Here is a 72,089-nt window from a genome sequence, read left to right on the forward strand (position 1 = left end):
GTTAACCCTATAATAAGCAAGGAAGACTTACAATTCAATCAACTAAGGACGAATAGGTGAGATTAACATCAACCAACTAGGATAAATCAAACCTACGGCTAATGTATGAAAACTTAACAAGAATGGACAAAGCCACGAAACAATTGAATGGGTGAAGTTAATTGATTATGAGTATTTACAAAAGGAGGGTCAAAGTATGATTAAGATTAATTCAAAGAAGTATTATGAAATGGAGTTTGAAAAGTCAAGGACTTGGGGTCCAGGTTTCTAATTTGAAAGCATGAAGATGTTTGCACAATATTTATCTCAAGTTTTGAAAGCAATGTGTGAAAAGGTTTAGGACATAATGGATGAATGGATGAAGATGGAGTGTAAAACTTCCTAGAAGGTTCACCTCTTGAAATCATATAGAAGATGACTCAAGTGTGTCCTTTGGAATAGACAATGAGCAACAACAAACAAGCAAAGCAAAAGAGGAAAGTCAACAAAAGCGGATACCGGATGCCAATCACTGGACTTATACCAATCTCCTAAAACAAAACTGGATATCAGAGGCCACTCTATGGACTTATACCAATCTCCTCAACAAAGAAATAAAAAGTGGATACCGGATGCCAATCTATCTGGACTTATACCAATCTCCAACAATAACACAGCAAACACTTGGATGACAGATGCCAATCTATCTGGGCTTACTCTAACCTCCAACATATGATCATGGGAAAACAAGTGCCAAATTACATGGACTTACAATTGCATCCTCACATACAACACACAAATGCATCAAGCAGAGAGAAGATGAGTGGCCAATGAAATGGTCTTATACTCACTTCCATATCATAGGAACAATGGCCAATGAGTGGTCTTACAATTGTCCTCAATGGGCAATCAACAAGGATATGTCACAAAGACGAATGAAATGATCATGCACTAATGAGCAATTAATGATGATAAATGCACAAAGCATGCAAGCAGACATGTATAAATGAACTAAGTAATCAATCAACCAAAGTCATTCAGCACACTCTATAACCAAACAATTAGGCTCATACAAAGGGTAGGCACTGAAGCCAACTGGAATAGGGTTAATTGTGCTCTTAACCTTGACATTGAGAGCCAAGGTGAAGCAGATGAAAGGATATGAGGGGTGTGCCTCATGCTCTTATCCCTGGTCAGGGAGAGCTTTGAATATCAGAAGGTGTGGGAGTTCAGAAAGATGGAACTCTCTCCACAAGTTAGACTCGATAGATCTTGGGTTTTTACTCACTATGCATCAACACATGTGGTGTGAGCAAGGTGAGTGACACACAGAATAGTAGGAGATAGGTTACATATCTCTTGGATTCTACCAATTGCCTTATTTAAAGGACTTTTCCTGCTTGGGACAAAAGTAAACAAGCACAAACATCGCCTCTTAAGGAGGACTTCAGACAGTTGCCTGGCCAAGTAACAGGCCAGGTCTTCCAGACTACATGAGGACAAGAGATTCTACCTCAATGCAAATGCTATCAAGTAAAGCAATGCAAGTTCTCAAAGAACTATTAGCAACTAATGGTACCTGAAATCAATCAAATAAAATCAGTATACAACTCAAATTCAAAACCAATATAAGATAAGGATCAACAGTCAACATAAGTAATCCCATGTGCAAAGCACAAAGCTCAAAGCATATGAGCTAAACATCCTACAAAACAAACAAGTTAGTTCATGATAATCAATCAAACTCAATTAACTTGCATTAATTTCCTTAAAGCATTTGCTTCTTAACCTGAAAAGCAAACTCAAACATGAGAAACAAGACCACTAGGACAAGCCTAGGGTCAAAAGGAGATAAAAAATCCAAAACAGCAAGTGAAAGATATCCAAAATCAAGTTCAAACAATTAAGGAACAAACCCAAGTGGTTTCATATTCATATCATTCATCATTATCATTTCACAAACAAATTAGGTCAAAGCATGTCATATAGAACCTTAAAGAAGTCAACAGAAAGACTCCACTCAAATCCAGTCACAAACATTTCAATAAATCCTCAAATAATTCATGATCAAACATCATCCACAACATGATAAGCATACCAAATTTCAGCTCATTTGGATCAAGGGAAGTAGGTCAATGAAAATCAGAAAGTCAAAGCAAGTTCAAGCAAACTCATACAAAGCATCAAAACATGCACCAACTTCAATTAATCATAAAACAGAAACAAAACATGATAAATGAATGGGACTGAAGCCATGATAAACTTCAAGATGTCTACATTACTCATGCCAAATTTTAGATCCATCCAATAATGCATGAGGATTTCACAAATCAAATAAAATCATGTATCACAAAATATCAACAAATGACCAAACAGGGGAGAAAATTCCAATCAAATAGTAAATGCTATCAATAATTCCAGCAAACTTCACATGTATTCTCAACATCCATAAGTATATTCATGCAAAAATCCAGACCATTTTGAGTTCAATAAGCATGGTAATTAAAATCATGAAGTTGGACATGAATGGTGTGACACAAATTGTCACACCTCTATTCAAAAAATCATATCTCATCAACCAGCAATGATAAAATCACAAACTCTACACCAAAATCACCATGAACATGTCTAGTTTAAGCACAAAAAATTTGAGAGGCATTGGATTAAGTATCATTATTTCACAAGCAAAATGGCATGGCATACACAAAATGGACACACATGAACAAACCGTAGCACATTTAAAAATCCACACGTGCAAAAAATCTGGAAAAATCACCATAATAAACTAGAGATCATGAGGAGCATTTCACAAAAAATCCCATCAAATTTGGATAAGTATTGGCAGAGTTATGAATTTTTGAAGATTGAAGATCAAAATGAAATTAAAATTGAAAAAAGAAAATGATTTAAATGAATTAAATATCTGCAGTGGCAAACTTGTAATTACGAAGCCACTTAAGTGAAACGCCGCGTTTCACTTAAGGGCGTGGCAGCCAGCGATTGGCTTCATGGCCAAAAACACGGGAAACGCATGCAGAGCAAGGTTCAGAGGATCAAACGCGGGTCTGGCATGAAAAAATTAGGGTTTCGAGCTTGTTCATCATCATCTTTCCAGATTTTCCAGCAAGAACAATTTATAACCAAAATCAACAAACAATATACCATTGTGTTCATCTCCTAATGCTCATCAATAATCCAACATTCATTAACCCTAATTCGAGCTAACATGGAAGAAATAAGCAACATAACATTCACATATGAAACTTCATGACAACATAACTCTCAAAATACTTGATGAAATTTCACGATTTAAAGTTCAGTATAACCAGCAAGGCAAGATCTATCCAAAGCATGTCAACATTTCAAGAATAGCAAGGTTCGAAAGTTCACCTGATTTGAAGAACAGTGTGGATTTCGTGGTTGTTTGGCTGTGATGAGTTGAAACAGAAGCTCCTTCAAGTTCCAGATGATGAATAGAGGGAGAATCGTGGCTCAAACTTGCTTGGTGATGTCCAAATCAAAAGCTGCCATGTGAGAGGTCCAATGGAACAGTAGCGGTTTCTTGCTTTACAGTGATGAAATGATGCTTGCGAAAGCTCCAAAAATGTTGGTAGATGATGGCACAATGAACCAAGGCACGAATTCTTTGACAATTTTCCAGAAAAATTCCAAGTGAAGAATGAGAGTTTTTTTGAGAGAAAAAAAGAAAGTTCAGATCTGATTTGTAAAATGTGGCTAGGGTTTACAGTCTGAAATGTGAAATATATACTTCTGATTAACAATGCCTAAGCTTGGTTAATGAAGTGGTAAATGAGATTAGCTTAAATGGAGGTGTTTTGGTCAATTGGTAAAAACACTTAAGTTGCATGTGCATGGCATGCTACAGTGCGAAAATGGGCCTAAACACATCCCAAATTTGGTTTTTGAACATTTGTAATTGGTAGAATGTGTAGGCAATGATTAATTTGAAAATCAATTTTTTACCCCTCTCTTTTTAATTCAATGCACTTGAAAAAGGCCATTTTGATTGGATGATTTTTGGTGAAATGTGATGAAGAATTTGGATAGAGCATATCAAATGTGACTTGTAGCAAAAAACCTCACTCAATTTGGCCAAATGGTTTGGAAGTTATCTCACTTTGAAGTTCAAACATTCTTGAGAATGATTTGATCATAACTTGCCAACCACACATGAGAAATGAGTGTTCTTGGACTTTTTGGAAATGGGAGAACAAGATCTTCAACTTTCATGTTGGACAAAAATTCATTTGAAGCTTGTATGATGATGTAATTTTGAGGAGAAGAACTTTCCATTTTTGGCAAATTCCAATTACAGGTCAACTTACTATTTTTGGAAATTTTTCACCTGACCTCAAATTCTTCAATGATGATGTTTGACATGTTATATGAGGCTTATATGGACATGAATGAGACCTCTCAAACCAATTCCCACCATCAAATCACTGATTAAATGCACAGTTGACCACAGTTGACTTTGCTAGGGTTTTGGTTGACTAAACCATGTTCTGATGAATTCCAAGCCCCTGCCACTTGAGATCTTGATTCAAAATGATGTCACAACTCATATGAACTCTTGATGAATGATCATGGTGCCCAAATTCTTCAAGAATGGCCACCATCTATTGCTCAATGACTGTTTTGACTGATTTGACCTAGCTGGCTTCATCTGCAAGTAGCATGGTTAGATGACAATATTTTTGTACTTTTGGTTAATAGACAGATGAAAAGAAATGATATACAAATGCAATACATGCTTGGTGATCAAGAACCACACTCACAGGATAACCCACCCACTAGGAGGGAAGCAAAGGTGCACAAAGATCCTTGAGGCAATGATATGGTATGATATGATGCCATGAGGGATCTTAGGGACAAAATTGGGGTCTTACACCGAGTACGAAGCTTGCATATTAGGGTTGGAAGAAGCTATTGAGTTGAAGATCAAGGTGCTAGAAGTATTCGGGGACTCCGCGCTAGTCATACATCATATTATAGGCGATTGGGAAATAAGACATGCTAACCTAATTCCATACCGGGATTACGTGCTGAAGCTACTCCCAAAATTCGACGAAATCACTTTCTCTTATATTCCTCGAGAAGAGAATCAGATGGAAGATGCCTTAGCAACTTCGGCTTCCATGTACAAATTAATATGGCCCAACCATCAGCCTCACATTGAAATTAGGCGTTTTGACGAACCTACTCATTTCCTGACGACAGCAGAAGAGCCAGATGGTAAACCCTGGTTCTTTGATATCAAACGGTATCTGGAGAAGCGAGAATACCCGGCAGAGGCTTCCAGCCTTGACAAAAGGACCCTCCGGAGGTTGGCATCAAAATTCCTCTTGAATGGAGAGGTATTGTACAAGCAAAACTATGACATGGTTTTGTTGAGGTGTGTGGACAAACACGAAGCTAATCAGCTTATGACGGACATACACGAAGGGTCTTTCGGTACGCACACCAATGGGCATGCCATGGAAAAGAAAATCCTAAGGGCAAGTTATTACTGGACGATGGAAGCCGGTTGTTACCATTACACCAGAGCATGCTACAAATGCCAAATCTATGCTGATAAAATACATGCACCACCTACCCCGCTGAATGTCATAGCATCACCTTGGCCTTTCTCTATGTGGGGCATCGACATGATTGGAATGATAGAACCCAAAGCATCTAATGGACACAAATTTATATTGGTGGCAATAGATTACTTTACCAAATGGGTGGAAGCCGCATCTTATGTGAATGTCACAAAGCACGTAGTCACCCGTTTCTTAAAAAACAACATCATATGTCGATATGGGATTCCCAACAAAATCATCACCGATAATGGGTCCAATCTCAACAACAAGACCATGGAGGAGTTATGCACAACATTCAAGATCGAGCATCACAACTCATCACCCTACCGACCTAAAATGAATGGGGTTGTTGAAGTCGCGAATAAGAATATCAAGAAAATCATCCAAAAGATGGTTGTCACGTACAAGGATTGGCATGAGATGTTACCTTTTGCGTTACATGGCTATCGCACGTCGGTACGAACTTCAACAGGGGCAACCCCTTATTCCTTGGTATACGGTATGGAAGCAGTTCTCCCTATAGAAGTGGAAATCCCCTCGATGAGAGTCTTGATGGAGGCTAAGCTAGACGAGGCAGAATGGGTTCAATCAAGGTATGACAAGCTCAACCTTATTGAGGAGAAACGCTTGAAAGCGTTAGGTCACGGTCAACTCTATCAGAGGCGTCTCAAGAAGGCATTCGATAAGAAAGTTCGTCCCAGGGTGTTTCAAGAAGGAGATTTGGTGCTAAAGAAAATCTTGCCCATACATAAGGACTCCAAAGGGAAATGGACACCAAATTATGAAGGCCCATTTGTCGTGGTTAGAGCCTTTTCCGGAGGTGCTCTGATCCTAGCAACTATGGACGGTGATGAGTTACCGTTTCCCACCAATACTGATGCTGTTAAAAAGTACTTCGCCTAAAAAAGTGGAATAATAAAAGCCGCTAAATCAAAAACATGAAAGGGCGAGTTAAGCAAAAAATGGCTATTCCGGTGGATTGAAAACCCGAAAGGGAGATCTAGGCAAAAATTAGGGATAAAAATAAAAGAATTGACCCGCTGAATTGAAAACCCGAAAGGGCGGTCCAGGAAAAAGTTAGGGATTAATTCCAAGGCAAAAAGTTGTACTTACAGTCATCTGACATACCCTCGAAGACAAAGAATCAATCTACCCCACTTTCAGAAAGCAAAGTGCTCGGACTATCAAAGACATAAAGATCATAGCAGTGTGGAAACTCAATAAGAACTCAATTTTCATTGTCATTTCGTTTCTATGCACATCAATTACCTCATTAAGAAATTGCATCTTTATGTACAATCACCCATTTAAGGATCAAATTAATAAAAGAGAAATTTTGTCAACAAAAGTGTGCCCAAATCATATTTTGTATTTTATCTGTTTGTTTGCAAAACACCTTTTATTTTTGATAAACATCACGAATATTTGAGATACTGCTTCATTTATCTGAAGAATCTCATTTATCTGTTTGAGATACTGCTTCATTTATCTGAAGAATCTCATTTATCTGTTTGAGATACTGCTTCATTTATCTGAAGAATCTCATTTCTCTGTTAGAGATACTGCTCTAAAATCCTCGGAGAGTCTTAGATTCAATTAAGGTATTTTTCCCTTGCTGGAATATTTTAATTCTATCATATAAGATGCTATTTCGACTCGATACAGAGAATCTCACTTTTATTGTTTGAGATGTTGCTTCATCAATATGAAGAGTCTCATTTCAGATTTTTTTTAGAGATACTGCTTTAATATCCTCGAGAGTCTTATATTCAATTAAGGTATTTTTCCCTTGCTGGAATATCTTAATTCTATCATATAAGATGCTGTTTCGACCCGATACAGAGAGTCTCATTTCATTTTTTTAGAGATACTGCTCTAATATCCTCGGAGACTCTTAGATTCAATTAAGGTATTTTTCCCTTGTTGGAATATCTTAATTCTATCATATAAGATGTTGTTTCGACCCGATACAGAGAGTCCCATTTCATTTTTTTAGAGATACTGCTCTAATATCCTCGGAGAGTCTTAGATTCAATTAAGGTATTTTTCCCTTGCTGGAATATCTTAATTCTATCATATAAGATGTTGTTTCGACCCGATACAGAGAATCTCATTTTTACTGTTTGGGATGCTGCTTCATCAATATGAAGAGTCTCATTTCATTTTTTTAGAGATACTGCTCTAATATCCTCGGAAAGTCTTAGATTCAATTAAGGTATTTTTCCCTCGCTGGAATATCTTAATTCTATCAGATAAGATGTTGTTTCGACTCGATACAGAGAATCTCATTTTTACTGTTTGGGATGCTGCTTCATCAATATGGAGAGTCTCATTTCATTTTTTTTAGAGATACTTCTCTAATATCCTCGGAGAGAGTCTTAGATTCGATTAAGGTATTTTTGCCTTGCTGGAATATCTTAATTCTATCAGATAAGATGTTGTTTCGACTCGATACAGAGAATCTCACTTTTACTGTTTGAGATGTTGCTTCATCAAAATGAAGAGTCTCATGCCATATTTTCTTTATACTATGCTAGCATCCTGGAAAAATCTTGAGATCTAGCTAGGGATGTCATTCCATTACTAACATATCTCGACTATGACGTCCAAGATACTGTTCTGACGACTCCCAGAAAGTCTTGGTTGTTTCACTTTACCCTTTAGGATAATTTCTCTTACTATTTCTCATTGCATTTTCTTCCTGTATTTTCTTCTTTGCGTTACCAAGGACAAAATTTGGGTCTTTTTGTATTTAATTATCTCCCACCGTGAATGCATGAAGACTAATGTCATTCTTACTTTCCGGTTTGAGGTAATTAAATAGGGGCAGCTGTCATACCCCAATTTTGTCCGGGTAAGGAAAAATATTTCACCATCATTCACTACCAGATGTTATAAGGCATGAATTTTATCTTAAGACATAAGCTCTATCTTAGGGTTTCTCAGCCTTTGGTGACATCAAATCTTCAGTGACATTTTCATCTGTTGAGATCCTTAAGAAGACATTTGTTGCATTTGTCTCTTATTTCCATTATTGAAGCATGGGATAGTATGTGCATTTTGGTTAACAAGGCCCATTTTGGCTTATCCATGAGATCTCTTGGTTTTAAAAAGGGCTCATTCACATAAACATGTCCATAATTGATATTGCAAAGTGTGGTTCAAATCTTTTTACATCACAGATCCAAAGTCCATTTGATTATCAGTAAGTATTAAGAGCCATGGTTATTTTCTATGATCACTTGTCATTAAGCTCATTTCCACATCCCAAATGTTTATGCCAAAGTCTCAATCCCTCATAAATATCTAAATTCAAGTTGCATTTTTAAACATATATTTGTTTTAAGCTAAGGTGGATTGTTGGAAAAGACTATGGTGATGGAGAATGTTTTAAAGCTCATTTTGGAATTTTTTGTTATTGCTTATGGTGCATATTTCACGTTGCTCATTTAAGCTAATAATAAACATAATTAGAGGTGACCAAGTTGAAAGTCCAATTTAATTATATTATGGCCCAATCCATTTTCAAATTGAGATAAAGTTTAAATATATTAATTGATTAACACAAATAAAATATTGAGATAATGTTTTAAAAAAAAGATTAATTTCATAATTGAATTTTTAATCCCAAAGTGTTACAAATAATCCCAAGGTTCACATAATAATCCAAAAGTTCATATATTAATTCCTAAATTTACATGATCAATCTAAAAGCCAATACATAATCCATTTATACATTATCCAAAAAATTCTAAGTACACCAGAATGAATTTGAAAAAATGGAAATAAGTTGCAAATCCAATACAGCAGTCTGAAGCAGCGAACTTTTCAAAGACATTTCCAAAACCAACAGTGTGAAGATGCATCGCCCCAAGTCCATTTTCCAAAACAAGCGCAGACCTCCTTTCAATCAACATCACTTCACTTTTGTAAAACCTGCAAAATCAACTTAGAGGTTAAAAGGACTTATTAAATAAGCGCTTAAAGAAAACTGGAAAATAATTGATAAAATGAACGGATTAATATTTTGCACAGTGAACCAAAGTGAACACCCAAGAATGTGTTCCATTATCTAATCCAAACAACTCTAAATCCACAGAATAATCATCCCATAAAATCTGGAAAAAAGATAACCTAACAAGTTATCTTAAGACAAAAATTCAGCATATATATCAACAACAAATTAACAGTAACACACGTTTTTTGAATCCAAGAAGCAATAATCAAAAAATAATTTGTTAAATACCAAAACCCTAACATTCGAACAAAGCAACAACAGCGTTCAAAACCAAAAAATAGGGAAAGACAAAGAGCATAAAAAGGAAGAAGGGAGGACTCATCTCAAACAGAGCAAGAAAGCGTCGCCGACGATTAACCTTGACCAAGTAAAATCTTCATTCCTGTTTAAGCTTTTTGTACCATCATCTTCGCCTCTCCATACTGATTGAAACCCCTTTTATAATTTCTTCAAATTGTGACTTTAGAGGGACGAATTTCAAAACCTAGGGTTAGGTTTTCTTTCACATGTTTGCTTATGGCTGCGGTTAGGATGAGTTAGGGTTTTCGTTGATGGCGTGATATTTGATTTGAGTTAGGGTTTAGGTTTGTGTTTTATTTTGGGAGTACCGATCCGGTCGATTGAAGCGGATTTTGGAAAAACAAAGCCGGATTTGGATTCAGGAGCAAAAAGTAGGTGGGGTTAGCTTTGGATTTTTTTTGGTTTGAGAGGTGGAGTCGTCGGAGAAGAGGGCGGCGCCGCCGCGGTTGGCCGGCCACCACCGTCTTCTCCGGCAGGTTTGACCGGGGATGATGACGGAGTTTAGAGCTCAGTTGTAGAGCGTTCTTGAGTTTTTAGAATTGAAGAGAGAGAAGGATGGTGAGCAAATGACACACTCTCTCTCTCAATGTTTGGTTTTTATTTGTTGATGGAGGCTACTGCATGGGCGCCAAGTGGCCTCTCCAGGAGGCGCCACGCAGGGTTGACCACTGAGTCAACCAGGGGATCCTGTGTGGATCCCCCCATCGTATGGTGGTGCGCCCTCACAGCCCATCCGTTTGTTTTATTAACTGGGTCAAAGTCCCCTGATCCAGTGGTCAAGAGCCTCCATAGAGGTCAACAGTTGACCAGGCCTTACTGATTTCCTTTTGGGCCTAAAGACCATTTTTGGCTCTTCACACCCCCTCTGTTTCAGGCAAAACGCCCAGATTTGGACTCCCACCACCATTAGCCCATTTTCTTTTATTTTTTAATTTGTTCACTCTTCTTTTTTTATTTTATTTTATATATAGACATATAAAATATATACATTAGAATATTATGGTTATAAAAAAAACAATGTTTTTATTTTCTTTCAAAATTATATAATTATACATTGTTATTATTATTATTAATACTTGATGGTAAATATTCAATTGTTTGGTTATATCATTACTTTTTTAATTACTTATTATTTAATCAAATAATCTATTAATTATTTAATTAATTAATTATATTATTATTACTATCACTTATAATTTAGGTAATTACTTATTTTTGTGGAGTGTATGTGCATGATTATTTTGTATTTATTTATTTATACCAAGTCTTGAATGCATATGTGTGGTGTGTTACAATTGTGACATGATTATGCCGTTTTCACCGATTTAAAATCATTCAAACCAATTTCAAAAGAAAATCACATACTTCTCGATTCAAAGTCAAGCCCATTTTCAAAACACCTTTGTAAGTCGACCGCTTGTAAAAGCATCGCCATCTACCTCACATGGCTTACTCTTTGGCTTTCTTACAATGAGACCTATTCGATTTTAATCGATTAGTTGAACTATTCACTAAATAAATTCAATTCATTCACAAAATACAAATTTAAAACCTCGATCCAACATCGAGTATTCTTTATTAAGAATTAAAATACCCGGTCACAGTTAAACGTTATTTCACTTAGGAATAAAAGAGAAAATGGTTTTGAGTTTCAACTCCTCTCCTCGATTATTTAAACACGAACTCTTTTACTCGATTAATCGAATAATCATCATTTCTAATCCTTAAGAACCAATAAATCGAATTCTTTTAAGAAACGAAAAAGGAGATGACTTTGAGTCCTCAATGTTTCTCCTCGATTATTTGAATACAAGTTCTCTTACTTGGTTAGTCAAATGTCGTTCCTCTACAAGTTTCCAAACCCCGATTAAATCAAAACACTTTCATAATAAGCTAAATGAAAAAGGAGTTGACTTTGAGTTTTCAACTTCACTCCCCAATTGGTCGAATACGAGTTCTCTTACTCGGTCAGTCGAACAATTGTCATTTTTCCGCAAACATACAACTTAATCAAATCATTTTCTTAACAAACTATATGAAAAGAAGATGGTTTTGAGCCTTCAACTCCTCTTCTCAAATGCTTGGATACGAGTTGTTTTACTTAGTAGTTCAAGTACTTGTCGTTTATTATAAAATACGTCAACTATATACAACCTCATCTTCACAAATATTCAGATGAAACAAAAAGCGGTCTAGAGTCTTCTATTCCCTTTCTCGATTATTAGGATACGAGTTGTCTTACTCGATTATTCGAGTATTCGTCATCCTTTCAAAACACCTTAATTACTATCAAATCCTTTTTATAGTTAAGGATGAAAAAGAAAGTGGACTAGAGTCTTCTGTTTCCTTTCCCGACTATTTAGATACGAGTTGTCTTACTCGACTATCCGAGTAACTGTCATCCGACCAAAAAACGTCTCAACCAATCAAAACATCCAACATATTAACCCAACTTGTCACCTCCGTGTGACCAAAACTCTTTTCAAAAAGAACACCATTTAACCCTTTCTAATGCGCATAACAAACCAACGCTTAAGCCTCCGCCAAGAGTAGACAAGCCAACGTTTAGCCTTTAGGGTATGATCTAAACAGTTGTTCATTAAAAAAGACACCAACCCACCGTAGTTTCCCAAACTACGAATGCTCTGACTTCCTTATTACACCATAAGGATACGTAGGCGGGAGATTGTTGTATCTTCGCGAGCACACTAATAAAAAAAACCTCCCCTTTCCCTTTCTAAGGTTATCATCCATTTCTATTTTCGATATTTTATAACCCAAAGATAACAAACAAACATAAATTAACACTCAAATCGCAAAATTGAACTAAAAGGTTCCCGTTGAGTACAACGGACGTGAGGGGTGCTAATACCTTCCTCTTGCGTAATCCACTCCCAAACTCGAATGTGGTTGCGACGACCATTATTCCATTTCCTAAAGGTTTTATCGATATTTTCCTATCCTTTCATTGGGATAAATAAAGTTCGGCGGAGACTCTGTTCGAACATTAATTTTTTCCACGACCATCGCGAGGAATCGTATTTTTCGAGATGCGACAAACTAGAATACATGACTCAGAGGGGAATAAAGAACTAGGTTCAGCGATGATTCCTAGCAACAGTTGGAATACCTGACTTAGCTGGAGATAAACAAAGTACGGTGATAAGTCTTAGAGATGACTAGAATACCCGACTTTATGGGGATATAAGTCGTTCAGTGATGATTCCTAGTCACGACTTGAATACCTGACTTGACTGGGGGATAAACTTTCTTAAAAAAATGTACAATAATGATTCTTAGCGATGGCTAGAATACCCGACTCTGATGAGGAAAGTACAGAAACTCAGTGATGATTCCTAGCAACGACTGGAATACCTGACATCTGTTGGGGAGAAGGAGCATGTCAGTGACGATTCCTTATGAAGATCGGAATACCTGACTCATGCTAGGGAAGGAATTTCAAAAGTGATTTCTAGCCACGCTATAAATAATTGACTCGAATTGGGGAATGAGCCCAAAATACCTCGTATTTATTAAAAAAGGGAGAGTTCAATGGCGAATCCTAACAACGATTAAGAAAATATGATTCTGAGGAGATGATAATGTTGTGACGACTCTCTGGGAATAGAAGGAGTATAATGACGATTCTTTAGCAACGGTTATAATACCTGACTCTTCTGGGAAACCAACTGAGAGATAAAATGACAGTTCAGTAACGATTCCTAGCAACAGCGAGAAATACCTGACTCTGCTTGGGTAGACATTGGAAATTGACTATATTGGGGAAAATTCCTAACAACGGTTGGGAAATTCCGAATTTCGATGAATCAATTGAGTATAAATTTTTCGAAGATACTTATGATACAATGTTATGTATGCAAAATGTTAATACATGTTTGAATTGTTGTAGGAGAATTAGCTAGATGCTAGGTTTGTAAGTTATACCAAGTATGATTGGACTTTGCGGGGGCATATATTTGAGGGGTACCAATGGTGATTGGGCTAAAAATGGTGATTGGGGAAAGTGTATTAACTTTCCAGTACTTGGGAAATTGGAACTTGATGTCCAAGCAAGCATTGAGTGTAATGGTTGGGGATTTCAGTTGGAGAAGAAATGATTGGCCAAGTCCACGGGACTGCATGGCGCTTTTAGGTTGGGGATACCAAGTGTGTTTTCGGTTACCTTTAGTAATTTTTTTGAAAAAAATGTAATTCAATGTTGTTTCCTTTAAGGTTTTTATTTGAAAAAGGGTGTTTTCAACAAGTAACTTCCATTGCACTATCATTTAGAAAAAGTCATATTTCACAGACAAAGCAGGAAAAGTAAAAATATTGAGCACGTATGAGGCAACTGATTTTATTGATAAATGGTCATAAAATGGGTGATTTTGTTCAAGGAAGCAATTCCTAAAAGAGGTGATTGCGAAAAGAAATTGAAAAATGTAATGGCAATGAAACATCTCGGGTTTCCACCAAATTCCAACTCTGCTATAGTCTTTATGTCTTTGGTCGTCCTTTGATCTCGCTTTTAGAAGGAGAGAGACTAGATTGACTTGCTGGGGAAGCCACTAGATTGACTTGATGGGGAGTGAAAAAAGATTCTTTGTGGGATGCAGCCTCTCGCTTTTATTAAATCCCTAATTTTTTTCCTAGATCGCCCTTTTGAGTTTTCAGTCTACCGGGATACCCATTTTTGCATAAGTCTCCCTTTCGGGTTTTCAACTTATCGGGCTTTTTCCATTTTTTTCCAAGGGTAGTATTTTTTGATTGCATCCGCATTCATAGGGGATGAAAGATCTTCACCATCCATAGTTGCAAGGATTAAGGCTCCTCCAGAGAAGACCTTTCTCATAACATATGACCCTTTGTAGTTCGACGTCCACTTGCCCCTCAGATCGGTGTGTGCGGGCATAATCTTCTTTAATACAAGGTCTCTAATTTCGAGGTTGCGGGGAAGACCTTCTTGTCGTGTGACTTCTTAATGCACTTTTGATAAAGCTGGCTGTGGCAGATGGTCGCCAAATATTTCCCATCAATGAGGTCCAGCTGGTCAAATCGGGCTTGGACCCATTCGACTTCATCAAGCTTGACATCAGTCAAAATCCTTAAGGAAGGAATCTCTACTTCAACAGGCAAGACTGCATCCATGCCATACACGAGAGAGAAGGGAGTTGCCACCAATGGAAGTACATATTGAGGTACGATAGACATGTAATGCGAACGGGAGCATTTCATGCCAATCTTTGTAGGTTTCCACCATCTTTTGCACGATCTTCTTAATATTTTTGTTAGCTTCCTCAACAACGCCATTCATCTTGGGCCTATAAGGCGATGAGTTATGGTGGTCGACTTTGAAGCTTCGACATAGCTCTTTCATCATCTTGTTATTGATGTTAGATCCATTGTCGGTAATGATCTTATTAGGGACCCTATAACAGTAAATGATTTCTTTTCTTATGAACCGAACCACCACTTGTTTGGTAACGTTACCGTACGAGACTGTTTCTACCCATTTTGTGAAATAGTCAATGGCAACGAGGATGAAACGGTGTCCGTTCGAGGTAGTTGGCTCTATGCGTCTGATTATATCAATGCCTCACATGGCAAAAGGCCAAGGTGATGTCAAGACATTGAGAGGCATTGGCGACACATGGATCTTGTTAGCATATATCTGGCACTTGTGGCATGTTTGGACGTGGAAGTGACAATCAACCTTCATAGTCATCCAATTATAGTCGACCCTCAAGATTTTCTTCACCATAGTGTGTCTGTTGGCATGCGTCCCGAAGGAGTCTTCATGGATTTCCATTATGATTTGGTTTTCTTCTTGATTCTACACACATCTTAGCAAAACCTAATCATAATTTCTCTTGTATAGTACCCATCCACTTAAGAAGGACTTGAAGGATAGTTCCCGAATGTACTTCTTGTCGGTAATGGATGCGTCCTTTGGATATTTTTGGCACTCTAGGAATCTCATGATATCATAGAACCAAGGATAACCGTCAGCTTCGTCTTCGGCCGCCAAACAATAAGCAGGTTCGTCCAAGTAGTTTAGATGAAAGTATGGTGCTTCATTCTTTCACTTGACCTTAAACATGGACATTGAAGTTGCCAATACGTCAGCTGGCTGATTCTCCTCTCGAGGGATGTGATGGAATGTGATCTCATCAAAGTAGGGGACTAGTTTTAAGATATGCTCCTTGTAAGGGGTGATCTTATGATCTATAGAATCCCAATATCCCTTGACTTGGCTGATTACCAAGGCTAAATCTCCGTAGACTTCAAGGATTTTGATCCTGAGATCAATAGAAGCTTCGATACTGAAGATACAAGCCTCGTACTCCGCCATATTGTTTGTACATTTAAAACACAACCTTATGGTGAAGCGGAGGTGGAAATTAGTTGGGGAGGTGATAACTGCCCCAATACCATTGTCGTGAGCGTTAGAAGCTCCATCAAAAACCAAGGTCCATTGGGACCCAAGCTCATATCCTTCTTCAGGGTCGGGGATGTTGCAATCCCTAATCAATATGATATCTTCATCGGGAAATTTAAAACGTATAGACTAGTAGCCTTCCAATGGTTGATGTGCGAGATAGTCGGATAGTACACTCCCTTTGATGGCCTTTTGAGTGACATGTTGGATGTCGTACTCGATTAACGCCATTTGCCATCAGGCTACTCTACCGGTTAGAGCAGGCTTCTCAAAGATGTATTTGACAGGGTCCATCTTAGAGATCAACAGTGTTGTATAAGTGAGCATCTACTTCCTTAAGCGTTTGGCAGCCCAAGCTAGTGCACAACAAGTCTTTTCAAGCATTAAATACCTACTTTCGTAATCGGTGAACTTCTTGCTTAAGTAGTATATAACATGCTCTTTTCTACCAGTTTCGTCATGTTGGCCAAGGACGCATCTCATGGATCCTTCTAGGACAATTATGTACATGATCAATGGCTTGTCAGGTACATGAGGCATTAAAACAGGAGGTTCTTACAAGTACTCCTTTATCTTCTCAAAAGCTCTTTGGAAATCGTTATTCCAAATGACGGCTTGATCCTTTCTGAGAAGTTTGAAGATCGGCTCACAAGTAGTCGTAACGTGAGATATGAACCTTGAAATATAGTTCAATCTACCTAGGAATCCTCAGACTTTCTTTTCAATTTTGGGTGGAGGCATATCTTGTATGGCCTTCACTTTTTTGGGATCTACCTCAATGCCACATTGGCCGACGACAAAACCTAGTAATTTACCGGATCTTACCCCAAATGTGCATTTGTTGGGATTAAGCCTCAATTTGAACTTCCTTAGCCTCTTAAACAGCTTTTCTAGATTGATAAGATGTTCCTCCTCAGTTTGAGATTTGGCTATCATATCGTCAACGTAGACCTCGATCTATCTATGGATCATGTCGTGAAAGAGAGTGACCATGGCTCGTTGGTATGTAGCACCAGCGTTCTTTAATCCAAAAGGCATGACCTTATAGTAAAAAATGCTCGATGGGGTTATGAAAGTGGTTTTCTCCATGTCTTCTTGAGCCATTTAGATCTGGCTGTAACCGGATAAACCATCTATAAAGGAGAAGATAGAGAACTGAACAATGTTGTCCACTAACACCTCAATGTGAGGTAGTGGAAAGTCATCTTTGGGACTCGCTCTATTCAGATCTCTATAATCTATGCACATTCTTACTTTGTTGTCCTTCTTAGGCACGAGCACAATGTTGGCGATCCATTGGGGATAATTGGAGACCACTAAGAAACCGGTGTTGAGCTGCTTTTGTACCTCCTCCTTGATTTTCATAGCCATATCAGGACGGGTACTTCGTGGCTTTTGCTTTACAAGAGTGCATTCTTCTTTAAGAGGCAGATGGTGGACCACAATGTCAGTATTGAGGTCGGGCATGTCTTGGTATGACCATGCAAATACATCCATGTACTCTCTCAAGACCTTGATCAATTGTGTCTTCACCTCGTCTTGCAGAGATGATTCGACTCAGACTTCTTTTGCTTCCTCGTTTGTTCCAAGGTTAACCATTTCCACTAATTCTTCATGCGGCTGGATGACATTTTCCTCTTGCTTGAGCAATCTTGCCAGTTCTTCGGGAAGCTCGACATCTTACTCACAATCTTCATTGGCTTGATTAATCGGGTTATTAAAGTCATACGAGATTGTAGCAGAATTGTCATTGGTGTTTGTCGAGGGTGATATGCACGATTCAGGGTTTATGCTTTTATTGATATGAAAGAAAAAAATGATTTGAAAAGAATTTTTAAAACAAAAAGAAATTTGCCATTTTGAAAAGGTGAAATAATAAATGAAAGACAAGGATCACAAAATTGACTGCAAAACATGGATCTTTTTCATTAATGATTTAACAAGGAAATTCAACGAGACCCTACAAATGGTCCCCCCATGCCTTGGGCTTGGCATAGGTTTTTTTTGGTAAAAATAGGAAAACAAACATGGGAAATTACATTTTAATCAGGGTTACTTCTGGTATCTCAATCTCGGTCCACTTGGTGGCACCCCTTCCATTAGTCTTTGTGAAGATCAGTCCTGCATCTTCAACATCTTCGTCCACGGTATAGACATGGTCGTCATCAAGGTAGTCAGCACTTGAGAAATATTCAGATAGCGGGAGCACTGATCCTTTTGTAGCTATCGGCGCAGGCTTCTTAAAATTCTGGGAGTTGTATCCCAAAATGGTATGGTCCTTGTTGGTAGGAAGCTTAAGCACTCTTACCCATCCTATGGGTGTCCATCCTTTATGATTGTCACGGCGTCTTTGAGAGAGGCCATCGGAAATTCGGCATTCTTGGGTTCATCCCTAATTGGGCAAACCATTTCAACGTTGACTACCTCGAACGACTGAAATGGGATTTCCTTTATCTCTCCCTCTCCTTCAATATAGAGGAACGACTCCAAATGACTTACCAGAAAATCTTATTCACCTTCTACAACTACCAGTTTGTCATTAATCAAGAATTTTAACCTTTGGTGGAGTGTTGAAGTAACAACACCGACTGAATGAATCAACGGCCTCCCAAGTAGACAATTGTAGGCTGGAAGAATATCCATGAAAAAAAAGGTGATGAAGAAAATGTGGGGACCAATCTTCATAGGCAAGTCCACTTTGCTAATTACGGTCCTCCTTGACCCATCAAATTCTCTCACCACAAGCTCACTTGGTTTCATGACAAGTCCTTCGATAGTCAGTCTAGCCAGGGAGCCTTTGGGCATCACATCAAGGGAGAAACCGATTTCCACGAAACCTCTGGATAGAACTGTGTCCATACATTCAATGGAGATGTGGAGAGCCTTTTTGTGATTTCTTCCCTCAGCGGGGAGTTTCATGTCATTAAATCCCGAACTCAAGCTAGTGGCTATATTGTTGACTATGCCTTCAAACCGGCAGACCGAGATTTCTTGGGGCACATGGGCAACCTTTAGAAACTTTACCAAAGCATCTCTATATGCTTCTGAGCACATTAGTAGAGACAACATTGAAATTTTTGAGGGTGTCTGGTTGAGTTGCTCAACCACTCAGTAGTCACTCCTTTTGATGATACGCTAAAACTCATCTACTTCACTGGTCATCAAAGGGTCTTGCCTTGTCGGGGTATTATCAACTTGCCTACCCCTATCATGGGCTGATGGGCCCCCATTCTCGATCGAAGGTGGTGCTGGTGGAAAGATCCTTCGCTTCTAGTTATGCTTCAATTCTGGCGATGCTTATTAACGGGTCATCGATCTTGATTGGTTCTGCTTGTAATCTTTGGCTGTGGATGTAGACTGGTGTGTCATACATCCAGGGGACTACTATGGTGTCATTGTATAGGAATGGTGTTGGAACTGTTATGATCATTGGAGTGACAGGGTTCGCTGAAAGAGTTAATTAAGAAAGATTATATGGAATTTGCAGAGGAGGTACTTCGTCGTATGAAATTTTGAGGGTTGAGATATCTTTGATAGTGGAGGGTCGATCAATTATTAATATTCCTTGGTCCATTAGAGTTTGAATAAAAGCCTTCAAAACTTCACATTGTTGTGGGACCTTTGAATACTATTCACAAGTATGAGCACAAACGAAAAACGTCCCACTTCTCAATAGAGCATTCTTGATTTCTACAAGTGGGTTCTTCAAATCATTGATAAATGTTATCACCTTCCCTCCACTGTCCAATACCACCATGTTTACATTTGTCTTGTCATGGGGAGGCATATGGTTGTTGTTTATGTTCGGGCCATTGGGCGCGAACGTAACCGCCTTGGAGTCAATCAAATCCTGGACTTTGTATTTCAACGCTTTACAATTTTCAATAGAGTGCCCGAGAGCGCCGGAATGGAACTCACAACGGGCATTTACATCATAACCGGGAGGAAGAACCGCTGGTGGGGGTCTTAACTCTCTCAATTGTACAAGTGATCCTCTTAGAAGGTATGGCAAAATATGGCTATATGGCATTGGGACTGGGTCAAACCTCCTCTCAGGTCTTCTTAATCTTTGTTGTTATGGTTGATATTGTTGTTGTTGACGTTGCTGTTGCGGCTGATAGCGTTGTTGATTTTGTTGTGGTTGTTGACATGGTTGATATTGTTGTTGTTGTTGTTGGGTTGTTGAATGGGAATAACAAGAGTTTGTTGTTGTTGTTGAATGGGGGCCACAATGACTACTTGTTGGAATGTGGGATTTTTAATTCAGATGATGGTTGTGGCACTAGTCTCTCCTTCTCTCTTTTTAACATAAGGAACAAAGGGCTTCTTTGCAGCACTATATGAACTTGCAGAGTTTTGGATCTTTCCTATCTTGATCATATTTTCGATCCTTTCGTCGGCTAAGACTAGGTTAGAAATACACGAGGAAGTGCTTCATACCATTCTGTCAAGGTATGGGGCTTGTAGGTTACCCATAAACATGTATATTAGCTCTTTTTCTAGTAAGGGGGTTGTACCCTGGCGCTAATTCTCTCAACCTCTGAGCGTACTCTTTAAAGGATTCCTCAGACTTTTAAGTCAGATTTTGTAACTGCGTGCAGTTAGGTTCTATATCAGTATTGTATTGATAGTGCTTGAGGAATGCCTCGACCATCTCCCTCCAAGTGCAAATATTAGTGCCCTCAAGTTGCATATACCAATCCAAGGACGCTCCACTCAGGGAACCTTGGAAAAAATGCATTAAGAGTCGGTCGTCACTGGAATAGGCAGGCATTTTCCGGTAGATGTGGGTCCTAGGGTCACTGTTTCCCTTATACTTTTTAAAGTCCGGGACTTTGAACTTGGCTGGAATAACGACAGCGGGAACTAGGCACATTTTCATTGCGTCAAGACCCAACGCGTCCATACTTTCCATTACTTTGAGTTCTCATCGATAGTCTTTACCTTCTTCTCTACTTTATTGGTCGGCAAACCAAAAGCATCATATTGAGAGGCAGCCCTCGGGCTGAAGAAAGCACTATGTTGATCATCTATCTCAACAACAGGGGGATGAATATTGACATGTGGAACACCTCCAGATGCGCCTATGTGGATGGGAGGGTCAACTTAAGAAGGAGGAGGAATCAGAGTCTCAACCACTGGAGGAATGGGAGGATTGGCAACATTAGCACGTTTGTTCATGTTCTCTTGCATCTTTGCCATAATCTCTTGGCCCCTTGCAACCACATGGATAGTCTCCATCAGTTTCCCCATCTGGAACCGTACCTGGGATACCTCTTCCTGAAGTGCAACTTGGTTCTATTGAGGTTGTTCCATGGCCGCTTGTTGGTGTCTTAGAGTATTGTACCGGAAAGTCAGCTTTAGAGTAGGTTTCTGGGATACCTCTTCCTAAAGTCAACTTGGTTCTATTTTTATGTTTTGAAATATGAAAATGGATGAGTTTTTATGTTGTTCCATTTTATTTTATTTATGTTAAAGCAAAGCTTTTTTTAGTTATTCGCGTTTTATTCATTACAAGAACTACTTAACAATTTATGTTCACAATCAAAGATAAAGGAAAACACAATAGAGAGAATCATAAAGTTTTTATTCATCATTTGAAGGGAAAACAAGTTGCGATACATGGAAGTTGCAAAGTACAATTAGTGGAAACAAATAAACCAACTAGATGTTAACCCTTAAAGTGACCCCTTGAGACTTGCGGAGAGCCTTAATGTCGATAATAAGTTCGGTCATCGTCTTCTTGCAGAATTTAACAAAGTGATAGACCTCCTCAGGGGTATTATCTGGGCACATGATCAAATCCTCCTCCTTCAACTTTTCAGGAAAGTCTTGAAGGGCATAGTTAGTCAATACCGCCATGTTGGCGTATTTGTCCCTCCACTTGCTGTAAAGGGTTTGGAGCTTGTGGATGATTCCATCCCATTGAGAAACGGAAGCTCCGGCTCCATGGAAACGCTCCTCCTAATGTCTACAGTTGTTTTGCAACTCCATATAGGCTTAGTCATAGATCCCCCTCTTCGAGTTCTTGATTTGCTCACAAGCTCAACCAAGGTTAAACTACTCGCGCAAGAAGCTTCGGTTAATCTTTTCTCTCTCTAGTTGTTCCTTATCTAAGAGGTCCTTACACTCCTTGAGAGTGGTCCTTAGCTCGAGGATATGGGCTTTGTAGTGTTCTCTCGCTTCTTTTTTCATTTCATTTGACCTCTCGACAGTTTTCTCAAGGTCCTTGATGACTCAAAACGCTTGATCCAATTTGTCATTGTGGAAGTCTAGCTCATAATTAGCTCCTTGTAGAGCTCCATCAACCCAAACTCTTTGTCCTTCGACTATTCTGAGCCTCTTTTTGCTATCCTCAATTTTCTCACAAACTTGCTTAGCCTTATCTCCCAAGACGTTGTTACGTTCCTTGGAACGATTGGGTTGGACTCGTAATTGAGTGTTCTCCAACTCAAGCTCATTGATTTAGTTGGTAAACTTGTCCATATCCTCTTGTAGGATAGGCTCGGGCTCGGGCATTAACGGGAATGAAGAAGGGTCAAACATCAACGATATCTTAACAACCCTAGCCTTCTACTTTACCCATACAAAGTAAGGTTCCTTGGCTAGGATGTTTTTCTTACCCCATTCTTGGTCAATACGGATTATGTTCGTCCAAGCTGTCGTACCCCAAAATTTGCCCTCCCCTTTTTACTTTTCATCTGACCCATGACTGGAGATTCATCTATTGGTGTAAGTCCTAGAGGCCAATACTTTTGGTACTTGTATCGAATTATTTATTAATAATATAAGGCGTTTTCTTTATTACGTTTGTTTAATAAAGTCCCTAGAATAGCTAGTCTGTTTAATGTATCAAGTGTGACTTGATCATGAGATCACATTAAACATAAGGACACTATTCTTAAAGTATCCGTAGTCGAGCTTTATTGTGAAGTCGGATAACATTAAAGCATTAAGACTATTATGTATATAGACTGATGATCACATCTCATGGATCATGGATAAGGAGTTATCAAGTCTTAAACATAGGTATGAATATTAAGAGTAATATTTATACTTGATTGACCCGCTATGAGAATACTATATGTGATTAAACAGATATTGAAGATCCTCTAATCCAGAGGTTGTGCTGCAGCTGATGTTCCACTTCTATGAGTGTGAGTGTGTTTATGTGTGCTGCTATTAGAAGTTTTTATTTAGCTTCTATGTGTGATGAGTGTATGTGTGCTGCTGTTAGAAGTTTTTATTTAACTTCTATATGTGTGATGATATGTGAAGTTTTTATTTAACTTCTATCTGTGGTGAGTGTGTTGCTGCTCTGAGTATATTAGCTAGGTTAATTTCCCTGCTAGATGTGTGTTTTCCGCTGCTGTGAACTCTGTTGTGATGCCAAGTTGTTTTAGCCAAAAATTTGCCAAAGGGGGAGTTTGTAGATGTTTGATTGGCTGCATTTTATGTTAAAACACTAATTGGACTCTAATGTCTTGACTGATGTCATGACATGCTTTGGAGATGTTTGATTGGCTGCATTGTGTGTTAGAACATCTAACTATACTCTGATGTCTTGACTAATGTCATGACATACTTGAGTAGTATGCTGCAGGTTTAGCTAATATAGGATTTACTGAATGTCAAACTAGATGTTATGACATTCATTCTTAACAACAGATACTGAGGTGTAGCACATGTGGTTGTCTGTTATAACTCAGTATTTAATTTCAGTCTGTTTATCAAGGGAATAACAGACCTGGCATAAGGCCTACTGTCTGAATGTCAAACTGGATGTTATGACATTCATCATTGACAGCATATGCTGAATAATAGGCAGGTTGGTTTTCTGCTACAGTTCAGTATGTATCTCAGTCTGTTCTTCAGGAGGAAAACAGACCATGGCATAAGGCTCTATGTGTAAATGTCAAATTGGATATTTTGACATTTATTAATGTAAGCTGATACTGAAGTATGGACTGGTTGGTCCTTTACACTACAACATTTTGTACAGTATGTTTTTAGGAGAATAACAGACTTAGCATATGGCATATGATATGGACGTCAAACTGAATGTTGTGACATTCATTCCTGACAGCATATGCTATATTGTAGGTTGGTTAGTTTTTCTGTTTCAGCAGTTTTCTCAGGCTATTCTTCAGGAATCCAACAGCTGAACTAAAATCCAGGAAACTAACAACTAAGCTACAATTAATGAACCTAACAAATAGCCTATTTGTTAGTACCCTAATATGTGGAAATTAGGTTAACTTGCTTGACCTTAATTTCAGGAAATACAAGTACAAGGCCCAAGTGTTGCAATATAAAAGGATGGCAATCCTTCATTCAGAACTCGGGGATTTTAGGCGTGAAGTTTTTATTGTTCCATATACTTCACTGTTGTATTTTTGTGTGTGTCTTATATTAGGTGTATCTTGTGAGCCAAGCAATTATCACCTAGATGATTGCATTGGACTAGGGTGTTCATTGAGTTGTAAGTGTTGTGTCACTCTAAGCTTTTAAGCGTGAGTGTTGTGTATCTTGATTAAAGCTGTTAAGCACAATCAAGAGTTGTTTGAAGTGTGACTTCACTATAAACTTTAATATAATTAAAGGTTGTAATCACTGAGGTGATTGAGGGGGAGTGAGTAGGAACTATGATCTTAGAGTAAGATTGAAATTGCATTGGGTAGGTATTAAGTGATAGGGTTAAACAATTGGTTTAAGGTCTGAATTAATACTACTAATAGTGGATTTCCTCCCTGGCTTGGTAGCCCCCAGACGTAGATGTGTGTGACACCGAACTGGGTAAACAATTCCTTGTGTTATTTACTGCACTTACTTTTTAAGTTCTGCATAATTCTTGTCTGCGCAGAATTGGATGTCATAACATCCCGTGTGACATCGAAAGTCTGTTAACTAGAATTTCATAAACGACTTCCTTACCCAACATATCTCTTTCCCCCGGGTTTTATCGATGTTTTCCCTTTCCTTCGGGAATAAATAAAGTTCAATGGCGACTCTGTTGTTTGTTTGAACGTACGATGCGTTCGGGTATATTTCCGCTAGCTTTAGTTGGCGACTCTGTTGGGGAGTTTGCTTGTAGTTAGGGGTCTCTTCTTGAGCATCCCCATCTTCAGCTGGCGACTTTGCTAGGGAATGTGCTTCTTGGAGCATTTCCTAGTCGTTAAAAGAAGTTAAGCCTAGTTTTGATTTCTTCTATGTTTGCTTGGGTGTTTACCTTTATTGATTTACTCGCTTTATTTGTCGCATTCTTTATTGCTTTAAATATTGTTTATACTGGATATGATTTTTTATACTTTCTATTGGGTTGGGGTTATGCTACATGAGTGAAGCTCTATACCCGAGCTGAGTACATACATAGGATAAACTCGTGGATAGTCGTGTACACATGCGTTTCGCGTGTTGCGTTGTCACGAGAACCACACCCAAACTAGATTCACTTGGAAGTACTTTTGTCCTGTGAGAATTCACTACGACAGGGTATTTTCATTTCGAGCCGATGACTCTGGGAGACCTTATAGGGACTACCTTTTGAAGACTAGAACCTACCTGTGATGGGGATATGGGTTTTTTCTGCAGGAAACCATAGACTATACATACCTTCATTCTCATGGACGTCAGAACTTTTGATCATGCATCGGGCAGTATATGCAGATTATCTGGATTATTTTATGTTGTTGACGTACATTATTGCATATCATTATTGCATTGTTGTACATATGCCAGAGTTTTGACCCTGAATTATTATGCCATCAATGCTTTGGATTTATGGATGTTGCATAATTATTTGCATTCCATCCCTAATATGTGCATTCATGCATTTTCATCTCATGCCAATCAACCAGAAAAAGCTCACCTTGTCCTTTCCTCAGACAGAAAGACGACGACTCTTAGACACCAGTACTTCACAAGAGCTAACAAATCGAGAATCATGGCAGATTTGGAACAAGAGAACACTATGTACAAATAGGCTCGGTTCCAAGGCAAGATGAACACCTTCCAAGGTAACATGAACACCATAATGAAGTACATTCAAGCTCAGAAGGCTACTACCTCTACCTCTCCTGCCAATCCTATTACTGCTATAGTTATTGATGTTGTTGTTGTCACCACTTTTGTTGATGTTATTGTTAACACTGTGATTCAACTTGTGGTGAGCCAGCTGATCTGTCAGCCAAGTCCTAGTAGGCATGTTGCTGCCTGTCCCTGGGGTTTTCCTCCGAACTTTACTCCTCAAGTTGCTAATGGGAATTATTTTGTGCCATATCAACCATTTGTTGTACATCCCACCAATGGGAATTCTGTTGCCCATCCTTGGGGTATGACCACTCACTCTCCTCAGATGGTTAGTGCTGACAACCGTGAGATCAACCCAGAACAAGACCTTCAGATTTCTGCACTAGTTGTTATTGAAACTCTCGATGATAATGAAGATGAGTATAGAGGTCCCAGCCTTCACTTCCGTCTTACTCCTCGAGCCACTCAACCTACTATTCAGAATTTGAATCAAGGTGTTCAGATACCTCCTCCTTATCCTATGGTATCTTCTACTGTTCCACCTCCATTTGTGTATCCAGGGGCACCCTATGCTCCATATCAGGGTCATTATGGTCAGAATGTTAGGCAAATGGTGAATTCAGGATTTTTGTATCCTTAAGGGTATCCCCAGTTTTCTTCTCCTTCAGTTATTTCTCAGGCAGCTCCTCAGGGGTTCAACTTCCTAATCATCAAGTCAATCTTCATACTGCTAATCATATTGCTTTTGGTTCAGAACAGAACAGACAAGCAAACTATCAGTTACTAAATGAAAGGATCAGAGTCATTGAAGGTTTCTCTGCTTACGGTATGGATGCTAAGGACTTGTGCCTAGTTCCTAATGTGGTGCTTCCACCTAAGTTTAAAGTGCCAGACCTACCAAAATACAAGGGTTTAAGTTATCCAAGAAGTCATGTCATCATGTATTGTAGGAAAATGGCGTCCTACATTGATAATGATGAGCTTATTATCCATTGCTTCCAAGACAACTTATCTTGGGCATCCTTAGACTAGTATATGAGCTTAGAACGCAGTAAAGTCAGATCTTGAAATGACATGTTTGAAGCCTTTCTCAAGCAATACAAGTATAACCTGAACATGGCTCCCACCAGGTTATAACTGTAAAATCAAGCCTGCAAGCGCGGCAAAACATTCAAAGAATACGCTCAAATATGGCGTGGGATAGCTTCTAGAGTTAGACCCACGCTAACAGATGCTGAATTAGTTGATATCTTCATGAGCACACTCCAAGGTTTGTACTTTGAGAAGATGGTGGGTAGTTCATCATCCAACTTTGCTGACATAGTAACCATTAGAGAACGTATTGAGAATGGGCTGAAAACTGGAAAGATTGCTAGTGTTGATAACCATACAATGGTCAAGAAACCTCAGGGTTTTGCTAAGAAGAAAGAGTCTAAGGCAAGTGTTGTGATAGCAAATGTATGCCCTCAAGTTCAAGCACCTATGGCTCATGTGCCATACTACCATTATCCATGCATTTCCGCTGCTCAATATCAGCAACCTGCATACCAACCTCAATATCAGCAACCTCCACAGGCTCCAGTTTCACAGGATCAATGACCTCCGCAGAATAATAGAAACCAAAGTCAGGGTCAGAGTAGATGTTATGATAAGAAGCGTCCTTAGCATGACCAGATCCCTGTATCATACACTGAGTTGTTGTCGTATCTTGTCCAGCAAGGTGAAATTGTGCCAAAGGAGATTCCGCCTGCAACTCCTCCCTACATACAAAAGCATAACCCTAATGTGTCTTGTGCATTCCATGCCGGATACATATAACATTCTACATAGGATTATTTTGGTCCTCAAGGCCAGAATACAAGAGTTGATTGATCAGAAGGTCTTGTCCTTCCCTGAGACAGGACCTAATGTCGTAACCAACCTATTTCTAGATCATAATCTATAGAAAATGGATGCAATTGTTGGTGGAATTTGTTCAGATTTAGAGGAGTATCAAAGCTAGGCATGTCAGCAATATCGTGTTGTTCAATCACGCCTCATTTGTAATCTTTTCTTGTTTGTTATTTATTGTTCATTTGTAAAACTTGTATGGTTTTTAGATGATATTAATAATGAAATAAACGTGCATGTTTTACTTAAATCCATTCATGTTCACTCATATTTTATTTTATCAGTATTGAAGCTACGCTAATTATACCCGAGCGCATCGCACGCTCAAAGATACAACAGAGTCACCATCGAACTCTATTTATTTCCGAAGGAAAGGGAAAACGTCGATAAAACCCAGGGGAAAGTGAAAAGGGTAAGTAAGTCGGTTATGAAAGGGGAAAAGTATTAGCACCCATAATATCCATGGTACTCCATGGGAACCATTTTGAATGTTCTTTGCAAGAATAGGTGTTATCATCTAAAGATTACTCGCGGGGGGAAACAAGGGGTTAATAGATAAGTGTACTCACCAAGGATTTAGGCCATCATGCCTACATATCCTCATTCGTGCAATGAAGAAATCAGAGCTCTATAGTTCGTGGAACTAGGACGGATGCGTTAGTTGTTTTTAGTGGACAGTCTTAACATTTGTGTTCTACTGTCGACTGGCTTGTATGCTCGAGCATGAGAGCTTTAAGCGTCTGTGTGTTTATGATAGAATGGATGAACTCATATCATAATTTAGCAATTAAACATTAATTGCTCGTACATGGAGGCTTAAGCGTCGTTCACGGTAGAACGGAAGTAACACGTCCTTTCTGAAAAAGTTTTAAACTGAAAAAGAAGCCCAAAGGCAAAACTGATTTTGATGAGGTGAGTTTGCTTTTATTCTGAAAAGAAAGTGATGTTTTGAATTGTACTAAAGTCTATGAATGAAGATGAATACAATGAGCAACTGGGTCACTCGTCCCGCACCCAAAGATATTCAGAATGAGGATAAGAGTTCTCCACTCTTATCCTTTCTCCATCGCTTAAGGCTCGTAGTGTACAATCCTAATCGTATGGTTAATTGTTTTTGAATTTATTCACAAAATGGTTTTAGTTTTACTAGGGGAACAAAAGGATAGAAAAGAAACCCTGAAACGTAGAAGTCTGATCTTCAGTTTGATCTTCATATCTGATCATCATGTCTGTGTAGAAAGATTTATCAATTATTCGATTTAAATTGCACTAAAATCTATGAATAGAGATGAATACAATGAGCAACTGGGTCATTCGTCCCGCACCCAAAGATATTCAGAATGAGGATATGAATTCTCCACTCTCACTCCCTCTCTACTACTTAAGGCTCGTGATGTGCAATTTGCATCATAATTCACGGGTGTTGAAGTTGATTTTCCTTGCATCTTCCTGTGATGAAGGCTTGTCCTTGAAAAATGAAGAGGCTTGACAATTAACTTGAATCAAATTGTACTAAAGCCTATGAATATAGGTGAATACGATGAGCAACTGGGTCATTTGTTCCGTACCAAAAGATATTCAGAATGGGGGTAAGAATTCTCCAGTCCCATTCCTTATTTATTACTTAAGACTCATGGCACACAACTTGGCTCATGATCGACAAATATTGAATTTGACCTTTGTAGTGCTTGAGCAGTAGTCCTGTCTTATACTGATTTGAATTGCATGAAGTCTTGATATTGATCTTTGAATCTTGATTGAAGTTGGAGATCCAGTATCCAGCACATCTTGAGCACAAGGACTTGCTTTATCAAGTGATCAAGGGTCTTTTGATCACTTGACTAAGCTTGGGGAAATAAGCACAGTCAAAGGATTTAGTTTATCAAAGCGTACTTTGATCAACTTAATCAATTGGGAAAAAGTTAGCTAAAAGTGAATATACCACAACCTAAAGAGTTAATTGATCAATTAGAACATTTCTACAATGCCTAAAATTAGGGGGGTATGCAAGATTGAACTATTTCCAAGCCTAGGGACAAAACAGACATTTCACAAATTATGGATATTTGATTTTAATTTCTAATCATGAAATTCTAGTTAAAAATCAATTAAATTCTAACCAAATCTAATTATTCTAAAACTCTAAAAGATTAATTCTAATATTTCTAAAAATCCAAACTAATTAACTAATCAGGGTTTAATATTTCTAAAAAAAATTATTTAAATCTAATTCCTAAAATCTCTAATCAAATATTAAAAACCTAATGAAATTCTAAAAATGTCTAATTATCTAAAATCTATTATTTCTAATTAATTCCTAAAATCTATTATTTCTAAGAATTAATCATGATTTATAAAATTCGAATCAATCACTAATCATGCCAAAACTTAATTAAAGCTAACAAATTATTCTCATGATTTTTGTACTAACATGCTTTAACGAATGATTAAAATTGTAACAAAATGAAAAAGGAAATAACAAGAATAAATTCAAAATAAATGCCTCAAGCAGGGAGGTACATTCCAGAAAATCCAAGGGCCAGCAACAAAATTTGTACAGGCCCATACGAAACCCATACCAGTTCTAGGTCAAGAAGAAAGTAAGGCGTGAACTCTATGCAGGGTGCAGGAAGTAAGAAGCTTGGGCCAAGGGCCCAAAGATCAACGAGCTGAAAATGGGAGTGTGAATCATCAGCCAAGGCCACGTGCACAAAAACGGAGAACACGCTAATCACGTTGGCATGCCACTGTCAAGTTAAACAACTCAAGTCAATTCAAATCACCCTCTCCTAAATTCAAGCCTCCTCCGCCGTGCCGAAATTCGTTTCTGGTGGCGGCGGAGCCTAAACCACTAAATTCATATACCATACTTCTCATTTACACACCCTGAATTCAAATACTTGATCAGATTCTCCAAACTCATCACAAATTAATCGAATCGAGGTGATTTCTCTATGAACCCTAGACAGTAAAACTCAAGTTAAACTCTCCCTACCTGGAATTGAATCCCTAGGGGGTTTTGATTCCATTCATCTCCAACTACATTATGGTAACAAGTTCGATGCGAAACAATGAAGAAATCAACCTACCTTCCGGAGACGACGAAGATGAAGAGGATTCCGGTGAGTTCTTGCTCTGACTCTTATATTTCTTATAAATGCAAATGATTCTTCCTCTTATCCTTCTTCTGCAGTCTGTAGGTTGCGTTGATGTTGTTTCATTATGTGAGAAAAGAGTGAAGGGATTGAGGTTGAAGCTCAATTGATTAGAGCTTTTGATGCTGAAGCTCTAACAATTATGATGGTTCAGAGTGTGTGGTGAGGGCTATGAAAGATGGAGAGAAAGAATCACAGGGAGAACGAGAGAGTGATGATGAATCGTGGCGATGATCCCCCAATGATTGGGAATGATTGGAATTTATATAGAGTGGTGATTGCAATAGAATTGGGCAGCTCGGGTAGCTCTGTTAGGCCAGTTCACAATGTTAACTCTTCCAAGGGTAAAATAGTTAGGAGTACAACTCTGTTAGGTTTAAACTGAATTTGTTAGTGTTAGTTAAGTTGTTTGGATCAATTATAGTTAGTTTAGCGTGTTCTGTTAGAAATTGAAATTATGCTGGATTTTTATTTTTTGTTTAATTGAACTCTATTAAAACCATTATGTAATCTTTTAGTCAGTTATGAAATAGGTTTATTAGTAGGTTCCAATTATTAGTGAGGTTGGCTTATTAAGCCGTAATGCCGTATTCATATGTGTTAACTCTTTTGGGTTGTGACTTGCAGGTTGTGGCTGCAGGATATTGCACATTGTTGGACATGATTTCGTATGCTATGGTTAGGAAATTAGGTTAGGTTCAAATTCTGTTAGATCTGTTTGTTATTAGTTAGGACATGATTATTTCCGTTATCAAACTTGTAAGGCTAAGTTGGTTATAGGTTGTTAACTGTTAGCAATTAAATTTCGTTTGGCTTTGACGCAGTTAAGTGGAAATTATAAAAATGTTATCATTTATGTGGTTACATGTTTGTGAATGTTAGTCCAGTAATACTGCCAACATTATTTTGAAATGTTATTGCTAGATCTATTTGTTATATTTATTAAGAGTCATTCATGAATAGGTTGGTTTGCTGATGTAAATGATGATTGTTGTCAATTTTGGACGCTCTGTTATGTCTCGAGTGACCTCCTACAGGACTATGGCCAAGGTTTCGTTGCTTAACTATTATTATTTGGTGCTGATTGTTGCTCCCATGTGGATGCTAGGACTTGGTGTTGGATTTGAAATGGTTGTGTTTTGTTATGAAATATCTAATAGTATGGCTTGTGATGCGTGGAAATGTTTTGTTATGTTTAGGTCGGTCTTTGGTCTATGATTTGAATGAATCGCATACCTTGCCATGATTATTTGAATGTAATCCCAATGTTTAGACCATGAATAATGGCTATGTATGTGTTCATGCTAGTTGCTAATTTTTATGAAATATGGGATAGGTTAGGCATAATGTTGTAATGTATGATTGGTTTGAATGAATGGTTTTAGGCTGATATGATGATGACAAGGGCGCAGGAAGAATGCTTTGTTTATTAGTTATGTATGTGGTGTTTTAGGTTATATGGATCTGTAATTGGTTTTAAATTGAAGGAATTTATTGTTGCACTGCCGTAGGTATTGGAGGGTCTGTTGCATACATGTTTTGCAGGTTAATGTCGTTGTTTGGCCTGCTGCAGGGTTTGAAGTTATAGGTTGCAACTGAACCATTTGCACTTATGCTTATAGGCTACATATTGTTATGGTTATAACTTAATTTGCAGGATGCACTTGCAACAGATGGCCTGTCATTGAGTCAAAACCTTGCTTGAATTGTATGACTGTGTAAGACCCCAATTTTGACCCTAAGATCCCTCATGCAATCTCATGATTTGCATTGGCTTTGGGATCACACCTTGGCATCCTTCATACCCATCATTCATTGGGTTTGCATTGATAGAGATCACCAAGCACATTTCATTGTATCATAATTTATTTTTATTTTGTTTACTAACCAAAACACCAAAAATATGTCTATGTATAACTTTGTTTCTTTTGTAGGTAGTGTGTGCATCCACCTATGCCCTATCAAGCTCACAACTAGGGCTTGAGACCTTCACAGAAAGAGATCAATCAAGGAGTGGTTTACCATTGGTTCTAAACATTATATATAGATCCCCATGTTCCTCATTTATCATTTTGATCAAGAATTCATCAAGAGTTTGAAGTTTGTTTGCCTTGGAAGCCCTAATTCATCTAGGTATCTTGTGTGACTTCCTCAGTAAGTTTCTTCAACAATTAATCAAATATATCAAGGGATACTTCATTTTACATCATCTTATGCATATATGATCCTCTATGAGCTCTAAAGATCAAAAGAACTTCAAGTTTGCAAGTTGGTTCAAAGAGGTTGACCAGAGAAAGTCAACTGATCAGAACTGGGGTTCCCTAGACCCTATCTCCTACAATTTTTGTCATATGAAATGATTCAAAGATAAAATTTACTCTTTATGACATTACAAACAACTTTCATGTTCGCATTAAGATCTAGTTTTGCTTGGAAAGTCATTTTTTATGGTGAAACATTATAGGTCATTTTGTTTGTGCCCTAGTTAGGAGGTCAACTTCCAAGGACCATAACTTGGTCAATTTTTATGATATGAAGGACATATAAGTTTCATGATAAATTTCAAGATGTATTATCCAAATTTTATTCTTTTGGAAATGTCAAATTCAACTTTAAAGGGCATGTCCCAAGAGAAAACATTATAGGTCATTTTGGGCCATCACCATTGAACAAGCAATTTTCCTCAACTTCTAAAATGCATAACTCCCTCATGCCAAATCCAAATCATGTCAGATTTATGACCATATTTAATATGAATGAAAGAGCTACAACTTTGATGAAGAAGACGTCTCCATTTGAAGCTCATAGCAAAAGTTATTCAAGGTGGAAGAAGTGGTCATTTGACTTTGTACTTAGAAAATTTTCAACTATGTTTGATTTATCCCACTTCCACCTCAAAGTTCATCATGATCCAAGCTCCAAATGAAAAAAATTTCAACATCAAAGTTATTTCCCTTGATATCGCCTTTCCAAAAAGTTCAAGGTCACTTCCTTTGGATAATAATTGAGGGACTTGCACATGGGTGTAATGCATGGCCCTAATTGGAAAGTTCATGATCATTTTTCAAATACACATTGCATGGCTTCATGTTAAAGTTGCAGCATCATTTGAAAATGAATTTGGACCTATTTACATCATTTCATGGGCCTATCACACGCCCATGCAATCATGCACATCACATTACTATTTTTGGCCAAAGTTTGAAAGTGTGTGGAAAGCAATGAACATGGGTATAAATACATTGCCCTTGTGATCAGAATGAGGACCCCTTTGCCTAAGCTTTGAGCTGCATCTTCCCTAACCTCCATCGATAGGATAACCCTGAAGATTTCACTTGAAATCGAGCTTCAATTCCACTTTTGTTTTAGGATTGAAACTCCAAGGATCCAAGCCTTTTGATCATCCCTTTCATCTCCTACAAGCAAGTAGAAGCAAGCCCAAGCCAATTGAGATCCAAATTGAGCTTCATCACTGCAAACAGAAGGTGAATTTTGTGAAACTTTCTCTCTTCAATTCTCTCTAAATTCTCCATTATTTCAAGTAATTTTTGGTTGGCTAAAGTCCTACCTATGTAGGAAACAAGATTGAGTTGCTTTGAGGTCAAACCGAAGCAACTCAAATCATGCACCTCAAACTTCAAGTCCACGTATCTTTCAATATACCTGGAATTGGGTGAAATTGAGGCCAGATTCGAGCTCCTGAACATTTTTTTCTTTAAAATAGTGTACTCATTTTTTATTTTAATGGTGATTGGTGGTGGACCAGTCCGGTGAGGTCCACCGGAGAAGAAGACCGGAGCTAGGGCTCTGGTGGTGTGTTGGCATCTTCCAAACCACTTGATCATTTTCAAACGTTTTAATCCTGACCTTCGCTTCTAATTACCACGCGTGTGCACGCGTTGACTGTGGTGCATGATGGAGTGCGCGTTGTGGACATTAGATATGCCACCTCAATTAATGAGGGAGATCTGATGGCCCTTGTTTTTTCTCATTTTATTTTAATTTCTGATTTTACATTTAATTCCTTTATTTTGTTTAATTCATATTAATTTCATTTTTAATCTAAAAAATATGGGACTTTCACAAAAAATATTTAAATATTTATATCTTTTATATTTTGAATTAAAATTATTTTTTGGATTAATTTTGATATTTTTCATGAATTAAATGTTTTTGTGCATATTTTTAATTGTTTTAAAATACTTATGACTTTCCAAAAATCATGAATTTTTTTGTCTAAGGTCCTTTGACCTTGTTTGATATAGGATAAATCCCTTGGCCATTTATTTGGTGTTTTGAAGGGATTTTAGGTTTTTGTCCATTTAATAATGTATTTTAATTCACTTTTAATTTGATTTTTAATTGATTAAATATTTAAAAACTATGTGGAGCCATTTTTATGGTCTTGTGATGTTTGACTTTCTGTTTGGGCCTTGGTCATGATTGATTTGACTTTTGTTTGATCAATACCATTGAATTTAGAGGATTGATGAAATGAACATTTCATCTTCCAAAATGAATGAATGGTATTGATAAGATGAAATTCCTCTCATGATCAATTTGTGTTTCTATTTCCCTTTCCCTCTTCATCTTCATACCTATTCTTCCCCAATCCCTCATTGACCCATGAAATCTCTTCATGTCTAATGCTAGTTGATTCATCAATGACCTTGTGTCAGATGAATCAACATGAGTCAGACTGAGATAGGTCCTCACTCTATTTCTTTTAGTGTGTGGTATGTTTTAGGAGTTTGGTTCCTTGTACCAACTCTCTACCATGCATTAACACCTATATTTTTATTGTCCAACCTCAGATAGTTGTGACTTCTACATAAGTCCAATTACGATTGCTTAATATAGAGCTAAATTTGATCAAGAAAGCATAACATTATAGTAAGTGAGATTGTAAGTCTCCCATTCTTCATGGTATTGTGTGGAAACTTGACCTTTTTTTCCTTTCATGAGAGCTAGTGACATACTTGTTGATTTATCCAAGTTGGAGTCTTTCTCATGGATGATGTCTTGGTTCAAGGATTCATACTTGTGAATGAATGGTTGAGTGTTATCCAAAGAATGCCTTAATCAATTAAAACTCATCACTAACATTTTACTAACCATTGACTAATATTTTATTAATATTGCTTTATTTTTAAGTCATTTACTTTATGCAATTTAAATTTCAGTGCCTTTATCATTCATTGCCATTTACATTTCATGCAACTTGTTTATGTTTCAAGCCTTTTTCACTTTGCTCATTTGAGCCATATCTTGTGATTGTATATATTGTTTTTTTATTTTATTTGTGGTCTCAGGACCTTAAAGCATTTAATAACAACAAAAACCCTAAAAAATATATTGGTGGACTGTTGGAATTGATCTGAACTTTTGGACTTAGAACTAGGCAACATTCCCTGTGCTAAAGGACTTAGCCAATGCCAACATCTGAGACTGAGTTATCTTTGATTATGACTTCATCTGATGCAATACCTTGGATGCCCTCTTTGATTCATCTGCTACTCTGTCTTTGTGCCTAATTGTTATTTTGTTATTATTGTCTATGTTTGATGTTTTGTTTTGAGTTGATCAAGGAATATTTCATCTGATACATTGGAAGGTATTGGGGACTGCTAGCTATTGGAATGCTTACTTGGATATTATGGCTATCTTTATTTGATGCCTTGATCTTCACATGATGCTTGGATATTGCTCATTGCTTGTCAAAATCCAAAGGAAAATGGGTTTCTATATGACATTCTTGTCTGTTAGATTGCATTCCATTGGTTAGATCTTTTAAACTCTTAACTTTTAATTTTTTTCCTAGGGTAGTCTCGTCATCTCCTCCCACTTCTTAAATTTCAAAATCTCTTCCTCTTTTCAAAAACTTTCTTTGCTTGTGATTTCAAACTTAGACATATTTTAATGATTAGAATCTTTGGCCTTATGCCATTAAATTTTCAAACATTTTCTTAAATCAAACTTGCAAATAAACTTAATCATATTGACTTAAATTTCAAAAGACAAAAAGAACTAACAAACCCATTCAAATCTTTGTCCTTTGGTGCCCTTTCACTTAAACTTTTGTTAAAATCAATTCATCAACTTTCTTTGAAATTTTTACCACGATACGGGGTTTTTATCCCTCATTTTTATGTTGGTACTTAGGCATAAGACCGAAGGTCTTGTCAAACACAAAAATATAATTAATAAATTCTTTTCTCATTCCCCACTCTATATTTTACCAAACATCATTTATACCAAACACATAAGCATACAAAAAGGGATCCATAGGAGTACCTAGGACACTTTGGGTGCTAACATCTTCCCTCTGTGTAACCAACCCCCTTACCTGTAATCTTTAGAACTTTATTAGTTTTGATTTAAAAACTTCTTATCTTTGGGTTTTTGTTTGTAGTTTTCCCTTTTCCTTTGGAAACAATAAAAGCGTGATGGCGACTCTAGTTTTACTGACGTCAAGTTTATCCATAGCTTTATGGTCACGAATTTACCCCTACAGACCGCACCTTGTGAGAGTTTATGTTGTTGTAGACACCGTTCAGATGGGATGGCACATGTGAAGTTTATGGAAAGTGAACTATATGCAATGTGGTAATGTTATTTGTGTGAATAAACTTTGGGATGTTGTTTGGATTGGTAATAATGTGGGTTTATTATGTAGTTTGGCCTTGGCATGTGGCTTATTGTTGAGTTCTGTTTTAGGTCCATGTTTGCCTTGGCTTGAAAAGATTTTGGTTAGGTTTATGTGTGGTTTTGTGTAGGTTGTAATGTGGTTAAGGTCATTTTTTTTCAAGTCATGTGGTTTATGTTATGCATATTAAAATAAACATGTTTGATGTATTTGTTTGGAAATGGATAACAAAGAACAAGAATGTTAGGGACTTATGGATGATAACATGGTATGTTGACTTTGGTCAACATGTTGACCAAAAAGTCAACAGTTGACCAAAAGTAAACTTATGGATGTATTTCATGGACCCAATATTTGGGTACAAAAGTCAAGTCAATGCACAGAAAGTCAAGCAACAAGATCCCTCAAGATCAAGAGTTTGGGTTGCAACCCACATGATGAGCAACACCATAATCTTCAAGCCAAATCCCTGATTTTATTAGCCATGAACCTTGAATCTATGGTACTTGTCAGTAAATGTTAACCATGAATGAAGGATGCACGTGAATGAGTATATATGGACCTCAAGTCATGGGTTAGGTGAAAAGTAAAAAGGAGGGTAAATTTTAGGGTATGACAACTGCCCCTGTTTAATCTTCTCATACTTGAAGGTATGAATAACAACGACTTTCAAACGTTCGCGGTAAGAGAGGATTAAATACTAAAATAACCGCGAAATTTTCCCGTAGCGAATGAATGAAGTGAATGAGTTGTAAGGTAGGGGTATTAATGGGAAATTGTCCAATGGATAATGTATAGGCCTTTGTATATGATTATTCGTAAGGGATCATCTGAAATATATGTGAGAAAAATGGGTTAGCTATACAAAGGAATGTTTTGTAAGGACATGCATGAAGTATGCAGTATGCTGATCTCTTTTTTGTCTTTCTATATATTTATCATTCTTTTCTTTTTCATTCTTTTCTTTTCTTGCCTCCGCCAACGAGTTTTGGCTTGTAACCGGTGATCGAGGTATTCTCGCAGGATTCCACGAAGGTAAAAGAATTAGTTTTTGCAAAAGTCAAGTACCCATGGGTAAAAGGACTTTGAAATGAGATCTTCTGCAAAAGCCAAAGAGGCGTCTTGCAAAAGGCAGGCAACTCAACTGAAAAAAAGACCTTCTCATGCAACAGGTAGCAACGGCCCCTTAGCAAGAGGGATGGAAATTTCCGAATACAGTTAAGGAAAAAGGTGGATAGACTTCTCACACAAAAGGTGATGAGAACTCCTTAAAAAAAGTCTAAGAATAAAATGGGAATGGGGGATAACCTTGCTGGAGAAATATGATTTTCTCGCACAATAGGTAGCAACGGCTCCTTAGCAAGAGAAAAAAGGGGGCTTTCAAACAAAAGGTTAAGAAGAAGGAGGGTCGAATTTATCACATAAAAGGTGATGAGAACTCCTTAACAAAATGTTAAGAAGGAAATGGGGATGAGATTCTCGTACAAAATGTAACGAGAGCTCCTAAACACAAGGTCTGCTGGGGATTTTCACACAAAAGGTAGTGAGAACTTCTTAACGAAAGGTTAAGAAGAAAGCTGGAGATTTCTCATACGAAAGGTAATGAGAAACATCTCAACAAAAAGGTTAAGAAGAAATAATGGATATGATCTCTCATACAAAGGTCATGAGAAACTTCTCAATGAAAGGTTAAAAAGAAAGATGAATAGGATTTATGATACAAAAGGTAATGAGAAACTTCTCAACAAAAGGTTAAGAAGAAGGCTAGCAAGGATTTCTCATACAAAAGGTAATGAGAAACTTCTCAATGAAAGATTAATAAGATATATGGAAGGGATGGTTATCTATTACCAAAGGTAGAAATGGCTCCTTATCAAGAGAAGATCTCCAATGCAAAAGGCAAAGGACACTTACAAAAGGTAAGCAGGTTTAGGAATAGAAATCCTCGAGCAAAAGGCTGAGGAGACTTACAAAAGGTAAGCATCTGGGGATAATAATATTTATTCAAAAGGCACAAAGGGGAATCACAAAAGGTAATCAAGGAGGGAATTGTGTCCCACGCGAAAGGCAGGGGAGTACTTACGAAAGGTAAGTAACTAACGAAAGGTCGTAATCATTTGCATAAGGCAAAACAAAGAGTAAACTTGCTAGGTAAAACCTAGACTTAAGGGGATTTGCGAGATGAATATGGGCTTTAACACACTATGACAAGTGGGGAACTTTGCAAATAGGTAATGAAAACCTCATATCGTCCCTCAGGCACAATGGTGGGGATGGAGTTTTCAAACAATGTCTACCCAAACCCTGAGACTCACCAAACCTATTTCAAGCGTTTAAACAAACAGGAAGCAAAGATCTGACAAAGGTACCCTACTCGTGCAAAAGGAAATGAGGGGGAGACATGATTTCGTGCATAAAGCAACGAAATAAACTTACGAAAGGTAAGTTATCTCAATTAATCTTCTCCAAGCAAAAGACAAGGAGAGCTGGCACAAGGCCGAAAGGAATTACGAAAGGTAAGTGACTGGTGAAAGATTTCAAAGGTACTTGCAAAAGGAAACACGAAGAAGAAATATTTTGGGGAAACCTACGGGAATCCGGCTCGAGAGTTTTCATGATAATGTTCTCACTGGGGAGGAAGAATGTCTCAACGGAGGATTCTTTTACGATTTCGAGAAAGACTTTCATGCTGTTATGCACATTTATTTCATCAGGCATAATGCTCCATCTTGATGGAATATGCTACCCGCTTCATGATGCAATGATATGTAAGATTGCTTATGCAAAATGCTGATGCATGGTTAGGCTTTTGGTTAAACGGTATAATAGGTTTCTCAGAGGTGCCAACTGGGGTTGGGCTTAATGTTTGGTTGGAAAGGTTCTGATTTCCCGACATCTTGATTGCCTCTAAGTTGCTGGGAAGATGGTGAAGCTAATCTGGATCTTCTGACACCCTATACTGGTTTTTCACAACACTAGGTACGAACACCTAGAGAGGATGACAGTTCTTCCAAACTCTCACACTTACAGTGGCTTCTGTGACTTTAGGCGTGCCGTGAATAGTAATAGGAAATCGTGGCGACCCCTTTAGTCATTTTAGAATTGAAGTAAATTCAAGTTTTTTCTTTCAAATGATTTTATTGTCATGCCCAACATTTCCAATGCATAGTTTATAAAAAATAAAATCTCATTTCACAAACAAGCGACGAAAATAAAATGAGGAGCACTTTTTATGAACTAGTTTTATTGATGGAATTTCCCGTGATCGAGTAATTACACACGGAAGCAATTCCTAAAAGAGGTAATTGCGAAGAAATAAAAAATGTATAGAACAACAATGGAAATTGCTCGAATTCCCATTGAGTTTTGGTTCTACTATAACTGTTATATCTTTGGTCTTCCTTGTACTCTGCCTTCGAGGAGAGTGACTAGATCGATCTTTCCCATATGAGGTTGCCACATGTGTAATGATGTTCACAGATCTTTGACAGACTGCAACCTCTTACCTTTTGAATCCTTAACTTTTGCCTAGGTAGCCCTCTCGGGTTTTCAGCCTATCGGGATACCCTTTTTTGCCTAAGCCTCCCTTTCGGGTTTTTGACTTAGCGGGTTTCAATTCTTTTGATTTTATCCCTAATTTTTGCCTGAGCCTTTCTTTTTGTGGCTCACCGGGATTGTTCATTTTTGCCTAAGTCGCCCTTTCGGGTTTTCGACTTAGCGAGTCTATTTTTAGGCGAAGTATTTTTTGACTGCGTCTGCGTTCACAGGTGATGCCAGGTCTTCACCGTCCATAGTTGAGAGAATCAAGGCCCTTCTAGAGAAAACCTTTCTCACAATGTATGTTCCTTCATAGTTTGCGGTCCATTTACCCCTTGGATCTGTATGAATTGGCAAGATCTTTTTCAGTACTAGTCTCCTGCTTGAAGATTCTGAGGACGTACTTTCTTCTTAAATGCCCTCTTCAACCTCTTCTGATATAACTGGTTGTGACATAGAGCGGGCATGCGCTTCTCTTCAATAAGTTTGAGTTGATCTAGTCTGGTTTGAGCCCATTCAGCCTCATCGAGCTTGACATCTTTTAGGATCTCCATACCATATACCAATGAAAAAGGAGTTGCCCCAGTCGATGTTCGCACCATGGTACGGTAACCATGCAAAGAAAAAGGTAGCATTTCATGCCAATCTTTGTATGTCTTCACCATTTTTTGAACAATCTTCTTTATATTCTTGTTTGCAGCCTCAACAACGTCGTTCATCTTCGGACAGTATGGCGAGGAATTATTATGTTCAATTTTAAAGTCTTTGAACAACTCCTTCATCATCTTGTTATTGAGGTTCAAACCATTATTAGTAATGATTTTTTTTGGGATCCCATAACGGCAAATGATGTCTCTTTTCATAAAGCGGGCAACCACTTATTTTGTTACATTAGCATACGACGCAACTTCCACCCATTTGGTGAAATAGTATATGGCTACCAAAATAAACCGATATCCATTCGAAGTAGTTGGTTCAATGCGTCTGATCACATTAATGCCCCACATTGCAAAAGGCCATGGAGATGAAATAACGTTCAATGGCACCTGAGGCACATGTATTCTGTCAACATAGATCTGACACTTGTGACAAGTCTGCACATGACGAAAATAATCCACTTCTATGGTCAACCAATAATACCCTGCTCTAAGGATATTTTTAAACATTGAATCACCTCCAACGTGTGTCCCAAAGGAACCTTTATGCACGTCTATTATAATCCACTCTGCTTCGTGTCTATCCATGCATCTGAGCAAGACCGAATCATAACTCCGCTTATAAAGTACTCCCCCACTTACAAAGAAATGGGATTCTAGCTCCCTCAAGGCTTTCTTATCTTTAATGGATACATTCTCTGGATATCCTTGCTTCTTAACATACCTCTTAATGTCGTAGAACCAAGGCTTGCCATCTGATTCCTCCTCAATTTCCAGACAGTACGCAGGTTCATCCAGGTGTTGAATGTTGATAGAAGGAGCTTGATTCCTCCACTTGACCTTAAACATGGATGACAAGGTATCAAGAGCATCTGCTAATTGATTCTTCTCCCTCGGGATATGATGAAAAGTGATTTCATCAAAACAGGGAATCAATTTCATGACATGCTCTTTATAAGGAATCAACTTGTGGTCACGGGTCTCCCAATATCCCCATACTAGGCTGATGACGAGAGTTGAATCTCTATAAACCTCAATTATTTTGATCCTTAAGTCAATTACTGCTTCAATACTGAAGATGCATGCCTCATATTCTACCATATTGCTGGGGCAGTCAAAGCATAATCTCGCGATAAAGGGAAGATGAAATCCTATTGGAGAAGTGATTATTGCACCTATTCCATGGCCATGCGCATTGGAAGCACCGTCGAACACGAGCGTCCATTGCGATCCTGGTTCGGGGCCTTCCTCAGGGCCAGGAACATTGAATTCTCTGATGAACAAGATATCTTCGTCGGGGAAGTCAAATTTCATGGGTTGATAATCCTCTACAGGTTGATGTGCCAAGTAATAGGAGAGCACACTACCTTTGATAGCTTTCTGCGTGACATACTGGATATCATATTTTGTTAGGACCATCTGCCAACGGAAGACCCTTCCTGTAAGAGCATGCTTTTCAAAGATATACTTGATGGGATCCATCTTAGAGATCAGTAACATTGTATGGGTCAAAATATATTGTCTCAAGCGTTTGGAAGCCCAAGCAAGTGCTTAACAGGTCTTCTCCAGTAGCGTATACCTCTTCCACAATCTTTGAATTTCTTGCTTAAGTAGTAGATGGAATGTTCTTTTCTACCCGATTCATCGTGTTGCCCAAGAACGCAACCCATGGTTTCATCAAGGACAATCATGTACATAATAAGAGGTCTTCCTGGAACTGGAGGCATTAAGATCAGAGGTTCTTGCAAATATTCTTTTATTTTTTCAAACGCATTATGGCAATTGTCATTCCATTCAACGACTTGATCTTTACGGAGTATCTTAAAGATAGATTCACACGTAGCTGTGAGGTGCAAGATGAAGCTAGTTATGTAGTTCAACCTCCCCATAAATCCACAAACCTCCTTCTTTGTTCTTGTTGCTGGCATATTCTGTATCGCTTTGACTTTTTCAGGATCAACTTTAATCCCACGCTGACTCATGATAAAACCTAGCAGTTTTCCAGATCTTACCCCGAATGTGCATTTGTTAGGATTCAATCTCAGCCTAAACTTCCTCAATCTTTCAAACAACTTCGACAAATGAACTAGATGTTCCTCCTCAGTTTGAGATTTTGCAATCATATCATCAACATATACTTCAATCTCATTAATCATATCATGAAAGAGAATCACCATTGCCCTTTGATATGTTGCACCAGCATTCTTTAGTCCGAAAGGCATGACCTTGTAACAAAATGTTCCCCAAGGGGTAACAAAAGTAGTCTTCTCCATGTCTTATGGAGCCATCTTTATTTGATTATAGCCAGAAAAACCATCCATGAACGAAAACATTGAGGACTAAGCTGTATTATCCACCAACACATGAATATGTGGGAGCGAAAAATCATCTTTTGGGCTTGCTCTGTTCAAGTCCCTATAATCAATGCATATTCGTACCTTGCCATCTTTCTTAGGCACCGACACGATGTTTGCAACCCATTGAGGGTAATTGGATACTACCAAGAAACCAGCGATGAACTGTTTATGAACCTCTTCCTTTATCTTGATAGTCATATCAGGTCGAGTTCTTCTCAGTTTCTGCTTCACAGGAGGACATTCTTCTTTGAGTGGCAGTCAGTGTACCACAATATCTATTTCCAACCCAGGCATATCTTGATATGACCAAGCCAATACATCAACATATTCGTGCAATAATTCAATCAATCCCTTCTTGACATTCTCATCCAAGGCATCACCTATCTTCACTTCTTTTTTGCAATCTTCAGACCCGAGGTTGATCATTTCTAGCGAATCTTGGTATGGCTGAATGAGCTTTGACTCTTGCTCTAACAATCTGGACAACTCTTCGGGGAGGTCACAATCTTCCTCACCATCTTCATCAACATGGTAAACCGGATTTTCAAAGTCATAATGAGCCATAACAGTACCGTTATCAAGAGAATTCGAGTTGGATCTGCACGGATGGTGATTCATGCTCTTTTTTAGAATGATGGAAATGAAAAGATAAAACATTGTCGTATTTATAAAGAAAAAATGAAAAACAGGGAACATAATTGAATCTGAAATGTTCATTTATTTATGATAAACGTTGTTTAGAAAAATGGGGGCCCTACAAATTACTTTTTTATCATCATGACTTGAGGAACATCCACAGAAGTCCAACTACTAAGCTGTTGGCCTGGAGCCTTTTTGAACACAAAGCAATCTGTACTAGAGGTATTGGCTTCATCATCAACAAGGGATATCTGTCCTTCGAAAAGATGCCTAACACTGACAAATGTTTCTGGAATTGGAGGTATCTGCCCCTTAACTGTCTTCTAATCATCTGTTGTACCATCTGTCGTGGTCGGTATCCCAGCCCAGACTTATCTTTGTTTACTGGTAGATCAAGTACTCTTCCCCAACCTTCGGGGTGGCCAACTTCTATCACTGTCTTGACATATCTCAAGGAAGACATGAGTAATTCAGACTTCTTGGATCCTTGGTTATGAAGCGGAGCCATCAACACATTAGCGATATCAAAAGCTTGAAATGGGGTTTCATGAATCTCCCCACCCACTTCTATGTACCTGAATGATGATAGCTAACTGACCAAGACATCCTTTTCCCCATCTATTTTAATCATTTTACCATTGATGATGAACTTCAATTTCTGGTGAAAGGTAGAGGTAATTGCCCCAACCGAATGAATCCACGAACGTCCCAAAAGGCAGTTGTAAGCCGAGAAGATATCCATAACAAATAAAGTAGTGAAGAAAGTGTAAGGTCCAACCTTGATTGGTAAGTCCACTTCTCCCACCACAATCCCTCGAGACCCATCAAAAGCTCTAACCACCAACGTACTCAATTTCATCAACAAACATTCTATAGTCAACTTGGTCAAAGAGTTCTTAGGAAGCACATTAAGAGAGGACCCTGTATCTACCAATACTCTAGACATAATCATATCAGCGCACTCGATGGAGATATGGAGAGCCTTATTGTGAGATTTCCCATCTAGAGGCAGATCATTATCACAGAATCTAAGATGGCTACTGACGGCGATATTGGCCACTACCCCCCTCGAACTGATTTACAGTGATATCTTGAGGTATGTGAGTCGCACTAAGGAATTTTATCAAAGTATCCTTATGCGCTTAAGAACACAACAACAGAGATAGTATGGAAATTTTGGAAGGGGTCTGATTGAGCTGGTCTACCACTTTGTAGTCACTTCTTTTTATAATCCGGAGAAACTCTTCAACATCTTCTGGAATATATTTATTCTGAGGAGGAACTTGCCCCTGATTAGCACCGAAAGCCTATTTTCCTTTGCTTTTCACAGCTACTCCAACATCATCTTTCTATGGAGGAGGAGCAGAAGCAAAGATACGACCACTTCGGGTCATCCCTCTGGTAATTGCAATATTGACTGCTGATTCACTGGCTACACTGGGTTCTTCTTGCTTCTTCCCATAAATGTATAAAAATGAGTTGTAATTCCAGGGAACGGCCTTAGTACTTTCAAAATGAAACGGAGACGGTACAGTAATCACCAAAGGGGACACTGGACTAGGAATTATCATAGGAACCACTGGATTAGATGGCACTGGGATTTGTAGAGGAGTATAAGGAATCTCTAGAGTATCCACCTTCTCTTCACCGGAAGCCTCTTCTACCATAAAACACCCTTCATTCATCAGTTGCTGGACACCAATTCTCAATCGTTCGTAACCCTGAGGATTCAACAAACACTGTTCACAATCGGCTGAGCAACCTGGGAACACATCATTTGATAATAACTCCTTTTTAACCATTGCTAAAGAGTTCTTCACCTTATAAACATCAATCACCACAATGTAATCACAAGATTCTTCCAACATACTCACAGAAGGACCGACAGCGGGAGGCATATGATTGTTATTAACATTAGGAGCATTAGGTGTAAACGAAATGGCCTTCGAGTCAATTAAATCTTGTACCTTATGCTTCAGAGCCTTACAATTCTCAACATTATGCCTGAGAGCACCAAAATGGAATTCACATCTTGCATTGGCATCATAGCCCGGAGGTAGTGGATTTGGAGGAGGTCTTAGTTCCTTCAATTGAATCAAAGAACCGCGAAGCAAGTGGGCAAGGAGTTGACTATATGACATTTGAACCATATCAAATTTTCTCTCAGGTTTCCTTTGTCTCTACTGACCAGGCTGATAATAATTCTGACATTGAGGAACATACGGTTGCTGATACTACATCGGTGGCGGATATGGCATGGGTTGTTGACCAGCAGGAATTGCAAAAGCTTGTTGCTGATAAACATTGGGAGTCACTTCAGCAACCTGATAATAAGGCATTCTATAAGCCTTACCTTTCCCTTTAGAAGTTGAAGCAGCATTCACCTCTCCTTCCTTTTTCTTAGGGAAACCAGCATATGGCTTCTTTCCTCCATTCGTTATAGCAATAACGATGCCCTAAATCTTTCCGCTCTTTAGGCAATTCTCTATTCTTTCACCAGCGACCACCAAATCAGAAAACCCTGATTGCACTCCTAACCTTTTGATCTAAGTAAGGCCACTGAAGTGTACTCATAAACATATCCACCAGTTCCTTTTCCAAAAGAGGAGGTTGAACCCTGGCGGCCAGACCCCTCCATCTTTGGGCATATTCCTTAAATGATTCTTCTGTCTTCTTGGTGAGGTTCTGAAGTTGAGTTCTGTTAGGCTCCATGTCTGTGTTGTACTTGTAATGCTTTAAGAACGCTTCAACAAGCTCTCTCCAAGTTCGGACATGGGTGCATTTGAGCTGCATGTACCATTCCAGAGATGCCCCATTGAAGCTATCTTGAAAAAAGTGCATCAACAACTTTTCATCATCAGAACATGTTGCTATCTTTCTACAATAAGATCTAACATGAGTCATCGGGCAGCTATCCCCCTTGTATTTTTCAAAATCTAGGACCTTGAACTTAGTTGGAATTTCTACCCCAGACACTAAGCACATGTCAGCAGCTTCTAGACCGAAGGTTCCAAACCCTTTAATAACTTTCATCTTCTCTTCCAGGACATGAAACTTCTTTTCCACCTTAGCTGGTGAAGGTCCATAAGGGTCATAGAAAGATCCCGGGTGTTCATCTACCTCAATTTGAGGGCCTCCTTGGATAGGAATGTGGAAGGTCATGGAAACATTTTGGTGGACGGGACCACCCTCGATAATACCAGATCCTCCCAATGGGCCTACTGGCGTGGTCAGAGTTAGGTTGGCGGAAGCAACTCTCTGATTTGCTTGACGAATCTCTTCCTGGCCCCTAGCCAAGTTTTGCAAAAAACATCTATAAACTGACCCATCTGAGTCTTCATGTGGGTCACATCCTCTCTCAATACGGCCTGGTTCTGTTCCAATTGTTCCATGATTAGCTTATGGTGAGTACAAGTATTGTAGTGATGTCGAGAAGTCAGTTTGGTGGCGGTGACAGTTCTGTGAATGTTCAAGTAATAATGAGTTCATTGGTCTTAAATTTATGAAATGCAATATGATATATGAATGATGTACGCATGCAAAAATTCTTTTTATTATTATTTTATCTCCAGGGAATCTTCGAGATTCGTCTATTGTTACGAGCAATCATAAAGTGTAAAAGTAGAGATAGAAGATAATGCCCAAATAAAGGGAAAGGCACATTTTTATTCAATATGGAAGAAATAACAAGTACAAAATACAAATAAATAATCGTCTCATCGAGCTACAACATGATCGGCCTGAAGCCTCTAAAATAGAACCCTACAGACAGAGACAAAATGAAATATAGCCTAAGGGGTGTCATGTGGAAATATAACATCATAAGCATCTTACAATAGCTTGGGTAGATCTTCTAATGCATGAACAAAAAACTAAGCTAGAAGAGTAGGGCTATTATTCCAGTATTGCACATCCTTGTTGAGGTTACGCAACAATGTATGATTAGGTCCATTTATAAGATCCTGTAAGAAAGAGTCCTTATGATCCAAAAGGACTTGAAGGTGACGATTATTCCTCTCCCACTGAATGACCTCTTGGTTGAGCAGCTTGGTATCTTCAAAGTTCTTGTGAGCTTGACCCTTCATCTCCCGAATTTCTTCGAATCTCTTATCCAAGTCAGACTAATGCTGAGAAAGAGAAACTTCTAGGTTCTTAACCCTGCTTCTCTCTTCTTTCAATTATTTCTGGAAATTCTCTAGCTGGCTTTGCAACTTCTTGAGCTGATCCTGGCAGTTGATCTCTGTTTTGCAAACCTTGTACTGTGTTGTGACGAGTTTCTTCTTATTTATAGAAAGGCTTTCGTAAGTACCCTTCAAAGCTTCACCTACTTTCCTTCTTTTGTGTTGTTCTTTCTGAATCTCTTTGGCGGTCTTGACTGCTCGGTCCCTTTTCTGGTTGAGATTAAACTTCAAGTTTTCTTTCTCCAAGGCGAGCTTACCAATGTTAGATCGGAGGTCAACATCCTCCTTCTCCAACACTTTGATAATATCCTTGAGTTCATCAACCTCTGAAGTAGGAACAATAAGAAGATCAACAGGCTTGACGGTCATGGAAGGTTCAGATGGAAATGGCAACAGAAATCCTTTAAGCCTCTCCTTAACCCACTAGGTGTAAGCTTCTTTCGCAATACAGTTCTTCTTTCCTAACTCGGCCCTTCCGTGATGATGGATCTCTCCCCATGCTCGAATAATCCTCTTTTGTAACTCTGAGTTATCAACCCCTTCATACTAAACAAACTCCTCTAGCTGCTCGGAATCTGATTTGTCAAACATCGGGTAAACCAACTGGCCCAATGCCAACCTCAAATTGTAGTTAATCCCACCCTTTGTACAAGAAGGGGTATATTAGGGAAATTACCACAATCAAGGATGATTTTGACATCGTCATAAACTCTAGAATACCAGGAGATGTCTTCAGTTGTGAGGGACATGATCCTTTGAGACCATTTCAGATTTCCCTTGTTATCGACAAGAGGACCCTTGCTGGGTAGATGCGAAATAAACCATCTATACAGCAGGGGGACACAATACACGATGGTTCCCTTCTTCTTCTTCTGATTTCTCACGTGGATGGAATAATATGTGTCAGCAAGAAGAGTAGGAACATGATTCTTGGCCATGAAGAGATAGATAGAAGCCAAGTCCACAAAGTCTTCCATGTTCGGGAACAACACAATCCCATATATGATCAAAGTAAAGATAGTGTTGAAGGCATCCCGACTTTCAGCTTCAGCAAAGGTAACGACCCTGTCAACCAGAAACTTCAAGGCAAAATCATGGGTCCCACCCTTAGGTTTAAGATTGAGTTCCACTTCTTTCTTTCCCATATGAAGGACTTCAGCTAGATGTTAAGACTTAGGAAGCTCCTTTGTACGGACAAACGGATCCTGATCCAGAATCTCAATCCCCAAAATATGTGAATATTCCTCCAAAGTTGGAGCCAACTAGTAATCTTGGAACGTGAAGCATCTCAATGGAGGGTCATAAAACTGTACTAGAGTGTGAAGAGCTGTAGTATTGACTTCAGTGTTATGCATACCTAGGAGATTCCCAAAGGCCTTCTTGAACTTTTCTTTGCTGTCAAAAACTAAACGAGATCCCAATCCTCTCAAAGTCTTTAAAGGAGGCTCCATAAACTTGTAGCTACAAACACTTCTTCTGTAGGATCCATTCTCTACTGATCACTCAAACAAAGACTCGTCTCTTGAATTCTATGGAAATGTACATGCAAAAATTAATTTCAAAATGATGTAATGGTATGCAAGCATCATAGATTAAACAATTTAGTATAATCTGGAGATTCTGAATAATCTGGCCATATCACATGACATAATATCAAAGGTTTGGCGTGACCTAGAAAATCTGGGTAACCTGTCCATATAACTCAATATAGGATCAAAAGTATGATATGATCTGAGAAATCCAGATAATATAACATGTCCATGTAACTCCATATAAGAACGAAGGTCCGACGTATATAAGACATCAATGGTATGAAGGGTCTTGGTTTCCTGCCGAAAAAAACCCAATAGCCCTCTCACAGGTGTGTACTAGTCCTCAATGGTGGTCCCTAAAAGGTCTCCCAGAGTCATCTACTCAAATGAAAATACCATACTGTAGTGAATTCTCATAGGACAAAAGTACCTCTAAGTGAATCTAGTCTGGGTGTGGTTCTCGTGACAACCTAACGCGTAAAACGCAGGCCAACACGACTATCCATAAATATATCCTATGTGTATACTCAAGCTCGGGTGTAGAGCTTATCTCATATAGTATCATCCCATCCCAACAGATAATATAACAAATAATATCCATAATATAAAAGCATATGAATATTTACAGTAATGCAATAAATAACATAAACAAAGCGAGTAAAGCAAAACACCTAAACACACGAAAAATCAAACAAAACTGGGCTCGACTTTCTTAGGAAAGGATCCCCAGGAGAGTCGCCAGCTGAAGCTACGCGAATTATACCCGAGTGCATCGTACACTTAAAGATACAATATAGTTGCCATCAAACTTTATTTATTCTCGAAGGAAAGGGAAAACATCGATAAAACTCGGGGGAAATAGAAAAGGGTAAGGAAGTCGGTTTTGCAAGGGGAAGGTATTAGCACCCTAACATCCATGGTACTCCATGGGAACCGTTTTGACTGTTCTTTGTAAGAGTAGGTGTTATTGTCTGAAGATTACTCGCGGGGGGAAACAGGGGGTTAATAAATAAGTATCCTCACGAACGATTTGGGCCCTTGTGCCTACGTATCCTCATTCGTGCAATGAGGAAATTAGATCTCTGTAGTTCATGGAACTAGGACAAATGTGTTAGTTGTTTTTAATGAACAACCTTAACATTCATGTTCTACTGTCGGCTGACTTGTATGCTCGAGCATGGGAGCTTTAAGCATCTGTCTATTTACGGTAGAATGGATGAACTCAGATAGTACTCTAGCAATTAAACATTGCTTGCTCGCACATGGAGGCTTAGCGTTGTTCACGGTAGAACAGAAGTAACACGTTCTTTCTTAAAAGGTTTTAAAATGAAAATGAAGCCCAAAGGCAAGACTGGATTTGATGAGGTGCATTTTCTTTTATTTTGAAAAGAAAGTCATGATTTGAATTATACTAAAGCCTATGAATGAAGATGAATACAGTGAGCAACTGGGTCATTCGTCCCGCACCCAAAGATATTCATAATGAGGATAGAAATTCTTCACTCTCACCCCTTCTCCATCGCTTAAGGCGCATAGCGTACAATCCTAATCATAAGGTTAATTGTTTTTGAATTTATTCACAAAATGGTTTTAGTTTTACTTGGGGAACAAAAGGATAGAAAAGAAACCCTGGAAGGTTGAAGTCTGATCTTCATGTTTGGCCCTCATGTCTGTGTAGAAAGATTTATCAATTATTCGATTTAAATTGCACTAAAGTCTATGAATAGAGATAAATACAGTGAGCAACTGGGTCATTCGTCCCGCACCCAAAGATATTCAGAATAAGGATATGAATTCTCCACTCCCACACTCTCTCTCTACTACTTAAGGCTCGTGATGTGCAATTTGCATCATAATCGACGAGTGTTGAAGTTTAATTTACTTGCATCTTCCTGTGATAAAGGGTTATCTTTGAAGAATGAAGAGGCTTGACAATCAACTTGAACCAAATTGTGCTAAATCCTATAAATAGAGATGAATACGATGAGCAACTGGATCATTTGTCCCGTACCCAAAGATATTCAGAATGGGGGTAGGAATTCTCCAGTCCCATTCCTTCTCTATTACTTAAGACTCATGGCACACAACTTGGCTCATGATCGACAAGTATTGAATTTGACCTTTGTAGCGCTTGAGCAGTAGTCCTGTCTTATACTGATTTGAATTGCATGAAGTCTTGATCTTGATCTTTGAATCTTGATTGAAGTTGGAGATCCAATATCCAACACATCTTGAGCACAATAACTTACTTTATCAAGTGATCAAGGGTCTTTTGATCACTTGACTAAGCTTGGGGAAATAAGCACAATCAAAGGATTTAGTTGATCAAAGCGTACTTTGATCAACTTAATCAATTGGGAAAAAGTTAGTTGAAAGTGAATATACCACAATCTAAAGAGTTAATTGATCAGTTAGAACATTTCTACAATGCCTAAAATTAGGGGAGCATGGAAGATTGAACTATTTCTAAGCCTAGGGGCAAAATAGACATTTCACAAATTATGGATATTTGATTTAAATTTCTAATCATGAAATTCTAAAAATGTCTAATTATCTAAAATCTATTATTTCTAATTAATTCCTAAAATCTATTATTTCTAAGAATTCATCATGATTGATAAGATTTGAATCAATCACTAATCATGCCAAAACTTAATTAAAGCTAACAAATTATTTTCATGATTTTTGTACTAACATGCTTTAGCCAATGATTAAAATTGTAACAAACTGAAAAAAGAAATAACAAGAATAAATGCAAAAGAAATGCTTCAAGCAGGGAGGTACATTCCAGAAGATCCAGGGGCCAACAGCAAAATTCGTACAGGCCCATACGGAGCCCATACCAGTTCTCAGCCAAGAAGAACGTAGGGCGTGGACTCTATGCAGGGTGCAGGGAGTAAGAAGCTTGGGCCAAAGGCCCAAAGCTCAACGAGCTGAAAATGGGAGTGTGAATCATTAGCCAAGGCCACGTGCACAAAAACGGCGAACACGCTAATCATGTTGGCATGCCACTATCAGGTTAAACAACTCAAGTCAACTCAAATCTCCCTCTCCTAAATTCAAGCCTCCTTCGCTATGCCGGAATTCGTTGCCGGTGGCGGCGGAGCCTAAACTACTAAATTCATATACCATACTTCTCATATACATTCCCTGAATTCCAATCCTTGATCAGACTCTCAAAACTCATCACTAATTAATCGAATCGAGGTGACTTCTCTATGAACCCTAGACAGTAAAACTCAAATTAAACTCTTCCTACCCGGAATTAAAATCCGAGGGGTTGGGACTTTGATTCTATTCACCTCCAGCTACATTACGGTAACAAGTTCGATGCGAAACAATGAAGAAATCAACCTACCTGCCGTTGACGACGAAGATGAAGACAATTCTGGTGAGTTCTTGCTCCAACTCTTTTCTTCCTTATAAATGCAAATGATTCTTCTTCTTCTCTTTCTTCTGTAGTCTGCAGGTTGCGCCAATGTTGTGTCGTTATGTGAGAAAAGAGTGAAGGGATTGAGGTTGAAGCTCAACTGATTAGAGCTTCTGATGCTGAAGCTCTAACAGTTACGGTGGTTCAGAGCGTGTGGTGAGGGCTATGAAAGGTTGAGAGGAAGAATCACAAGGAGAACGAGAGAGTGATGATGAATCATGGCGATGATCCCCCAATGATTGGGAATGATTGAGATTTATATAGAGTGGTGATTACAACAAAATTAGGCAACTCGGGTAGCTCTGTTAGGGCAGTTCACACTGTTAACTCTTCCAAGGGCAAAACAGTTAGGAGCACAACTCTGTTAGGTCCTGTTAAACTGAATTTGTTAGTGTTAGTTAAGTTGTTAGGATCAGTTACAGTTAGTTTAGTGTGTTCTGTTAGAAATTGAAATTATGCTGGATTTTTATTTTTCGTTTAATTGAACTCTGTTAAAACCATTATATAATCTATAGTCAGTTATGAAATTGGTTTGTTAGTAGGTTCCAGTTATTAGTGAGGTTAGCTTGTTAAGCCGCAGCGTCGTATTCATATGTGTTAACTCTTTTGGGTTGTGACTTGCAGGTTATGGCTGCAGGATATTGCACATTGGTAGACATGATTTGGTACGCCATGGTTAGGAAATTAGGTTAGGTTCAAATTCTGTTAGAATTGTTTGTTATTAGTTAGGACATGATTATTTCAGTTATCAAACTTGTAAGGCTAAGTTGGATATAGGTTGTTAACTATTAGCAGTTAAATTTTGTTTGGCTTTGATGTAGTTAAGTGGAAATTATAAAAAATGTGGTCATTTTCGTGGTTACATGTTTGTGAATGTTGGTACAGTGATACTGCCAGCATTATTTTGAAATATTACTGCTAGATCTATTTATGTTATGCTTATTAAGATTCATTCATGAATAGGTGGTTGGTTTACTGATGTAAATGATTGATGCCGATTTTGGACGCCCTATCATGTCTCGAGTAACCTCCTGCAGGACTGTGGCCAAGGTTTCGTGGCTTTACTATTATTATTTGGTGCTGATTGTTGCTGTCATGTGGATGCTAGGACTTGGTGTTGGATTTGAAATGTTTGTGTTTTGTTTGTGTGGTTGTTATGAAATATCTAATGGTATGGCTTGTGATGTGTGGAAATGTTTTGTTGTGTTTAGGTCGGTCTTTGGTATATGATTTGAATGAATCGCGTACCTTGCCATGATTATTTGAATGTAATGCCAATGTTTAGGCCATGAATAATAGGTATGTATGTGTTCATGCTAGTTGTTATTTTTTATGAAATATGGGATAGGTTAGGCATAATGTTGCAATGTATGATTGGTTTGAATGAATGGTTTTAGGATGATATGATGATAACAAGGGCGCAGGCAGAATGCTTTATTTATTGGTTATGTATGTGGTGTTTTGGGTTATATGGATCTGTAATTGGTTTTAAATTGAAGGAATTTATTGTTGCACTGCCGCAGGTATTGGAGGGTCTGTTGCACACATGTTTTGCAGGTTGATGATGTTGTTTGGCCTACTGCAGGGTTTGAAGTTATAGGTTGCAGCTGAACCATTTGCACTTATGCTTGCAGGCTACATATTGCTATGGTTATAGCTTAATTTGCAGGATACACTTGCAGCAGATGGCCTGTCATGTATTTTGGATTGTATGACTGCACCTTGTGAGAGTTTATGCTGCTGCAGACACTGTTCATATGGAATGGCACATGTGAAGTTTATGGAAAGTGAACTATAAGCAATGTGGTAATGTGATTCGTGTGAATGAACTCTGGGATGTTGTTTGGATTGGTAACAATGTGGGTTTATTATGTAGTTTGGCCTTGGCACGTGGCTTATTGTTGAGTTCTGTTTTAGGTCCATGTTTTCCTTGGCTTGAAAAGATTTTGGTTAGGTTTAGGTATGGTTTTGGGTAGGTTGTAATGTGGTTAATGTTATGCATATTGAAATAAACATGTTTTATATATATTTTTGGAAATGGATAACAAAGAACAAGAATGTTAGGGAGTTATGGATGATAACATGGTATGTTGACTTTGGTCAACATATTGACCAAAAGTCAACTTATGTAAAGAGTAAGTAATTTTTTTGTAATTTTCAATGAACATGTATGTATAATGTAACAAATGACCCTTATGAATGAAATGTGATTTTTTAGTCAAAAATGCTCTTATACATGAAGCAATTTTAAATTCAAATGAAAATCATCTTGAAACCAATGCCTTAGATAAATTCTAACACAAATTGGATGAGTGAATGACATGAATGCTAATGAACCAATGGAATCAATGGAACTAGACTACTTGCAGGAATCTTGACACATCGGTAGAATATAATGCCATGGCTTGTCAGTGCCCTGGTGAAATTAGGAGAATCATGAATGGAATGGAATGCAAATGAAATGAGACTTGGGTAAAAAGGACCATGAAAACATGATTGTGAATGAAATATGGATAAAATCATACCTTGGATTAGGCACACAACACCATGAATTAGGGCTTATGAGGTCAAGGTCCAAAGCTAAGCCATAGCCAAGAGCATCAAACCAAATCAGTCACAAGTGATCCATCATTGCCATGGACCAAACTAGGGTTTCCACTTCTGTAGCGGTAAATTTATGATCATCAAGCTACGGATAAGCAAGACATCAAATAACAAGAGTAGCTGCCGCGCTTTTATTGTTTCCAAGGAAAAAGGGAAAAGTACGAATGAAATCCAAAAATAAGATGTTTTCAAATCAAAACTAATAAAATGCCAGAGATTACAGGTAAGGGGGTTGGTTACACAGAGGGAAGGTGTTAGCACACAAAGTGTCATAGGTACTCCTAGGGAGCCCTTTCTTGTGTGCATATGTATTTTGTACAAAATGATGTTTACAAACAAATAGAATGGGGGGATGAGAAAAGAATTCATTAATTATATTTTTGTGTTTGACAAGACCTTCAGACTGGTGCCTACATACCAACATAAAAATGAGGGATCAAAACCTCGTAGTTCGTGATACAAATTTTAAAGTGGATGCATTGCTTTTAACAAAAATTAGGTTTGAAAGGCACAAAGGCCTAGAAAATGGTTTGAATGAGTTAGTTCTTTTTGGCTTTTGAAAATTTTAAGTCAAGTATGGTTAAGTTTATTTACAAGTTTGATTTAAGAAAAGAAGTTTGAAAATGCAATGGCATAAGATCAAAGTTTCGAATTTGCAAAGGGTCTAAGTTTAAAAAAAGGAACAAGTACAAACAAAGAAGTTTTTTTTAAAAGGAGGGAGAGATTTGAAATTAAAGAGATTGGGAGGAGATGAAAAGATTAATCCTAAGCACAAAATTAAAAGTTAAGAGTTGAAAAGATCTGACTAATGGGTTGTAATCCAATAGACAAGAATGTCATATAGAAATCCAAATTCCCTTGGATAGTAGAATCAAGCAAAAAACAAGGCACACAACATTAACTTGAAGAGCAAGACATCAAATAAAGATAGCCACATCCAAGCTTAACCATTCCATGATCTTCTTCAAATTTTCCCATGTAGTAGATGAATTCCATAATGCTACAAGTCACAAGTTTAAAATAATAGCTTCACAATGATCATGTTGCAGATGAACTCAAATGGATCTTCAATGATGTATCAGATGATGTTTCAAATTACAAGCACTTGGTTACATGAAAATTGGCATTGGCCAAGTCCTTTGCATAGGGAGTGTTGCCTAAATTCTAAGTCCAATTGTCTCAGATCAAACCAACAGTCCACACAAGATGTTTTTTTAGGGTTTTTGTTCTTATTATGTACATTAATGGCCAAAGACCAAACAACACAATATACACAAGCAAAATATATCACAAAATATGGTCCAAATGGACAAAGTGAAAATGACACTAACATAAACAATTAGAATGATATGAATAATGGCAAATGAATAAGGCTTAAAAATAAAGTGCATTAAAGTAAATAACTTGAAAGTAAATGTTAGTTGTTAATGAATTGAAGGTTAGTATTGCTTTTGCTTTTTTTCTTCCTTAAGTCATCCTTTGGAGAACACTCAACCCACTTATCACAAGCATGGATCCTTGAACCAAGACATCTTCCAAAGGAAGGAAAAAAGACCAAGTTTCCACACAATACCATGAAAGAGGGGAGACTTACAATCTCACTAACTAGAATGCTATGCCTTTTGTGTCAAAAATTTAGCGCTATGTTAAGCAATCGTAATTGGACTTATGTAGAAGTCACAACTATTTCAGGTCGGGCAATAGAATTTTTGTGCTAATGCATGTTAGAACTCTCATATTTGAGGTCGGGTAATAGAATTCAAAATATGAAAGAGGATTTTATTTAAATTCTTTTGGTGAAACTCTCATTTTTTTGGATCAATATTAAAATTAATATGAATTAATGAAAATCAAAGGAATAAAATGAAAATCAGAAAATACAAAAAAACGTGGACCACTTGATCTCCCTCATTAATTGAGGTGGCAGATCAAGTGGTCATCAGCGCGCTTTCCACCATGAACTTAAGTCAATGCGCCACAAGGATGGTAATCAAAACCAACGCGAGAAATTAAAACATTTTGAATTATCATGTGACTCAAAACTTGTCAAACACATCATCGGCGCTAAACCTCTGGTCACCTTCTCAGGCGAACCTCGTCGGACTGGTTTAGTCATCACCATCACATAAATGAAAAAGAAGGACATGATTTGAAAGAAAAAATGGCGTAGAGCACGAATCTGACCTTAATTTTAACTAACTCCACATATATAGAAAGATATGAGGAGTTGAATTTTGAGGTGTGTCAACTGAGTTGCTTCGATTTGACCTCAAAGCAACTCAATCTTCTTGCCTACATTGGTAGGACTTCATACAACCAAAGATCCAAGAGAATTGATGAGAATTGAGTGAGAATCGAAGAGAAGAAAATTTCTGGAAAATACCTTCAATGTTGTGCAGAACTTGATCTTACTTGCTTCAATCCTTGCTTGATCACACTCAGGGAACTTGCAGAAGTGGTTTGGAAATGGAACAAAGCTTTGGATCCTGGAGTTTTTGAATCTTCAAACAGTGAGATTCAAACTCAATTTTCAGATTGAAAATTCTCAGGTTTTCCTTTGAATTATGAGGGTTTGAAAAGAGGGGGCAAAGTTGGCGCGCAAAGGATCCTTCAAATGAGCTCAGAGGGCTTGTATTTATAGCAATTGGGAATGTTATTTGCACACTTGAATTTGCTTCCAAATTTGGCAATATCATGCACATGCTTGCATGGGCGTGTACATGCCCATGAAACAATCCATTTTGGTCCAAATGCATCTGAAATGAAGTTGAAATGAAATTTGAATGGCAAGGCAATGTTATGTGATGTTTTGAACATTTGATCTTTCAACTTGATGCAAACCTGTTAAGACCATGTGCAACCCTAGCAAACCTTGTCCGAAAAGGATGAAATAAGACTCTTTGGAAAGCTTAGATCAATAGGAACAACTCTTATGTTGAACACTTTTCCCGTTTGGTACTTGTATCAGGTGAATTTTGAGGTGGAAGTTTGGAAATTTCAACATGTTGAAAATTTTTCTAAGTGTCAAGCCATATACCTCAATGTTCCACCTTACTAAACTTTTTATGTGAGCTCCAAATGAGAAAAGTGTCTTCATAAAAGTTGTAGTTCTTTCAAATACATTCAAAATTGTCACCAATTTAATGTAATTTGGATTTAGAATGATAGAGTTATGGATTTTTGAAGTTAAGGAAAATCACTTGTTCAATGGTATAGATAAAAAATGACCTATAATGTATCCTCATATAACATGCTCATAAAAGTTGAATTAGCTTCCACTCCAAACATCAAAGTTGAATTAGACATCTTGAAGTTGATTATGAAACTTGGAAATATTTCATATCATAAAAATTGAGCAAGTTATGGCCTTGGGAAGTTGACTTTCAAATTAGGGTTTAGACAAAATGACCTATAATGTTTCAACATATGAAATGACTTTAAAATAAAAATTAGCTCTAGACTTAAACATGAAAGTTGTTTGTAATGTCATTTAGAGTAACTTTACTCTTGGAATCACTTTCATATGGTGAAAATTGTAGGAGATAGGGTATAGGGAGACTCAGTTTTGATCAGATGAATTCATCTAGCCAACCACCATCAACCAACTTGCTAACTTGCAATTATCTTGACTTTTTAGGCTCATGGTAGATCATATATGCATAAGATGATGAATTTTGAACTGTCCCTTGATAAACTTGATCAATTGGTGAGGAAGCTTGTTGAAGAAGTTACACAAGATACCCAGATGAACTAGGGTTTCCAAGGCAAACCAACTCTAAACTATTGAAGAATACTTGATCAAAATAACATGTAGATATCATTGGCACTCATATATGATGCTTAGAGACATTGTGGATCATTCCTTGGTTGTGTTCTTTGTAGCCATGAGGGTCTTAAACCCTAGATATGAACTTGATAGATCAAATGGGGATCATGCCCTTCCTACAAAAGAGTAAGGAAAATGCAAAGACATATTTTTGGTATTTTGGTTAGTAAAAATTGATAATATACAAGTATGATACAATCACATAGTGCTTGGTGATCTCTCCCAAAACAAACCCAATGAAAAAAAGGGTAAGGAGGATGCCAAGGTGTGATCTCAATGCTAATGCACATGATGAAATTGCATGAGGGATATTAGGGTCAAAATTGGGGTCTTACAACTTACTCAAAGGAAACCTCAAGCTTCACAAACTTCAAAGATCAATAACTAGGGTTTTGGACCTGAATGAACCTTATGACACAATCTTCAATGCCACAAGCATCTAACAACTAGGGTTTTGGTAAACCCTCAGTCCAAAAATCAACCAAGATAGTACTCAAGCACCAAATATCCTTGATTAAGGTTTTAAACAAAGCATCAAACTCCTCAAGCAACATCTCAAACCATGGACACAATATTTGGATACATAAGTCAAGTCAATGCACAAAAAGTCAAGCAACAAGATCTCTCAAGATCAAGAATTAGGGTTGCAACCCACATGATGAGCAACACCATAATCTTCAAGCCAAATCCCTGATTTTATCAGCCATGAACCTTGAATCTATGATACTTGTCAATAAATGTTAGCCATGAATGAAGGATGCATATGAATGGGTATATATGGACCTCAAGTCATGGGTGAAGGAGAATTGCCATCCAAGGCGCAGCTGAATTTAAAAATTTCTCCATTTTAGTGATCCTTACGAATGGGCATGATCAGTGATAGAATCGTTACCTCTTTTGGCGATCACGAACGTTGAACGATGACAACGTCTCTACTCAGTCCACACGAACGAATTCCTTCAATCTCAGTGCTAGCTGCTACGAATGAAGGCTTTGAGTGAGAGAGAGAGGGAAACGAAATTCCAATTAGAGTTCACTTGAGTCTGAGTCTGAGTGACAATGCTTCTACCCAAGGGTTCTATTTATAGAACCACTTGTGTGGGCTTCAAGCTAAAAAGCCCACTTAAGTGTATTTTGGCCCATATCTTATAATATGCCCAAAATCACTTAAGTATTTGGTACCTTACCATATTTCATATTCCACTTAAGTGCACCGTACCTTACGATGTTCCTTAGTTACTCTATCTCTCATCAATCCGTCCTTTGTGTGTGACCCTGTAGGTTTTCGCGATGTTGGCAATTATATTAAATCACGCATTTAACATAATAAACAGCGAGCGGTATCTAGCAACACATCACTGCTACCCAAGTCACGAAAATGTCATGTGATCTGACAAGTCCTTCTGTGATAATAATTATGTGTATAATTACCCCTTTGCCCTTATGTCTATATTGAACACAAGGTATAGACCGTGTCATCCTTGTCCAGTTCAATATTGGGCCCATAGACATTTATCCTGTTACGTAGGATGGGAAAATTCCATCTAGGTCACTCATGTCCCTCAGCATGCTTCGTGGAGTACCCATCAACTGTCTTTATGGTTATCCAGTTACGGACAACGTTGGATCAACAATAAAGCACTCGACTCTACATCTAGGATCCATAGTGGTTTCAGGTCGAAGAGTGGTATACACCATTATCACCATGAGAATAACTTATGACACTTTGCATAACTTTCTATATAGTATTCTCATAGCGGGTCAATCCGGTATAAATATTACTCTTAATATTCATACCTATGTTTAAGACTTGATAACTCCTTATCCATGATCCATGAGATGTGATCATCAGTCTACAAACATAATAGTCTTAATGCTTTAATGTTATCCCACTAGCACTAGATCCAATCAGGCATAACCCTAATGCCCATTGATCTAGTATGGCCATCATGCTTCTGCTGCGCAAGAGGCTTTGTTAGTGGGTCAACAATATTGTCAAGTGTTGGTACTCTACATATTTTCACATCTCCTCTATCTATTATCTCTCGTATGAGGTGATAGCCTAAGTATCTGTTTGGATCGTTGGTGAGATCTAGGCTCCTTAGCTTGTGCGATAGCACCATTGTTATCATAATAGAGACCAATGGGATCCACAATGGCAGGAACTATGCCAAGTTCACTAAGGAACTTTTGATCCAAATAACTTCCTTTGCTGCACTTGAGGCAGCAATATACTCGACCTCAGTTGTAGAATCAGCAACTGTATCTTGCTTTGAACTTTTCTAGCTCACAGTGCCACCATTTAAGCAAAACACATAACTATTGGAACCATTCATATTAAAGCGTCTCAACACTTTGTCTATGTACTCTGACTTAGGCCAAGCATTTTGTGATCTATCTCTGTAGATTTTGATTCCTAATTTATAGGCTGCTTCACCTAGGTCCTTCATAGAAAAACATTTCCCCAACCAAGACTTTACTTGTTGCAGGGTAGGGATATCGTTTCCAATGAGTAATATGTCATCTACATATAATACTAGGAACACGATCATGCTCCCACTAACCTTCTTGTAGACACAAGGCTCATCTTCTTTCTTGATGAATCCACATTGTTTTACTATTTCATCAAAACGAAGATTCCATGAGTAGGTCACAGGCTCATCTTGATCCATGAGTAATACATCACCTTGATCTGTTATGAGATATCCATATCTCTCAGGTAGGTGACGTATCCTGCTTGACCTACGCTGGTCTTGTTCTACTTGAGCAGGTTGCTCTTTACACAACTATTTGTGTTTCCTGCTCTAATTCCTCCATAGGTGTATCAATGCCTTGTGATTCTTGAATTTCTTCAAGCTCTACTTTCCTCCCACTGATTCCTTTGGAAATAAAATCCTTTTTTAGGAAAACTCCAGTTCGAGCGACAAACACTTTGCCCTCAGAAGGATTGTAGAAGTAATACCCTCTTGTTTCTTTAGGATACCCCACAAATAAGCATTTCTCAGATTTGGGCTCAAGCTTAGTTGAAATTTGTCGTTTCACATAAACTTCGCAACCCCAAATCTTCATGTAAGACATATGTGGTTTCTTACCACTCCATATCTCATATGGTGTCTTCTCAACCTTTTTGGATGGAACACAGTTAAGTGTGTAAGCTGCTGTCAATAGTGCATGTCCTCAAAAGGAGTTTGGAAGATCGACGTGACTCATCATGGATCGGACCATGTCTAACAGGGTTCGATTTCTTCTCTCAGATACACCATTCCATTGGGGTGTTCCAGGAGGAGTAAGTTGGGATAGGATCCCACACTCTTTCAGATGGTCATCAAACTTTAGGCTTAAATACTCACCACCTCGATCTGATCGAAGAGTTTTAATATTCTTACCTAGTTGGTTTTGTACTTCATTCTTGAATTCCTTGAACTTTTCAAAGGACTCTGATTTGTGTTTCATTAAATACACATAACCATATCTACTGAAATCATCAGTAAATGTGATGAAGTACTGAAAACCTCCTCTGGCTGGTATGTTCAGTGGTCCACATACATCAGTATGTGAAATTCAAGTTATCAGACTTTCGATGTCACACGGGTTGTTATGACATCCAATTCTGCACAGACAAGAATTATGCAGAACTTAAAAGTAAGTGCAGTAAATAACACAAGTAATTGTTTACCCAGTTCAGTCCAACATGACCTACGTCTGGGGGCTACCAAGCCAGGGAGGAAATCCACTATCAGTAGTATTAATTCAAAGCTAAACTCACCCGTTTACAACTCTTCACTTAATCCCTACCCAATGCAATTTCAATCTTACACTAAGATCAGAGTTCCTACTCACTCCCCCTCAATCACCTCAGTGATTACTACCTTTAATCAATATTAAAGACAATTTTGAAGTCACACTTCAAACAACTCTTGATTGTGCTTAACAGCTTTAATCAAGATACACAACACTCACGCTTAAAAGCTTAGATTGACACAACACTTACAACTCAATGAACACCCTACACCAAAGCAATCATCTACGAGACAACAGTTTGGTTTACAAGATATGTCTAATATAAGACTCACAAAAATACAGCAGTGAAGTATGATGGACACACTAAATCTTCACGCCTCAAAATCCCCAGTTCTGAATGAAGGAACGACTTCCTTTTATATTGCAGTACTTGGGCCTTTGCACTTGTATTTTCCTGAATTTAAGGTCACCCGAGTTTCCCTAAATTCCACATCTAGGTTACTAACAAATAGGCTATTTGTTAGGTTCATTAAATGTAGCTTGGTTGTTGATTTCCTGGATTTTCTCTCAGCTGTTGAATCCCTGAAGAATAGCCTGAGAAAAAGCTGAAACAGAAAATTAAACAACCTACAATATAGCATATGCTGTCAGGAATGAATGTCACAACATTCAGCTTGACATCAAGGACCATATGCTAAGTCTGTTTTTCCTGAAAGCAGTCTGTACAATTTTGCTGAACTGTACAGGACCAAACTGTCCATTCTACAGTAGCAGCTTACATCAATACATGTCAAAGTATCCAATTTGACATTTACACAATTAGCCTTAAGTCAGTTCTGTTATCCTTTTGAAGGGCAGACTGAGAAACATACTGAAGTGTAGCAGAACACCACTCTGTCTATTATTCAGTATATGCTGTCCATGATGAATGTCATAACATCCAGTTTGACATTCATATAGTAGGCCTTATGCCAGGTCTGGTATTTCCTTGATAACCAGACTGCAAATGAATACTGAGCTCTAACAGAACACCAACTGTTCTATTCCTCAGTATCTGCTGACAGGGATGAATGTCACCACATCCAATTTGACATTCAATAAATCCTGTATTAGCTAATCCTGCAGTAAGTTACTCAGGTATGTCATGACATTAGTCAAGACATCAGAGTACAGTTAGATACTCTAACCTCCAATGCAGTTACACAAACGCCTTCACAACATGTCATGACATTAGTCAAGACATTAGAATCCAGCTAGTGTTTTACCATACAATGCAGCCAATTAAACACCTACAAACTCCCCCTTTGGCAAATTTTTGGCTAAAACACTTTGATCCCACAACAGAGTTCATAGCAGCGGAAATTACACATCTAGCAGGTAATAGACCTAGCTAATACACTCAGAGTGACAGCACACTCACACGGATGGAAGTTAAATAAAAACTTCACACACACATCAGCACACAAAATCTGCAGGGGAGGGGATGTTGAATCTGTCATGAATATCTGTTTCAACACACTAATCTGTTGTCCTGGGGTATCACCTTTACTCCCCCTTTTTGTCAAAAATGTTGCCAAAGAAACACTTTAAATTACAGACCACAGAAAACGAACAGAATTACACACAAATGACAAAATTACAGACTTGGTTTGTCTCTCAGTTTCAACCAAGTTAGCACTCACTTGATCTTGCTTCACAACTTTGATCAAGTAATCACCCACTTTTGCTTTACAGTAGGTACAGCCATATCAGATGCCATGACTTTGTTTCTGACATCCAGAACCACTCCTGCATGAACAGCGTCCTTGAACACCTGCAGGTGCATAGATCGCCTCACGTTAGGATATCTCCTTATCCTCTTGTTTCTACACTTGCTGTAAGTGGCATAGCTATGATCTGGTGACCAATCAGAGCATAGTTCGAATTGTTTAATAGGCAGAGATATTAAACAATACATTCCAAACATCATTGGTTGCTATAAGTTCTCAGAGAGACATATTCCCAGTTTGCCCCTTAGGTTTTCAAACTGAGTAGCATCCAGAGCCTTTGTAAATATGTCAGCCAGTTGAAGTTCTGTGGCTACATGTACCAAGGTAATCACCTTGTCTTCCACCAGATCTCTGATGAAATGATGTCTAATGTCAATATGTTTGGTCCTGCTGTGTTGGATGGGATTCTTGGAAATATTGATGGCACTGAGATTGTCACAGAACAATGTCATGACATTTTGAGTGACATTGTACTCAGTGAGCATCTGTTTCATCCAAACCAGTTGGGAACAACTGCTTCCAGCCGCTATGTATTCAACTTCAGCAGTGGATAGGGATACATAATTCTGCTTCTTGCTGAACCAAGATATGAGATTGTCTCCCAAGAAGAAACAGCCCCCTGATGTGCTTTTTCTGTCATCAGCACTCCCAGCCCAGTCAACATCATAGTACCCAGATAGGACAGGCTCAGACCCATGTGAGTACAACATCCCATAGTCACAAGTCCCATTGATGTACTTGAGAATCCTTTTGACTTGATTCAAGTGGCTCACTTTAGGCTCTGCTTGGTATCTAGCACACACTCCAACTGCATAAGAGATGTCAGGTCTACTTGCAGTTAGGTATAGTAGACTGCCTATCATGCTTCTATACAGACATTGATCAACACTAGCCCCTCCATCATCTTTGGTTAACTTTAGATGAGTAGGAGCAGGAGTTCTCTTATGTCTAGCATTATCCATACCAAACTTCTTGACTATGTTTTTGGCATACTTGCTTTGAGAGAGAAACATAGAGTCCTCCATTTGGTTGACTTGCATTCCAAGAAAATAAGTCAGCTCCCCAACCAGACTCATTTCAAACTCAGATTGCATTTGGTGAACAAAATGTTTTACCATTTGTTCTGACATTCCACCAAAGACTATATCATCCACATAGATTTGAGCAATCATGATTTTCCCTTCTTCATCTTTCACAAACAAGGTTTTATCTATCCCACCTTTTCTGTATCCATTTGAGGTTAGAAATTCAGTCAACCTCTCATACCATGCTCTAGGAGCTTGCTTCAACCCATACAAGGCTTTCTTCAACTTGTACACGTGCTTAGGTTGGCTAGGATCACAGAACCCTTTAGGTTGTTCCACATAGACTTCTTCATTCAAGTAGCCATTCAAGAATGCACTCTTCACATCCATTTGGAACAGTTTAAACTTCAGAATACATGCTACACCTAACAGCAATCTGATGGACTCAAGCCTGGCAACAGGGGCAAACGTCTCATCAAAATCAACCCCTTCAACTTGAGTATATCCTTGAGCTACTAGTCTTGCTTTATTCCTAGTAATTACTCCTTTCTCATCAGACTTGTTTTTGTAGATCCACTTGGTACCAATGATATTGGTCCCTTCAGGTCTTGGAACTAGCTCCCATACTTCATTCCTTTTAAACTGTTCAAGTTCCTCTTGCATGGCATTGATCCAGTATTCGTCAGTCAGAGCTTCTTTCACATTCTTTGGTTCAACCTTGGATACAAAACAGGAATTTAAGCTTATTCCCCTTGACCTGGTAGTCACACCACTATTGGGATCCCCTATGATGAGATCCTTAGGATGGTCTTTCTGAATTCTGATAGATGGCATTTTGGTGGTTGCATCTACTTCACATTCAGGAGGAGGTTCCTGTACTTCTTCAGACTTGGCTGGAATGTCTGTTGAACTGTCAAGGAATGTTTCAACATCCTCTATGACATCGATTCCTTCCTCTTTATCATCCACAATAACATTTATGGATTCCATCAGGACATTGGTCCTGTAGTTGAATACTCTGTAAGCTCTGTTGTTAGTGGAGTATCCTAGAAATATACCCTCATCACTTTTGGGATCCAGTTTCCTTCTCTGTTCACGATCTGTGAGAATGTAACATTTACTTCCAAAGATATGAAAGTACTTCACAGTGGGTTTTCTGCCTTTCCATATTTCATACAGAGTGGAGGAGGTTCCTTTTCTCAAGGTGACTCTGTTGTGAACATAGCATGCGGTATTCATAGCTTCAGCCCAAAAGTGCATATGGAGCTTCTTTGCATGAATCATAGCTCTGGCAGATTCTTGAATAGTTCTATTTTTCCTTTCAACTATTCCATTCTGCTGGGGAGTTATAGGGGAGGAGAACTCATGACTTATTCTTTCAGACGAGCAAAACTCATCAAACTTGGAATTTTTGAATTCCGTACCATGATCACTCCTAATTCGGACAACACAACTGTCCTTTTCCCTTTGGAGTCTGATACCCAGGTCTTTGAAGACATCAAATATATCTGACTTCTCTCTGATAAAGCTTATCCACGTGTATCTGGAATGATCATCAACCACCACGTATGCGTATCTCTTTCCACCCAGACTTTCAACCTGCATAGGTCCCATTAAGTCCATGTGCAACAGTTCCAGAACTCTGGAAGTTGTAGGATGTCCCAACTTCGGATGTGACATCTTGGTTTGCTTGCCCACCTGGCATTCTCCACAGACTCTTCCTTCATCAATAAGCAGCTTTGGAATTCCTCTGACTGCTTCCTTGGATATGATCTTCTTCATTCCCCGTAAGTGGAGATGTCCAAGGCGTCTATGCCACAGCTTCACCTCCTGTTCTTCCTTGGTTGGAGAGCAGATTGTGGAGAAGTTTGAGACTTTAGGTTCCCACAGATAGCAGTTATCTTTGGACCTGGATCCTCTCATAACTTCCTGATTGTCACCATTCGTCACAATACATAGCTCCTTAGTAAACTGAACATAGAACCCTTGATCACACAGCTGGCTTATGCTGATGAGGTTTGCAGTTAGTCCTCTTACTAACAACACATTATTCAGTTTTGGAACTCCAGAGCAGTCCAATTTACCCACACCTTTTATTTTTCCTTTAGCACCATCACCAAAGGTCACATAGCTGGTAGTGTGAGGTTGAATATCTACCAATAGATTTTCCATCCCTGTCATATGTCTTGAGCATCCACTGTCAAAATACCAGTCTTCTTTGGTAGAAGCCCTTAGAGCTGTGTGAGCTAACCTAGCATACCATTGTCTCTTCTTGTTGGGGACATGGTGCCTATATGCCTTATGCTTAGGCATGACATGGGGGACTTGGTTCGAGTAGCCCTGAAGCCTGTAGCAGAAGGCTTTTATATGCCCAAGCCTTCCACAGTGGTGACATATCCATCTCTGGAATTTCCCCTTCTGATGATTATTCATCCTGGCTCCCCGATGTTGAGACATTGGATGTGACCTCCACTTGTATTTCAGAACTTTAGCCTTTGGGCGTTTGCGTCCAGCTGAGGATCTTTTCCCAAAGCCTAAACCAGATGTGGTTCCAGACTTCTGTACCACCTTTAGGATCTCTTCCAAGGTGTCAATTCCTTTATTCATCATTCTGATGGATTTAGTCATCTGATTCAGCTTGGAGGTCAGCAGGGTTATCTCACCATTTAGACCCTATATGGCCGTCAGATGCTTCTGTCTCTCATCTTCCAGCTCCTTGATGAATTTCTTCTGCTTTTCTCCCTGTACACGCACTTCTGCATTGGTGGCACACAACTTCTTATATGCTGCAGCAAGTTCATCAAAGGTCAGTTCATCTGCACTTGAGTCATCGTCAGAGGCACAAACACTGGTTAGTGCAGTGACATGTTTAGCAGATTCTCCTTCAGATTCACTTTCAGAATCTCCTTCAGACCATGTGATAGCTAGCCCCTTCTTTTGCATCTTGAGGTAAGTAGGGCATTCAGCTCTGACGTGTCCATACCCTTCACAACCATGACACTGGATTCCCTTGCCTTGGTTGAACTTTTCTTCAGAAGTTGATCTTTTCTTGATGTCAGACGAGATGTTCTTGACATTAGGTCTACCTCTTTGATCAATCTTCTTCACGAACTTGTTGAACTGTCTCCCAAGCATGGCTAAGGCTTCTGATATGCTTTCATCACCTCCAGTATATCCTGCTTCTGACTCCTCTTCAGCATTAGATACAAAAGCTACGCTTTTGTTTTTCTTTTCTGCATTCTCACACAAGCCCATTTCAAAGGTTTGGAGAGAACCAATGAGCTCATCCACTTTCATATTGCAGATGTCCTGAGCCTCCTCTATGGCTGTGACCTTCATAGAGAATCTCTTAGGCAAGGACCTGAGGATCTTTCTTACAAGTTTCTCTTCAGCCATTTTCTCACCTAATCCACCAGAGGTGTTTGCAATTTCAAGAATATTCATGTGAAAGTCATGAATAGTCTCATCCTCTTTCATCCTCAGATTTTCAAACTTTGTGGTCAGCATCTGAAGTTTGGACATCTTCACCTTGGAAGTACCTTCATGAGTTATCTTGAGGGTATCCCAAACTTCCTTAGCTAGCTCACAGTGGTGTACCAGCCTGAAGATGTTCTTACTGATTCCATTGAACAATGCATTCAAGGCCTTAGAATTTCCAAGGGCTAATGCCTCTTGTTCCTTGTCCCATTCTTCTTCAGGAATTTGCACACTGACTCCATCTTCACCTGTCTTCGTTGGATGTTCCCATCCTTTGTTGACAGCTCTCCAGACTTTTCTATCTAGAGACCTTAAGAAAGCTATCATACGAGGCTTCCAGTCATCATAGTTAGAGCCATCCAACATGGGTGGTCTATTTGAGTGTCCTATATCCTTGTCCATGGTACTAGAAAGTAACTTCCCTAGATCTCACCCAGAAATTATCAGGCAGGGTGCCTGCTCTGATGCCAATTGAAATTCTAGTTATCAGACTTTCGATGTCACACGGGTTGTTATGACATCCAATTCTGCACAGACAAGAATTATGCAGAACTTAAAAGTAAGTGCAGTAAATAACACAAGTAATTGTTTACCCAGTTCAGTCCAACATGACCTACGTCTGGGGGCTACCAAGCCAGGGAGGAAATCCACTATCAGTAGTATTAATTCAAAGCTAAACTCACCCGTTTACAACTCTTCTCTTAATCCCTACCCAATGCAATTTCAATCTTACACTAAGATCAGAGTTCCTACTCACTCCCCCTCAATCACCTCAGTGATTACTACCTTTAATCAATATTAAAGACAATTTTGAAGTCACACTTCAAACAACTCTTGATTGTGCTTAACAGCTTTAATCAAGATACACAGCACTCACGCTTAAAAGCTTAGAGTGACACAACACTTACAACTCAATGAACACCCTACACCAAAGCAATCATCTACGAGACAACAACTTGGTTTACAAGATATGTCTAATACAAGACTCACAAAAATACAGCAGTGAAGTATGATGGACACACTAAATCTTCACGCCTCAAAATCCCCAGTTCTGAATGAAGGAACGACTTCCTTTTATATTGCAGTACTTGGGCCTTTGCACTTGTATTTTCCTGAATTTAAGGTCACCCGAGTTTCCCTAAATTCCACATCTAGGTTACTAACAAATAGGCTATTTGTTAGGTTCATTAAATGTAGCTTGGTTGTTGATTTCCTGGATTTTCTCTCAGCTGTTGAATCCCTGAAGAATAGTC

General features: G+C 38.4%; 2 protein-coding genes and 1 long non-coding RNA gene across 20 annotated transcripts; 2 read left to right on the top strand and 1 right to left on the bottom strand.

The window, feature by feature from the left end:
• The first annotated feature begins 30,981 nt into the window (after nucleotides 1-30,981).
• LOC127093193 (uncharacterized) lies at nucleotides 30,982-33,976 on the top strand. 17 transcript variants are annotated; one of them, XR_007792451.1, is made up of 6 exons: nucleotides 30,982-31,383; nucleotides 31,455-31,760; nucleotides 32,044-32,107; nucleotides 32,380-32,466; nucleotides 32,928-33,134; nucleotides 33,351-33,976. XR_007792451.1 is itself a non-coding variant. In XM_051032093.1 (6 exons), exons 2-6 carry the CDS (start codon nucleotides 31,595-31,597, stop codon nucleotides 33,352-33,354), a joined length of 369 nt encoding a protein of 122 aa, XP_050888050.1. In that variant the 5' UTR covers nucleotides 30,982-31,383; nucleotides 31,455-31,594; the 3' UTR covers nucleotides 33,355-33,976. The 17 variants fall into 17 exon arrangements, 8 of the variants coding, with proteins under 8 accessions (XP_050888050.1, XP_050888047.1, XP_050888048.1 ...); XR_007792455.1 differs by having other exon boundaries at nucleotides 33,355-33,976; XR_007792453.1 differs by having other exon boundaries at nucleotides 32,990-33,134.
• An 8,501-nt stretch (nucleotides 33,977-42,477) lies between these two features.
• LOC127094662 (uncharacterized) lies at nucleotides 42,478-43,737 on the bottom strand. The gene has a single exon (XM_051033468.1). The coding sequence runs from the start codon at nucleotides 43,735-43,737 to the stop codon at nucleotides 42,478-42,480; it is 1,260 nt and encodes a 419-aa protein (XP_050889425.1).
• Nucleotides 43,738-53,941: 10,204 nt separating this feature from the next.
• Nucleotides 53,942-56,420, top strand: LOC127093194 (uncharacterized). 2 transcript variants are annotated; one of them, XR_007792460.1, is made up of 4 exons: nucleotides 53,942-54,355; nucleotides 55,019-55,082; nucleotides 55,358-55,444; nucleotides 55,918-56,420. It is a non-coding gene; the product is annotated as an uncharacterized LOC127093194 (long non-coding RNA). The 2 variants fall into 2 exon arrangements; XR_007792459.1 differs by lacking the exon at nucleotides 55,358-55,444 and having other exon boundaries at nucleotides 53,944-54,355.
• Nucleotides 56,421-72,089: the final 15,669 nt, after the last annotated feature.

The sequence above is a fragment of the Lathyrus oleraceus genome, chromosome 6 (assembly GCF_024323335.1).
Source record: "Lathyrus oleraceus cultivar Zhongwan6 chromosome 6, CAAS_Psat_ZW6_1.0, whole genome shotgun sequence".
Classification (NCBI taxonomy): Eukaryota; Viridiplantae; Streptophyta; class Magnoliopsida; order Fabales; family Fabaceae; genus Lathyrus; species Lathyrus oleraceus.

What these genes read in the sequence shown, in the direction of transcription:
- LOC127093193 (XM_051032090.1), top strand. Translation starts at nt 31,595, where the DNA reads ATGGAGAGAAAGAATCACAGGGAGAACGAGAGAGTGATGATGAATCGT. An exon ending in CCTACAGGACTATGGCCAAG is followed by an intron (nt 32,467 to 33,073) that starts GTTTCGTTGCTT and finishes CTTAATTTGCAG; the next exon opens with GATGCACTTGCAACAGATGG. An exon ending in TGCTTGAATTGTATGACTGT is followed by an intron (nt 33,135 to 33,354) that starts GTAAGACCCCAA and finishes TTTTGTAGGTAG; the next exon opens with TGTGTGCATCCACCTATGCC.
- LOC127094662 (XM_051033468.1), bottom strand. Translation starts at nt 43,737, where the DNA reads ATGGATCCCATCAAGTATATCTTTGAAAAGCATGCTCTTACAGGAAGG.